Source organism: Coregonus clupeaformis, chromosome 15 (assembly GCF_020615455.1).
Source record: "Coregonus clupeaformis isolate EN_2021a chromosome 15, ASM2061545v1, whole genome shotgun sequence".
Classification (NCBI taxonomy): domain Eukaryota; kingdom Metazoa; phylum Chordata; class Actinopteri; order Salmoniformes; family Salmonidae; genus Coregonus; species Coregonus clupeaformis.
In genome coordinates this window covers 733,073-805,161 of record NC_059206.1, presented here as the reverse complement: position 1 = coordinate 805,161, position 72,089 = coordinate 733,073, and the positions used below count along the sequence as shown (strand labels likewise).

The 72,089-nt window shown below is 42.8% G+C and overlaps 1 protein-coding gene across 2 annotated transcripts; it reads right to left on the bottom strand.

Moving 5' to 3' along the window:
* Positions 1 to 25,890: 25,890 nt before the first annotated feature.
* Positions 25,891 to 51,804, bottom strand: LOC121582167 (noelin-like). 2 transcript variants are annotated; one of them, XM_041897792.2, is made up of 6 exons: positions 51,297 to 51,804; positions 38,019 to 38,168; positions 37,060 to 37,215; positions 34,340 to 34,559; positions 30,922 to 31,028; positions 25,891 to 28,226 (listed from the first exon to the last, which is right to left on the bottom strand). In XM_041897792.2, exons 1-6 carry the CDS (start codon positions 51,360 to 51,362, stop codon positions 27,552 to 27,554), a joined length of 1,374 nt encoding a protein of 457 aa, XP_041753726.1. In that variant the 5' UTR covers positions 51,363 to 51,804; the 3' UTR covers positions 25,891 to 27,551. The 2 variants fall into 2 exon arrangements, with proteins under 2 accessions (XP_041753726.1, XP_041753725.1); XM_041897791.2 differs by lacking the exon at positions 51,297 to 51,804 and adding an exon at positions 41,048 to 41,720.
* Between the last annotated feature and the right edge of the window lie 20,285 nt (positions 51,805 to 72,089).

Sequence of the window (72,089 nt, the reverse complement as noted above, 5' to 3'; positions counted from 1 at the left end):
CCTGTTCCTGCTCCCCGCACCAAGCCTATGGTGCGCGTCGCCAGCCCGGCCCGGCCTGTTCCTGCTCCCCGCACCAGGCCAATGGTGCGCGTCGCCAGCCCGGCCCGTTCTGTTCCTGCTCTCCGCACCAGGTCAATGGTGCGCGTCGCCAGTCCGGTCCGGCCCTTTCCTGCTCCCCGCACCAAGCCAATGGTGCGCGTCGCCAGCCCGGTCTGGCCCTTTCCTGCTCCCCGCACCAAGCCAATGGTGCGCGTCGCCAGCCCGGTCCGGCCCGCTCCTGCTCCCCGCACCAAGCCAATGGGGCGCGTCGCCAGCCCGGTCCGGCCCGCTCCTGCTCCCCACACCAAGCCAGTGGTGTGCGTCGTCAGTCCGGCACGGCCCGTGCCTGTTCCCCACACCAAGCCAGTGGTGTGCATCGTCAGTCCGGCACGTCCCGTGCCTGTTCCACCGGTGCCTGGTCCGGCACCGATCAGATGCTTCACGCCGGAGCTAGAGCAAGCCGCTCCACCAGTGTGCAGTCCAGCTCCGGCCAGCGGGGTCAGACCGGACCAGGGGTACTTTGGGGGGTTGGAGAGGGAGCGGGGATCAGGCCCGGAGCCGGATCCGCCGCCTAGGCGGAGTGCCCACCCGGTCCCTCCCCTGTGGTATTTGGTTGACGCGGTCGGAGTCCGCGCCTTTAGGGGGGGGTACTGTCACGCCCTGGCTCTGGGGACACTGTTATGTTGAGCCAGGGTGTGTAGATCTATGTATTATATTTCTGTGTTGGCCAGAGTGGTTCCCAATCAGAGGCAACGAGTGTCAGCTGTGGCTGGTTGTCTCTGATTGGGAGCCATACTTATAGAGGCTGTTTTCCCACATTAGTTGTGGGATTTTGTTCTAGTTGGTTTGTGTTTGACCGTTGACTGTCACGTTATCGTTTTTGTTGTTTTGGTCGTGTATCACTAATAAAGAGTATGTTCGTCTGCAACGCTGCGCCTTGGTCCTCCTCTGTTCCCGACGACCGTGACACTTTGTCCCCATGTGCAGTTGCAAACCGTTGTCTGGCTTTTTTATGGCGGTTTTGGAGCAGTGGCTTCTTCCTTGCTGAGCGGCCTTTCAGGTTATTTCGATATAGGACTCGTTTTACTGTGGATATTGATACTTTTGTACCTGTTTCCTCCAGCATCTTCACAAGGTCCTTTGCTGTTGTTCTGGGATTGATTTGCAATTTTCGCACGAAAGTACACGTCTCCTTCCTGAGCGGTATGATGGCTGTGGGTTCCAAGGTGTTTATACTTGCGTACTATTGTTTGTACAAATGTACGTGGTACCTTCAGGCATTTGGAAATTGCTCCCAAGGATGAACCAGACATGTGGAGGTCTACACATTTTTTTCTGAGTTCTTGGCTGATTTCTTTTGATTTTCCCATGATGTCAAGCAAAGAGGCACTGAGTTTGAAGGTAGGCCTTGAAATACATCCACAGGTACACCTCCAATTGACTCAAATCATGTAAATTAGCCTATCAGAACCTTCTAAAGCAATGACATCATTTTCTGGAATTTACCAAGCTGTTTAAAGGCACAGTCAATTTAGTGTATGTAAACTTCTGACCCACTGGAATTGTGATACAGTGAATTATAAGTGAAATAATCTGTCTGTAAACAATTGTTGGAAAAAGTACTTGTGTCATGCACAAAGTAGATATCCTAACTGACTTCCCAAAACTATAGTTTGTTAACAAGCAATTTGTGGAGTGGTTGAAAAACAAGTTTGAATGACTCCAACCTAAGTGTATGTAAACGTCCTACTTCAACTGTATATATAAATATCCTTTAAAAAATAGATTTTCCTTTATTACTTTATTACCCTGCCACCCCTCCCCCAATTGGAGTAAACTAGTGAACAACAATGCTTAGGCCTCTACTTCCAGCTGATACATACTACACTGCTCAAAAAAATAAAGGGAACACTTAAACAACACAATGTAACTCCAAGTCAATCACACTTCTGTGAAATCAAACTGTCCACTTAGGAACCAACACTGATTGACAATACATTTCACATGCTGTTGTGCAAATGGAATAGACAACAGGTGGAAATTATAGGCAATTAGCAAGACACCCCCAATAAAGAAGTGGCTCTGCAGGTGGTGACCACAGACCACTTCTCAGTTCCTATGCTTCCTGGCTGATGTTTTGGTCACTTTTGAATGCTGGCGGTGCTTTCACTCTAGTGGTATCATGAGACGGAGTCTACAACCCACACAAGTGGCTCAGGTAGTGCAGCTCATCCAGGATGGCACATCAATGCGAGCTGTGGCAAGAAGGTTTGCTGTGTCTGTCAGCATAGTGTCCAGAGCATGGAGGCGCTACCAGGAGACAGGCCAGTACATCAGGAGACGTGGAGGAGGCCGTAGGAGGGCAACAACCCAGCAGCAGGACCGCTACCTCCGCCTTTGTGCAAGGAGGAGCAGGAGGAGCACTGCCAGAGCCCTGCAAAATTACCTCCAGCAGGCCACAAATGTGCATGTGTCTGCTCAAACGGTCAGAAACAGACTCCATGAGGGTGGTATGAGGGCCCGACATCCACAGGTGGGGGTTGTGCTTACAGCCCAACACCATGCAGGACGTTTGGCATTTGCCAGAGAACACCAAGATTGGCAAATTCGCCACTGGCGCCCTGTGCTCTTCACAGATGAAAGCAGGTTCACACTGAGCACATGTGACAGACGTGACAGAGTCTGGAGACGCCGTGGAGGACGTTCTGCTGCCTGCAACATCCTCCAGCATGACCGGTTTGGCGGTGGGTCAGTCATGGTGTGGGGTGGCATTTCTTTGGGGGGCCGCACAGCCCTCCATGTGCTCGCCAGAGGTAGCCTGACTGCCATTAGCTACCGAGATGAGATCCTCAGACCCCTTGTGAGACCATATGCTGGTGCGGTTGGCCCTGGGTTCCTCCTAATGCAAGACAATGCTAGACCTCATGTGGCTGGAGTGTGTCAGCAGTTCCTGCAAGAGGAAGGCATTGATGCTATGGACCGCCCGTTCCCCAGACCTGAATCCAATTGAGCACATCTGGGACATCATGTCTTGCTCCATCCACCAACGCCACGTTGCACCACAGACTGTCCAGGAGTTGGCGGATGCTTTAGTCCAGGTCTGGGAGGAGATCCCTCAGGAGACCATCCGCCACCTCATCAGGAGCATGCCCAGGAGATGTAGGGAGGTCATACAGGCACGTGGAGGCCACACACACTACTGAGCCTCATTTTGACTTGTTTTAAGGACATTACATCAAAGTTGGATCAGCCTGTAGTGTGGTTTTCCACTTTAATTTTGAGGGTGACTCCAAATCCAGACCTCCATGGGTTGATAAATTTGATTTCCATTGATAATTTTTGTGTGATTTTGTTGTCAGCACATTCAGCTATGTAAAGAAAAAAGTATTTAATACGATTATTTCATTCATTCAGATCTAGGATGTGTTGTTTATGTGTTCCCTTTATTTTTTTGAGCAGTGTATATACATTTTATGGACACACTGTATTTTACAATAGTTCTATTTTGTTTGTTTTTGCTCCTGTTCTTCCTCTACCCTCAACATCTCCCATCTATTTCTGATGTCCATCCGGTTTGATTTCTATTTGCCATATCTTTCACAAAAGTTCTTAACCCATAACCTATATACGTTCTACAGCACTGTATGTTTTACATTAGTTATCTTGTTATTATTAGTTGTTAATAGTCCCAACCTTCAGCTCCATTCAACCCCTCCCATCTATCTCTTAACACCATTCATATTGGATTTCTATTTGCCATATATCTTTCAACTGTGCTGTGATGTTTCAGAAAAGTTCTGAACCTTTCTATTCTCATTGTTTCTACAGATTGTAAATTGAACATTGTTTTGTTGTTGCTAAAAGTATTATAATATTATTGATCGATTGACAATTGACTTTTCAGATTACCCAGTAGTGCTATATGCAGGGTTAGCTCCAGGTAAATATTGCAATTATTCCGCCATTTCTGGACCTGTGACCAAAAACAAGCCACATATGGACAGTACCAAAACAAATTATCTAATGATTCTGTCTCTTCACAGCTAAATCTGCAGAGCTGGGAAGGTTGTATCCCCCATATAAATAACATTATATAGGTTGCAAGAATTTTGTATAATAAGTTTCATTGAAAAATTCTAAGTTTTGAATCCGGCAATGTTTTGCATATCAGTTCATAAACCATGTGCCATGGAATCGTTACGTCAATCACTTCCCAACTATTTTGCAATCCATATGGCATGGCTGTCAATTTCTTGGTCCTGAAATAATACTGGTATACTTTTTTATTTATCATAATTTTCTTTAACAAATTATGGTCTTTAATGCAGGGCCGACAGACAAGTTCCTTACTTTTTCCCCCTTCCACTTTCCTCTTCCATTTTTGCGGTAATGCTTCAATTAGTTGGTTTTAATTTTGGGTAGAGCAGGCATTTCCATATGTTTTTGTTAGCTGCATGTGCGACATAACTCCACCAGTCCCACCTATGATATAATTCACGAACAAGATACCTTTAAAAAAAAAAAAAAATGTAAGTAATGTTTTTTTATCAATTAGTATATTTGAGTTTCACCACAATATTTGTTGCATTATTTGTTCTATCCATTTTGGTTGATTATATTGAAATTGCAACCAACTTTCTATAGCTTGTTTTAAAAATAGCGATATTTGGCAGATTATTTCCTTTTCAAATAACTGAAAGTGAGAGGTTGTAATCTGAATAAAGGGAAAAAGGCCATTCTTGAACATAAGGTGAGACATTCTTACTAATTTGCTAGAGAACCAGTTTGGATTTAAGTATAACTTCTGTATGACTGAAGCCTTTAGTGAGAGGTCTAATGCTTTAATATTTAATAATTTCTGCCCTCCCAATTCATTTTCATTATATAAATGGGCCCTTTTAATTTTGTCTGATTTGCCATTCCAAATAAAATTGAATATTTATTTCTCATATCATTTTAAAAAACTGTTCGCTAGGTGTAGGCAAGACCATAAGCAAATATGTAAACTGGGATATTACTAAAGAGTTAATCAGGGTGATCTTATCTATTTTTGCTAACTTTCTATTAAAAGTTATTGGAGTGAGATCATTTATTTATTTCGGGATATGTATATCGAGTATATCCAAAACACCATCAGACCATTTATGCAGGTGTACCTGTGGATGTATTTCAAGGCCTACCTTCAAACTCAGTGCCTCTTTGTTTGACATCATGGGAAAATGTAAAGAAATCAGCCAAGACCTCAGAATTTTTTTTGTAGAATTCCACAAGTCTGGTTCATCCTTGGGTGCAATTTCCAAACGCCTGAAGGTACCACGTTCATCTGTACAAACAATAGTACGCAAGTATAAACACCATGGGACCACGCAGCCGTCATACCGCTCAGGAAGGAGACGCGTTCTGTCTCCTAGAGATGAACGTACTTTGGTGCGAAAAGTGAAAATCAATTACAGAACAACAGCAAAGGACCTTGTGAAGATACTGTAGGAAACAGGTACAAAAGTATCTATATCCACAGTCAAATGAGTCATATATCGACATAACCTGAAAGGCCTCTCGGCAAGGAAGAAGCCACTGCTCCAAAACCGCCATAAAAAAGCCAGACAACGGTTTGCAACTGCACATGGGGACAAAGATCGTACTTTTTGGAGAAATGTCCTCTGGTCTGATGAAACAAAAACAGAACTGCTTGGCCATAATGACCATCGTTATGTTTGGAAGAAAAAGGGGGTTCCTTGCAAGCCGGAGATCACCATCCCAACTGTGAAGCACGGGGGTGGCAGCATCATGCTGTGGGGGTGCTTTGCTACAGGAGGGACTGGTGCACTTCACAAAATAGATGGCATCATGAGGAAGGAAAATTATGTGGATATATTGAAGCAACATCTCAAGACATCAGTCAGGAAGTAAAAGTTTGGTCGCAAATGGGTCTTCCAAATGGACAATGAGCCCAAGCATACTTCCAAATTGTGGCAAAATGGCTGAAGGACAACAGAGTTTAAATGTATTTGGCTAAGGTGTACGTAAACTTCAGACTTCAACTGTATTTCACTTGCTTTGCCAATGTAAACATATGTTTCCATGACAATAAAGCCCGATAAATTGAAATTGAATTGAAAGAGAATGAAAGAGACAGAGAGAGAGAGAGACATGGAAAGAGAATGAAGGAGAGAGACCCAGCTAGACTGATTAAGCCACACACAGACATAGAGAAGAGGACAGTGCTGTTGTAATGAGTCTCTCTACAGGTTGAGGTGTGTGTCTGGGTCTATTTGATTTTCCATTTCAGAGAACCCAGGTACGTCTCCTGGATATATCTCCCTGTGTTTGCTTTGAAATGACTGTAGAGGGAGAGTGTGCTATGTCACCGGTTTCTTTTCATTTAGCACCCAACCACATCTCGGTTGATTTCTCCTCTCAGTTTGGTTCCAATCAAACAGCATCGGCTGAATTATTCATCTTTAAATCTATGACCCCGTTGACCGTCATCCTTATATGATCTGAGGAGGAGGGATGGAGGAGAAATTGTTGAGTCACATAGGGTTCTGTGTTATGCTCAATCATGTGACCAAGCAAGATCTTATGCTCTATTTTAAGCCTCATCCAAAAATGAGATTTACGCCAAAAATGAAAGCAATTGTCTGAGGATGGTGCTGGACCATCTGGCATAAAAAGAAAAGGGGACAGACAGTTTTTTGAAAAAACTTTAAATAAAGGTAATGTCACATAATTGGGCAAAACACTGGTCCCTAGCATAACTCATAATAACCAACATGGTGATGGGTCAAACCACAGGTCCCTAGCATAACTCATAATAACCAACATGGTGATGGGTCAAAACACAGGGCCCTAGTGTAACACATAATAACCAACATGGTAATGGGTCAAACCACAGGTCCCTAGCTTAACTCATAATAACCAACATGGTGATGGGTCAAAACACAGGACCCTAGTGTAACACATAATAACCAACATGGTAATGGGTCAAACCACAGGTCCCTAGCTTAACTCATAATAACCAACATGGTGATGGGTCAAAACACAGGGCCCTAGTGTAACTCTTAATAACCTATCCTAACTCATAATAACCAACATGGTGATTGGTCATAACACAGGGCTAGGGTTGAATAAATAACCTTTCTCCCGGTTAACCCAGTATTTCCCGCCCAAACTGGAAGTGTCATTCTAAAGCATATAAAGCATATAAATATGTCTGGATTTGATTAGAGCTTTGATCGGCATGAAAATTCAAGCCTGATGCTACCTGAGCCTGATGAGCCATACATTAGACATTTTATGAGCCCTACATTAAATACATTTTATGAGCCCAAACCCAAAAAAGCAATGATTGTGCCATTATCCAATAGATAGCCTATGATATAAAGGCTACTGCACATTACGCACGACAGAAAAACATAAAAGCCCATAGATGTAGCTATGCTCTCTTGGGTAAATAAATGAAAATGAAAGCTCTAGTAGGCTAATCTTTTTGAGTGTGGAGTGTATTGTATTATATCAAACCATGAAGCTGGGAGAGAACATGCGATGCTGGTGCAAGACATGCGGCCTACAAAGTTACAATTATAGGCTAGCAATTACATTTTAATTATTAAATATAATAGGACTTATTTAACATTTGTATAATTAGTAGACTTACGCTTATACCTTTCATAATATTTCCCCTAATGTTGTGCCACGTGCGTATTAGCTTACCTCCTCTTTCTCACTCTATTGTTGCTTCATTCTTTCCTCACTTTCAACAGTTAAATGAAATACATTTTGTTGTCCTTATCTTCATAATTCTAATGACATGCTTAAATAATATACTCTTAGAAAAAAGTGTTCTTCGGCTGTACCCATAGGAGAATCCTTTGAATAACTATTTTTGGTTCCAGGTAAAACTCTTTTTGGTTCCAGGTAGAACCCTTTTTTGGGTTCCATGTTGAACCCTCTGTGGAAATGGTTCTACATGGAACCCAAAAGGGTTCTACCTGGAACCAAAAGGGCCTAAGCCATAGAAAGTCATGCCTGTTGGGAAAACAACCTTTGGTTACTTACCTCCTTGGCTCACAGCAAAAACTTGACCTTTTTCAAATGCAATTTTCTTGTTGTCTGCTTGTTTTAGTCAATTACAAAACATTTAAGAAAAGTACAACATGTCTAAAGATTACTTTTCAACATTGCCTGCTCCCGAGCGTTCTCATTACTTAGAAAAATGTAGTATTGTATGGCTTACCTCATGCCTCTTTTCATGATGGTGCTAGCAGTCAAGTGAGTGAGTGGTAGCTAGCCAAGACCAACAACACGAACAAATGGACCATTTAGTCTCACATACACATGGCTAAATGCTGTTTTAGCCAATCAGCATCCAGTATCCAAACTACCCGGTTTATAAACAGCTATAAGTAATGAGTAGAGTTACAAACAGACTATACTAAACAAGTTAAATGTCTTACCTGTGCTGAAATGTTTTCCACACACATAGCTACAGTATGTGTAGCCTACTTGGACACTGGGTTCCCGAGTATTGGTCAGGGAGAAATCCAATCGAGTCTAATTGGAATGAATGGCAGTAGAGGCATATTACTGACTTCATTTATGCAGGAAAATAAAACAAAGGCATGTGATCAGAAATTGTGTTATAAAATGATTGCCAAGATAAATGATTGTCATATAATCATAAATACGGTTTATAAAGTTTTTATACATATGTTCTGTATAAATAGGCTCCAAAATATATGTAAACAGACCATAAATGTCTAAAGTGCTATTATAGTGCTATTATATGATACATTATCAGTACTTGTAACATTTACAACTAAGTCTTATCATCTACTTATTTCAGGCAGTGTACGGCTATGGATTGACTGACTGCATTGTTTGAATGGAATGTTGTCATACTGGCAGTTAATTTGAAAACATTTATGGAATCATTCCTCTAAAACTGTCTGCCTAGCTAGCTAACAAATGTACAGCGCAGATATATTCTTAAAATTCATTATTTTATACAATATCTTATCACAGCACTGGCAAACCATGGTTGACCATCTCCCTGACCAAAATGGCTAGACAAAAATGTGCAAAATGCGCAACTTCACTTTTATGCTGATGATACTGTTATTTATTGTTGTGCCTCTTCTCTCACAAAAGCTTTCCAGAACTTGCAAACTGCTTTTTATACTGTTCAACATACCTTGTGTCAATTGAAGCTTACCCTCAATGCTGACAAAACTAAACTAATGGTGTTTTCTAAAGCAAGAAATAGACCTCTGAACCTTTCACCTATTACTACCTACATTTACTACCTGTCAGGGCAATGAGATTGAGGCTGTAACCTCATATAAATATCTTGGAATTTTAATTGATGACGGCCTCTCTTTTAAATTGCATATTCAACAATTTACAAACAAATTTAAGCTGAGGTTGGGATTTCATTTGAGGAATAAGGCCTGTTTTTCTTTTGAAGCCAGAAGGAGGCTAGTATCATCTACATTTATGCCTATACTATACTATGGTGATATTTTATATTTGAACGCTTCCGCTCAGTGTTTAAAATCAATTGACACCCTTTACCATGGAGCGTTGAGATTTATTTTAAACTGCAAAACCCTTATGCAACACTGCACTTTAAATACCAGGGTTGGCTGGCCTTCTCTAGTCACTCGTAGGCTCAGTCACTGGTATACTTTTATTTACAAAGCCATTTTGGGTTTACTACCATTTTATTTGGGCATTTTTAATCTTCAGAAATGTGGTGGGTACTCTCTTCATTCGCAGTACTTTATCCTGCTAACTGTTCCAAATGTCCGAACTGAATTTGGTAAAAGGGATTTTATGTACTCTGCGCCATCAGCTTGGAACGCCTTATAAAATAGTTTTAAACTGGAAGAACTTGTCCCGATTGGTGTTTTTAAATAATTGATGAAGGATTTTGAGGATGATTCCTTGACTTGTCAATGTTTTTAATTTGCTTATGATTTCATTATACTCCTGTGATTTCTATGTTTTTTTTTTTTTTTACATGTTGTCAGTCTGTAATTGTGCAATGACATGGTGCTGCCTATCTTGGCCAGACACTCTTGAAAAAGAGATTTCAAATCTCAATGAGCCCTTCCTGGTTAAGGCACACCTGTTAATTTAAATGCATTCCAGGTAGTCACCTCATGAAGCTGGTTAAGAGAATGCCAAGAGTGTGTAAAGCTGTCATCAAGGCAAAGCGTGGCTATTTGAAGAATCTCAAATCTCAAATATATTTTAATTTGTTTAACACTTTTTTGGTTACTACATGATTCCATATGTGTTATTTCATAGTTTTGATGTCTTCACTATTATTGTCACAGCGGACCGTTGGTTTAGTACAAGCCTGCCGTCTCCACATGTGAGTATTTGACTGTGAAAGTTTGTGTACTGTATGCATGATAAAGCACAGTCATGGTCACTCATATGTACACAACACACACAAGCACCCACACAGGGGTACACACACGCACACACACACCAAACACACACAAGCAAGTACACACACATACAAATTGGGATGTCTGCAGGCACACACAATCTACAATGTAAAATAGAATATGCAAGAATGGGTAAGACACAAACACACACAAACACACACACTCCCATGGCAATGGAAGTAGGGGTGCTGTGGGTGCTGCAGCACCCCCTGATAAATTGATTATATGTATTTTTTTATTAGGCCATAAACATTTATTTTCCCAAAAATGTGATTACTCCTGTCTGAACAGACATAAATAAAATCATTCAAAATACTACACCAGAGAGCATAATTTAGCCACAGAGGATCAATAGCCTTTAAAAAAAATAGCTGTGGACTAAGTTTAATCACAAGCACTTACAGTCGGAAAGGCCGCAATTTGGGCAGTATGTGCGCCAAATATAGAACAGCTTGTAGCGTTGTGGCCATAGATATAATCCATAGAAGGATTTTGGAACCTCTAACCTTGGTACTTTGACTGTTAAACTCATGGGTACACTAGCAATGACTGCCATTCCTGACTTGAATGTGTCACGACTTCCTCCGAAGCTGCCTCCTCTCCTTGTTCGGGCAGGCTTCGGCGTTCGTCGTCACCGGCCTTCTAGCCACTGCCGCATCACATCTCATCATTCCATTTGTTTTGTCTTGTCAATTACACACACCTGGTTCATATCCCCTCATTAGTATTGTATAAGTGTTCCCTCTGCCCCCTTGTCCTTGTGGGTGATTGTTCAATGTGAGGAGAGAGTAGCTCGGTTGAGCTACGTGTATTTTGTATTGCCGGGGTATATTTTCCCCTTGTGCCTGTTGTTGCTCCAGTGCGCCTGTTTTGCGCACTGGACTGTTTGACGCTATCCAGCGTAACTCTGTATTCCGGAATAAATTACCCTCCTCCGCCTGACTCCTTCAAATCACCTATCACAGAATCACCCACCTGCTATGGAGTCAGCGGGAGAGGAGTGCATGCCTGGAGTCGTGGCACGGGTCCAGGAGCATTCGACGATGCTTGCCAGCTTGGGAGAAGCGATGGATCGGGTTTTCCAGGTCGTCCAACGCCTGGAGAGGAGAGAACCCGATCTGTCGAGACCAGCTGGGCGACCGGATCCAGCCACCTACACCCCAGCACCCAGAGGGATCCATATATCCCGACCTAGGGATTTCGACGGGACAGCTGCTCTCTGCCAAGGATTCCTCCTCCAACTGGAGCTCTATTATTCCAGCATCAGCCCGGCCCCATCGGAGAGGGAGAAGGTGTCCGCCCTCGTCTCCTGCCTCTCAGGGAAAGCCCTGGAGTGGGCCAACGCAGTCTGGAATGAAGGAGGAGCCGTGTTGGACAACTACGAGGAGTTCGCTCGCCTCTGTCTTCGATCACCCGCCCGAGGGTCAAGAGGCGGGCGAGCGGCTGGTCCACCTGAGGCAGGGGACGAGGACCGCGCAGGACTTCGCCCTGGAGTTCCGGACTCTAGCAGCTGGGTCCGGGTGGAACGAGCGGGCCCTCTTCGACCACTTCCGGTGCCATCTGCGGGAGGACGTCCGAAGGTGTGACGAGTACTGAGGATACGAAGAGGCAGGACGCAGACGCAGGAATTAACAAGGTCAAGGTTTACTCAAACAATGACAAAGAGAATTAACAAAGAGAGAGTACATGACAAGAAGCAAAAACAATCACACACAACATATTACAGAACAGTCCAGGGCTAAATAAGGGTGGTGATGAGATGATGAGATGCAGGTGCGCTGGAGGTGATTAGGGTGCATTGGGTTTCCATTCCAGTGTTGCCGAGGTGGTGCGCTCAGACCGGTGGCTCAGTAGACCGGCGAATCAGAGCGCCAGAAGGGAGCAACGTAACTCTGTATTCCGGAATAAACTCTGTATTCTGTGATTTACCCACCTGCGCCTGTCTCCTTCAAATCACCCATCAGAGAATGGGAACTGCCATCTATGGATTCTATTTTTTATGGTTGGTTGAGGCTGTCAGTTTGCCTTTTACAAATGTCTCAATACAATTGCGAGAAAAACGTAGGCCTACCGTTTGGAAACCAAATGCCTACTGCTAAAAAGAGAAGACTAATCTGTCTGTAGAAGAAGAAAAAAACTCAAATTTTGAATGATTTTGAGCTAGCAGCATTGATTTTCAAAGTTTATCTTGAGATATCGGCACAAGCGCATCGGCCATCACCTGTGAGTAGCCTATGCTTCATCTTCTTCATTGGGTGAGTCAGTGTCACTGGAAAGTTTATTTTGTAGCTTACTGTAGCCTATACTATACATATAGGCCTACTATATATCAGGGTTTCCGTTAGGAAAATTTGGCGCCAGACAAGTGACTGAGAAGATTTTAATTTATCGGACATTTCATACATGTACTGGTCAAATATGCATTGGGTGCTTAACCTATTAGGGTCTCCACCCACGCAGCCAGTACCATCAATAAACAAGGGATATTCCCTGTGTTTCCATGTGTAGCACATGCAAAACTTTATAGTCTATTGTTTTATTGGTTTTTACTTTCCTAAAACAATAATTGTCCACTTCACTGTTCAGCTGATTTGAGCAGAGGTTGGACCAAGTCACTATTATTCGAGTCACAAGCAAGTCTCAAGTCACATGGTCCAAGTGTCCAGTCGAGTCTCAAAAATGAGTTGTTCAATTACAGATCTTTGTCTATGTATTGAGGAACCAAACAGCCCTTGTCATTATTTTGTCTACAACACATTTTGATTATGTAATAATTTATTTTAACAACACGTTCCAAATGCAAGTTAAATTATACATTTTGACATTTTTGACATACCAAAAGACCAGTAGGTCTATGCTAGTAATTGTTGCTTGATGCCCCATTGCTGGTGAGCTTGCAAAGTAAACGATTCATATTCTTGATCAACAAAACATTTTGGGAGCTGCATGTTCATTTATGGCAATCCTCTCTACCTACAATTTGAGGTTTGTGCTGCAGCCGATCCTATAGCTGTACGGCAAATCAGCAATCTGTTCGCTAGCTCTGTGGTTTTCAAACTTTTTGACCTGCGACCTGAGCACGCACATTCACGCGTGCACAGGTGCGCACAATCGTTTCGCAAATGTAGCCTGTCATTACAGCCATAAACGGTGATGCATTTTCAAAACACAAGATACATAAATAAACTGTGTTTTACACCTGCATTTTGAGCTGAAAATCATTCATGTTGGCAGTAAATATCAACTAGGGTCACAGGAGACTGCTGAGGTGAGGACAGCTCATAATAATGGCCGGAATGGAGTAAATGGAATGGCATTAAAACACATGGAAACCATGTGTTTGATGTATTTAATGCCATTCCACAATTCCGCTCCAGCCTTTAGCACGAGCCCATCCTCCCCCTACCAGCTCTCACAGTCTCACATCAGAATTAGACGTTCATCCATGTTTCTCAAACGTCAAATTTCGAAGTTGGTCCAAACGTCAAATTTCAAGTGTTTAAGGTTAAATTTAGGCATTAACTCCACCATTTTTAAGGTTAGGGTAAGTTCAGGCATTAACTCCGAATTCTTAAGGTTAGGCATTAACTCTGAATGGTTAAGGTAAGGGTTAAGGTTTGGAATAGGCTTAAAACTAAAATATAAAAACCAACTTTCTATTGCTGGATTTGAACTTACAACCTTTGGACTCAGAGGCAGATGCTTTTGTAGGCAGTAGCTTGGGGCTATCTGCCATCCCCATCCACAATGCCCTTGCAAAACCAAAACCTACTTGAAGGTAACAGTGTTTACTGTTGCCCCTAGTGGCCGTTTTCTACGTAATTTCCTGACGTTGATTAAGGTGCAGCTAACCTCCTATGCTAGGGATATCATGTCATATTGTCACTTCTCTGGTATCCAAAGCAAGCAGGATCATATGGCCTACCTGTATGCAGCGGAGGTTGCAGGATCGGATGGAAAGCATGATCTGTCTGTAGCCTATTTCTTCCTCACAAATATCGTAATTAGCTTTCCAAAATATGTTACATCTTCATCCCATAAGTATTGAAGGTATTGCATTGAAGATAGCGCGATGTTACAGCTATCTTTAGACATATAGCCAATACCACCACTGAGGTATATAATTATAACCCACCCAAACTAGGCCTATCTGAAATATGAGGTAGCCTATTGTTTTGGCAAAGGTGCATCCGTAGCAGATTGCTAAATGGTACTTTATATGGATAATATTCATTTAGGTAAGCTACTCTGTTTTTGCCAGGCAAAACTGGAGAAAATTAAACAAGATGTTTCTGGTCACTAATCTGGATATGTGCGCCCACCTTTGTGTGCAAATGCTGATGACTGATCATTGGTCAACAGACACGATGCACAACGTTTTGGTTCTGAAGCACAGATTATATGTTTTTTAAACAAGAATTTAATGCAATGTGGTAGGCCTATGTTAGTGACCAGATCGAATAAGCTAAGGTATAAATATAAAATACAAATGGTAGGCTATATTTAGCCTATTAAAATATGTATGAAAATGTACATTTTTCCCATTCAGTTTCATAGTCGCAACCCCCCAAAGCTTTCTCACAACCCCCCAAAACCTTCTCAAGGCGCTAGCTCACACAACCTGTGTTGATTGACAGTTTGCTGGTCCAATTAGAGGGCCGAGTTTGCGTTTCAACAACAAATCAGTTTTTTGCAAGTGCGATACTGTCTCTGGCTGCGTGGAGAGTAATCCGCGGAGACACTGTGCCACAAAATGAGTGACAAAACATTACAAAGCCTGGCCAGATAATTTCAAGTCATCAGTCTCAAGTTAAAGTCAAGTCCCGAGTCTTGAGGCTCCAAGTCCAAGTCAAGTCTCAAGTTATTATATTTGATTTCAAGTTGAGTCTCAAGTCATCCATTTGGTGACTGGAGTCTACAGTGAGGGAAAAAAGTATTTGATCCCCTGCTGATTTTGTATGTTTGCCCACTGACAAAGAAATTATCAGTCTATAATTTTAATGGTAGTTTTATTTGAACAGTGAGAGACAGAATAACAACAACAAAATCCAGAAAAACGCATGTCAAAAATGTTATAAATTGATTTGCATTTTAATGAGGGAAATAAGTATTTGACCCCCTCTCAATCAGAAAGATTTCTGGCTCCCAGGTGTCTTTTATACAGGTAACGAGCTGAGATTAGGAGCACACTCTTAAAGGGAGTGTTCTTAATCTCAGCTTGTTACCTGTATAAAATACACCTGTCTACAGAAGCAAGCAATCAATCAATCAATCAATCAGATTCCAAACTCGCCACCATGGCCAAGACCAAAGAGCTCTCCAAGGATGTCAGGGACAAGATTGTAGACCTACACAAGGCTGGAATGGGCTACAAGACCATCGCCAAGCAGCTTGGTGAGAAGGTGACAACAGTTGGTGCGATTATTTGCAAATGGACGAAACACAAAATAACTGTCAATCTCCCTCGGCCTGGGGCTCCATGCAAGATCTCACCTCGTGGAGTTGCAATGATCATGAGAACGGTGAGGAATCAGCCCAGAACTACACGGGAGGATCTTGTCAATGATCTCAAGGCAGCTGGGACCATAGTCACCAAGAAAACAATTGGTAACACACTACGCCGTGAAGGACTGAAATCCTGCAGCGCCCGCAAGGTCCCCCTGCTCAAGAAAGCACATATACATGCCCGTCTGAAGTTTGCCAATGAACATCTGAATGATTCAGAGGAGAACTGGGTGAAAGTGTTGTGGTCTGATGAGACCAAAATGGAGCTCTTTGGCATCAACTCAACTCGCCGTGTTTGGAGGAGGAGGAATGCTGCCTATGACCCCAAGAACACCATCCCCACCGTCAAACATGGAGGTGGAAACATTATGCTTTGGTGGTGTTTTTCTGCTAAGGGTACAGGACAACTTCACCGCATCAAAGGGACGATGGACGGGGCCATGTACCGTCAAATCTTGGGTGAGAACCTCCTTCCCTCTGCCAGGGCATTGAAAATGGGTCGTGGATGGGTATTCCAGCATGACAATGACCCAAAACACACGGCAACAAAGGAGTGGCTCAAGAAGAATTACATTAAGGTCCTGGAGTGGCCTAGCCAGTCTCCAGACCTTAATCCCATAGAAAATCTGTGGAGGGAGCTGAAGGTTTGAGTTGCCAAACGTTAGCCTCGAAACCTTAATGACTTGGAGAAGAGCTGCAAAGAGGAGTGGGACAAAATCCCTCCTGAGATGTGTGCAAACCTGGTGGCCAACTACAAGAAACATCTGACCTCTGTGATTTCCAACAAGGGTTTTGCCACCAAGTACTAAGTCATGTTTTGCAGAGGGGTCAAATACTTATTTCCCTCATTAAAATGCAAATCAATTCATAACATTTTTGACATGCGTTTTTCTGGATTTTGTTGTTGTTATTCTGTCTCTCACTGTTCAAATAAACCTACCATTAAAATTATAGACTGATCATTTCTTTGTCAGTGGGCAAATGTACAAAATCAGCAGGGGGTCAAATATTGTTTCCCTCACTCTATAACGATATAGGCATACATTATCTTTTTATCAGAATATTTTTTATAAAGATAAGTATCATATTGTTAGATTATAGAAGTTACTGCGGTAGGCCTAAATCATTCTTCCTCACCTCAAATTCAACTGACAGAGTCAGTTGGAGCGCCAGTGGGCACAGCCTTCATACCATAGGCCAGCAGTATAATAGGCTAATGGCCATACCAAACCTTCACAAAAGTTTGTAAACTTTATTAGGGTAATATAAAAAGTAAATCAAGCCATTGTTTAAAGGGAAAATACGAGCAGGATATTATATCGTGGGCAAACATAATAATAATGATAAAAAGACAAATGATTATATATAATGTATTCAACCTGAATAGTGAGTTACACATTAGACTGGATTTGGCCATTTGTGTGGTATAAAAAAATATTCTGCTAATGTCCTCTTTCATGTAAATTATGTAGAATTGCATGAAATGCATTTATAAAAGGCCATTTTTTTTTCCCAGACCCTGCTAAAAAGTGTTGCCCATATGTGGAAATCCTAAAAACTTGTCTGCTCAACTGTGTGCCACTACGTACATGTGATTATAGATGCATGCGATGCTATATTATAAAGCAGAGTTTTTCCTTTTATTTTAACCGACTTCATTTGGCGTCAATGCGGTATTGAGTCTTTACATAGGAATGAATGGTGTCACGTGATCAATGGCTTATTTATATAAGTAACAGGAAATGGTATATAACCTAAAATGTTTTACCTTAGTGATGGTGGTGCTGTGTGTGTGTGTGTGTGTGTGTGTGTGTGTGTGTGTGTGTGTGTGTGTGTGTGTGTGTGTGTGTGTGTGTGTGCGTGCGTGCGTGAGCGTGTGTGTGTGTCTTCTTTGTGACGATCAAGTTGTTATTTAGTCTGAAACTATTCTGTCTGTGGATGTGTCTGAGAAAATGCTAATTGGGAGGCAGACATTTTGTTTGGTTTGGGTAGCAGATGTTTGAAGTGCTGACAAGGACACATTCTTAATGGAATCAGTACAGAGAGAATACCAACAGGGACGCCTGAGTTCTCCTAACTTCCCCTTTTTATGGCACCGTAATTAAAATGAATTGATTTTTATGGCTGTTGTTTTTTCTCCCAGTACTCTAGCGTTACGGCTCTATTAATTGATCTTAGACTGTTATTCCAATCCACGCTGGGGTTGTAATAGTTTAGCTCTGCAAGATCCCCACTGAGCACAAATAGAGACTTGGAGCTGAAGCCTTTATTATTTCTGCTTTCGTTCTGCTGCTCTAAAATGGATGACTTTCAATAGGAAAGGAAAGTAGCCTTGACAACGGAACTAAACAGTGAAATTGGTTCTCAGCCTGTGTGTGTCATCCTGTATTAACAGTGAAAGGACTCATAGTAATTGGTAGAGTGCTACTGATGGAGCAGCTTTAAGACTGTAGGAATCTAATGACTGTTTTGGTTCTCTTTACAGCATTAGGATCATCAACTTTTTATATCTATCATGAAGTATTTCCTCTTCATCTGGCTGCGGATATAAAAACATAAAGCAGAACTAGAAGAAATGCCTGAGTAAGTTTGAAGACCACTAAAGCAGGGGAGAGTATGCTGTCAACTCGGCCTGTCAGATTGAAAGAGAAAATAAGAGGAGAGTAGACCCGGGACCTGGGACTGAACCGGGAGCTGTTCGTTCAGCACCACACCACCCTGAACAGCAACCTCTGAGAAGGCTCCAATACCCTTCTTCTTTTTAGCACTGTGTAGACAACAGCCCCTGACAAGCCACTACAGCCGTATGTCCCTCAGTATGTTCAGCACTATGGATAACAGCTCCTGACAAGCCAATGCAGCTGTATGTCCCTCAGTGTGTTCAGCACTATGGATAACAGCTCCTGACAAGCCAATGCAGCTGTATGTCCCTCAGTATGTTCAACACCATGGAAAACAGCCGTATGTCCCTTAGAATTAGAAGCTAGGGACTAGCTAGTGTGTACTAGCTAGTTAGTGTGTACTAGCTAGCTAGCCTAGCTAGTGTGTACTAGCTAGCTGCACAAGCAACAGTGGTTAACATAACATGCGTAGCACACTGACATTCTGGAACAAAGTTACTGACTCATGCGATACACGAGACCAACAAATGTCTACAGGTTGCGCGCATATACCATTTGAGAAGCAGAAATACCATCTGAGACTCACACACATGCGCTTTGAGGTTTGAATAAGACACGGTGTCAGAGCGCATAATCTACAGCTGGATGCTTCTCACCGTATGTCCCTCAGTATGTTCAGCACCATGGACAGCTCTCCAAAATAAATCCTAAAAGCTGCCTCTCCCTCTAATGGCCTTAACTGATGTATAATATATAGATGCAGAATGAAATATTTGGCCCTACGTGCACACGCACACACACACACACACAAGCATACGCGCACACACACACACCACTTCTGTATAGATTGCAGTAAATGTCACCACTAAGTGTCTTCGCCCTCAGGGGATTATGAAACTTGCTAAACATGGGCATACAGGCCAGGGTCCTTCCCTCTCCACTACTTCATATCAACTCTACATCTCCTCTCCTCTCCTCTCCTCTCCTCTCCTCTCCTCTCCTCTCCTCTCCTCTCCTCTCCTCTCCTCTCCTCTCCTTCCCATCTCCTCTCATCTCCTCTCCTCTCCTCTCCTCTCCTGTCCTCTCCTCTCCTCTAGTTCTCCTCCCCTCTATTTCTCCTCTCCTCTCCTCTCCTCTCCTCTCCTCTCCTCTCCTCTCCTCTAGTTCTCCTCTCCTCTCCTCTCCTCTCCTCTCCTCTCCTCTCCTCTCCTCTCCTCTCCTCTCCTCTCCTCTCCTCTCCTCTCCTCTCCTCTCCTCTCCTCTATCCTCTGCTTTGTGTGATGGTGCTCCTGGTAAAGTCATGACACATATCTGATGCTTCTTATTTGCGGTAGGCTTTTAACTGTTGAAAGATAACTAGCAAGTGGCATAGCTAGAGGAATCTGGAATACCCAGACAATATGATACAGGAATAGTACAGAATATTATGCAGAATGATTAAATGAAATGCAACTGTCAGAGTGCAGAGTGTTGCGTGTGAGAGAGTAGATGGATGGGGTGTGGTGCGTCTCAGTTTGTCTGCCAATCACATTCTTAAACATGGTAATGTATTCCATTCTGGATTGACAGCGTATTGTAACACACTCTCAGAGGCCTTGTTCAGAACATGTTCTATATAAATCTTTCTCTCTATTTTCTCCCTCTCACCATCTGTCTCCATCTCTATATGTGTCCTTGTGGAGACCAAGGCTGCATGTTTTGGCCAAGCACTCTCACTGAAAATAGAAGCAATTATTTATTTATTCATTGATTGAAACATCAGAGGACCGAGAGAGAGAAAGAGAGAGTGAGAGAGTGAGAGAGTGGAAGAATGGCTGAAGGATGGGGAGGGAGAAAGAGGGGACAGGAAGAGGGACGGGAGTGACAGCAGGAGGGTTGGGAGAGTGAGAGGAGTTTGATAGAAGTAGAGAGGGAAAGATAGAGGTAGATAGAGGCAGAGAGAGAAATAGGTGGACATAGAAAAGTAATATCCTTTTTAAAGGCCATGTTGCAAGTTACATTTGCCAATATAAATAGAATATACACCCCTTAGATGGCATAAAAATAGTATTTATTTTCCCCCCAGGGCTGCTAAAGAAAGAAATGGGGCCTAGAAATCCAGGGCATAAAAACAAAGGTGTCATTGTACGCTGATGATTCATGTTTTCTTTTAAATCCACAATTTGGATCCCTCCACAGCCTCACAGATGATCTAGATACTTTTCCTAACCTCTCCGGATTACAACCAAATTATGATAATTGTACTATATTACGTATTGGGTCACTAAAAAATACAACTTTTACATTACCGTGTAGTTTACCAATAAAATGGTCTGACGGTGAAGTGGACATACTCGGTATTCATGTCCCGAAATAAATAAATGATCTCATTACAATACATTTTTATAGAAAGTTAGCAAAAATAGAAAAGATGTTGCTACCGTGGAAAGGAAAATACCTGTCTATATGTGGAAAAATTAACTATTTAGTCATATCCCAGTTTAGTTATTTGCTTCTGGCCTTGCCTACACCTAGCGAACAGTTTTTTAAATTATATGAGCAAAAAATATTCCATTGAGCCAGACAAAATTAAACGGGCCTATTTATATAATGAATATGAATTCAGAGGGCAGAAATGATAAAATATTAAAGCATTAGACCTCTCACTAAAGGCTTCAGAAGTTCAAAAGTTATATTTAAATCCGAACTGGTTCTCTAGCAGATTAGTAAGAATGTCTCACCCCATGTTCAAGAATGTCCTTTTTCCCTTTATTCAAATTACAACCTCTCACTTTTGGTTAATTGAAAATGAAATCATGGAAGGGGGAGAAAGTAAGGAACAACCATCCCAGCTCTGCAGATTTTGCTGCGAAGAGACAGAATCATTAGACCATTTGTTTTGGTACTGTCCATTTGTAGCTTGTTTTTGGTCGCAAGTTCAGGAATGGCTGAGAGAATGCCAAGAGTGTGCAAAGCTGTCATCAAGGCAAAGGGTGGCTACTCTGAAGAATCTAAAATCTAATATATACTGTATTTTGATTTGAATAACAATTTTCTGGTTACTACATGATTCCATATGTGTTATTTCATAGTTTTGATGTCTTCACTATTTTTCTACAATGTAGAAAATAGTAAACATAAAGAAAAACCCTTGAATGAGTAGGTGTGTCCAAACTTTTGACTGCTACTGTTATATATATATATATATATATATATATATATATATATATATATATATATATATATATATATATATATATATTTACTAAAAAATGTATGGGGGGATTGGAAATGATGCAGACAATTACATTGATGGAATCCACAATCTATCTGCAATATTAAAGCTGATCCCCCCCCCCCAAAAAAAAAAAAAATCATACAATTGTAAAAATAATAATAATAAGTTACTTAAGAATAATGTGTGAAGCATGTGCACTAGTAAGCAAGGCCTCGTCAAGTGCATGATGCAGCCTGTGATTTTGCCAGTGATGTTCGTTCAGATGAAGACTCTTGAGCTGACTGGGGACAACATCTGGAGAAGACGCCAGTTCTACAAACTAGTAGCTATTACTCCTCAGCCTGGAGTCCTAAAATAAAACTAAAATGACCTGCTTGATGGTAATTGTCTCTTATACATGTATATGGTTTTTGTTGGTAAAAGGCATGAACTTGGCATTGCTAGCTGGCTTCTGACTTATTCATCCTACATTACTTGTCACACCCTGATCTGTTTCACCTGTCTTGTGCTTGTCTCCACCCCCCACCAGGTGTATCCTATTTTCCCCCATTATCCCCTCTGTATTTATACCTATGTTTTCTGTTTGTCTGTTGCCTGTTCGTCTTGTCTCGTCAAGTCATTCCAGCGTGTTTCCGTGTGTTACCTTCTCTCTAGTTTTGTTTTCTAGTCTTCCCGGTTCGGACCTTTCTGCCTGCCCTGACCCTGAGCTTGCCTGCCGTTCTGTCCCTTGTTGACTCTGCCTTGGATTACGAACCTCTGCTTGCCCTCGACCTGCCCTTTTGCCTGACCCTTTGTGATAATAAATATTCTGAGAACCGAACCATCCGCCTCCTGTGTCTGCATCTGGGTCATATCCTGAGTCGTGATATTACTAGCAACTGGCAAGCTGTATCAGGCAGCTTTGATGTGAGGGGAAAACTAATAGCTATATTTGCTAAGCTATCCATCTGATTGAAAAGTTGATAAAAATGCCATTAGCTAGCTACAGTGAGGGAAAAAAGTATTTGATCCCCTGCTGATTTTGTACGTTTGCCCACTGACAAAAACATGATCAGTCTATAATTTTAATGGTAGGTTTATTTGACTTGTGAGAGACAGAATAACAACAAAATAATTCAGAAAAACGCATGTCAAAAATGTTATAAATTGATTTGCATTTTAATGAGGGAAATAAGTATTGGACAACGTTTAGATCCGAAACTGATCTTCATCAGGTCAACTAGTTGAAACCCAACAGAGCTGATAGAAATATAATAATAATAAGCCATTTAGCAGACGCTTTTATCCAAAGCGACTTGCAGTCATGTGCGCATACATTTTTAGGTATGGGTGGTCCCGGGGATCGAACCCCACTACCCTGGCGTTACAAGCACCATGCTCTACCAACTGAGCTACAGAGGACCTCAAATATGCACGCCATTTTGTGATAATGGTTACAACAAATTACATGGAATCCAGCTAAGCTATTATTTATATAATGGCACCATGTATCATTTTACTAACAATGATGTTCAATCATGATGTTCCTTATTTGACTGCAGTTAGCTGCTTAGCCAGTTGCAGCCTATGATTGAGGCTGCATCAGGCTAAGCCAAACTGCGTCCAATAGGGTGATTAGCCTAGCTAGCTAGCTAGCTAAATTATAACCCAATTAATTCTAGAAGTATTGACTCTATTGCTTAAATCAGAAAGTAGGCTTCACCTTTGAGTTACATCTGTAGGCATTCACTCGCTAACTACATGAGCTAACTAGCCAACATGCATTGTTTCCTTATTTAATTGTATTTTTTTCCCTTTATTTTTAAAAACATTTTCATGTCTTTTTTTTTTTATTCTCTTTGTTTTTATTTTATTTATTATTTTTCACAACATTTTATTTGTACCTCATTTTCTCCCCAATTTCGTGGTATCCAATTTGTAGTTACAGTCTTGTCCCATCGCTGCAACTCCCGTAGGAACTCTGGAGAGGGGAAGGTCGAGAGCCATGCGTCCTACGAAACACAACCCAGCCGAGCCGCACTGCTTCTTGACGCAATGCCCACTTAACCCGCCAGCCAGCCGCACCAATGTGTCGGAGGAAACGCCGTACACATGGCGACGTGTCAGCGTGCGCTGCGCCCGGCCCGCTACAGGAGGACAAGAACATCCCTGCCGGCCAAACCCTCCCCTAACCTGGACGACGCTGGGCCAGTTAGAAAATACGACTCCTTTTTGCCTACTCCCATCTATAGGTCTTCTTCTAGGTTCAAAACGACATGGCTGTAGTCCGGTGCTTCATTGTCAAAAGAAACCCACTCGCACACTTCCATCTGTTGCAGCCAAAAAGTATTTGCCTGAATCTACATCAAGCCTGGATAACATTCTAGTTATTTTTTTCATTTTAGTCATTTAGCAGACGCTCTCATCCAGAGCGACTTACAGTTAGTGAGTGCATACATTTTCATACTGGCCCCCCGTGGGAAACGAACCCACAACCCTGGCGTTGCAAGCGCCATGCTCTACCAACTGAGCTACAGGTTCTCTGTTTATAGTTCATATTTGTATGGTGCGCGTGCAGCCCAGAAGTATATAATTGATTACATCTCCAATTTACAATGTCAGATTGAAAAAAAAAGTAACATATCAGATTCATAAATATATACACTACTCATTATTATTATTTATTTTTAATTAAAGTGAAACGTGGGCTTTAAACCATAGCCAAGAGTTGGGATTCTTTAATCTGCAAGAAGAGAACATCGGATTCTACTTGACCCAGGAGGCTCCACAGATGGTACTGAGAAAACATGAACACCTCCAATCCCCATCAGTCTCTATGAAAGTTTGATCACATAGAAATAATCACTATAAATTATTGTTGCAACAATAATAATAATATTTTGAAAGGGAACAGGCTTTTGAACTTTTCTGGAATGGTTGGGAACCCACTGTGAGATAAAGAAATAGATGCTTAAAATAATGACTATTTTTAATGGGTTACGTTGTGCTTTGTGATGTTTGATGTTAGACGTACTTTATGATAACACAATTATGACACATACCGGTAATGATGTGTGGGAGATTAGTATTATAAAGGACTTGTGTTTTCCTACTGTGTTGTTAATGTGACCGACAGGCAAGCAGCTAGTGCATATGAAGAGTAATAATCCTCTATTCTGCATCACTTGTCCACATACAGGGAGTTATCAACAGGAGGCAATGTACAGTACATCCAGGGAGTTCTCTCTCTCTCTCTCTCTCTCTCTCTCTCTCTCTCTCTCTCTCTCTCTCTCTCTCTCTCTCTCTCTCTCTCTCTCTCTCTCTCTCTCTCTCTCTCTCTCTCTCTCTCTCTCTCTCTCTCTCTCTCTCTCTCTCTCTCTCTCTCTCTCTCTCTCTCTCTCTCTCTCTCTCTCTCTCTCTCTCTCTCTCTCTCTCTCTCTCAGTTTGATCTGAAGCAGGATGAACTCATGAAAAGACATGACCTCTCAGTATTATTCTTAGTAAGACCCATGATGTGGTCTTACGGTTAGTGAAGCACACACACACACACACACACACACACACACACACACAAAGACACACACAAAGACACACACAACAGCCTGATCCTGACACATACGCTATTACCATAACCAGGGGTCTGCAACCTGTGGTTCTACTGTAGAGCCCCTTGGGGCTTTTTAACTGCCCCTTTGTGGCTCCATGATGATCAATAATTCAAGCTGTGCGAGGAATGAGCTTAGAACAAAGATTCTCTGTTTATTGACACAAATCATTAACTATCTCATCTCAGGTACAACACACGTCCAGCAAAAGCACAAAAAGAGTGAAAAGCCATTGTCCTCTGCAAGGGGTTTTACATTTAAACAGCATTATCCTTTGCTAGGTGAGTGGGAGGGGGAGATACATTTAAACAGCATTATCCTTTGCTAGGTGAGTGGGAGGGGGAGATACATTTAAACAGCATTATCATTTGCTAGGTGAGTGGGAGGGGGAGATACATTTAACAGCATTATCCTTTGCTAGGTGAGTGGGAGGGGGAGATACATTTAACAGCATTATCCTTTGCTAGGTGAGTGGGGGGATACATTTAACAGCATTATCCTTGACTAAAAGGGCTACTTTAGTTTAAAGAATAGGGTGATGATGATTCAGTTGAAGAGAGAAGAGCCGTAGGACTGAACCCAGGTCTCCAGGATACATTACTTGATACATTCTATTCTTTTGTATTCTTCTGAAAAATAGGAGCTGGATATGAGATAGGAGCCTCCCACACGGTCCAACTAAACATAGACAGAGAAGCAAAGCCGGTGCCAACAGCAAGGGGGTGATACAAGAACATTAAACAAAAAAAAGCCTCAGAATGGAAAAAGAAACGTTCTAAGAACAAACAAGTGAAAAAGCAACAACATTTGCAACACCCCCCACCCGAAATCCCACAGGTAACTACACTACCTCTTTACCCCGCCCCCTCCCTATCACTCTCTTTTATAGGTACAGCATCATATAGCAAAAATACATTCATTAGGTAGCAGACCAGAATGGTAAAAAACACTCATGCAAATCCAGGCTGTTTTACACAGAGTCACAAACACAGGAAAGTCTTTGGCCGGGATTCAATCCAGTAGGCACGCTGTAGCGCAGTTGACAATGCGGCTTTTAAAGCCAATCTTCCCGCGTTTGCGGAGATTGCATTCACTGTAAAAGCTGCAGATATTGACTCAATTGGAAACTCCATTTAAATGTCAAGCGCGCTACTACACAGCTCTGATTGAATACCGACCTACTTCTCATACAGTACAACAGTGTGCCCCAACAGTCAGTGCCTTCAGGGACCGTATTCATAAATCGTCTCAGGGTAGGAGTGCTGATCTAGGATCAGATTTGCCCTTTAAATCATAATGAATAAGAGGGGGGACCTGATCCCAGATCAGCATTCCTACTCTGAGACACTTTGTGAACACAGGCCCAGGTCTTCTCATGGATGTTCATGAAGTTGTTGTTTACTTGTTTACATACTTTTTTATTTGCTACTGAAGGGATAAAAAGGAAATGTGTGTGTGACAGATGGTGGTCGTACACTCTGTGGTCTTCTGCACACCATATCCTGGTTCACCCCACCGTTCACCAAATAATGTCCCAGTTCTCCCCGTTTTACTAGGTTCTCCTAGGTTCTCCCCTTATCTGTCCGAAGGGTGAGGTTCTCCCTCTCTCTGTCCGAGGGCCGATGGGGGGGTCCTGGTTGGCAAACAGTTTATAACCAATAGTTATATATAACCCATAGTCCTTTGCTAGGACCCCGCTGATACCCATAGAGTTACGTCCAGGAGGGAGGAGGGAGGAGGGAGTTACAATACTTCCAGAGACAGACACAGAGCCACAGAGGCAATCTTCTATGATGGTTACTATCCATTATTTAAAAAAGAAAGGCGTGATATTTTTTTGGCATCTGTTATTTTCAGTCCAATATATAGTTTTGAACTCTAGATGTATCATGTTCCCTTAATTTTTAGTAAACAGTTGTCTTTTTAATTCCAATCGATGTGCACATTCATTCACGTTGCAGTTCCAGTCATGGTTGATGTAATCTCTCTAAAGACAGTCTTATGATATTACATACTATATATGCTGATCTTTCCATAAAGTCTTTCTCTTATAGATATACAGTATATTCATATATAGGATGATCTCTCTCTATTCTCTATATAGTATATTATAGTCCTGTCTCCATGGTTACAATTCCTGTGAGCTGATGACGTGGAACAGTGTGACGTTGTACAGAACCTGGTGTCCGTTGTTCCATGCATAGAGAGCACGGTCCCGAGGGTTGTAGTCAAGCATGGAGATATGGGAGTACTTGTTCTGGAAGGCGATGTCTATGTACTCGTATGTGGAGGAGTTAGTGCTGTAGGCATAGTACACCTTAGTCCCTCCAGAGTAACCGTTGGTAACATAGAGAGTACCACAGATCATGAAGGCTTCGCCGGCGCTCCTCTTGGGGTGGTTGGTAGTCCAGCTCTTGATGATCTGAAGCGTGCTGGGGTTCAGCTTGCTGATGACGATGTTTCCAGCGTTCTGATTGGTGGCATAGACGGCCCAGAGACCGCCCTCGTCCACCATGAGGTCGATGTCGGAGTGGCCGCCCCAGGCATAGTGATACATGTTGTTGAAGCCGGCGTTGTCCAGCTGGCGTGCCTTGCTGATGGCGGAGGTCTTGAAGTCGAACTTGATGATGATGTGGCTCTGGAATTTGTTGAAGTAAATGGAGCCGTTGTAGACCACCTGACCTGTCCCGGACCACGGGTGGGGGAGGCGGTGAGACGTGAAATTGTCCGTCGTCATGAAGTCCGCCATGGACTTGTACTCCCGCACGAAGCGGTTGTTGTGGTAACCGTCCATGTACCAAACCTAACAGATGGAGATACAGACGAGTAGAGAGAAGAGAGGAAACATTAACACAGAGTCAGAAGCAACTTTATAATACAAACAAGATAAAACACACCCTGCAGTCCTGTTAAAACCCTCCTATCAAACTCCTCAATGCACCATTATGTAGATAGAAGATTTATATATCACGCATCATTTCACACTGTAAATCAAATCACGCTGTCAACAGAAAGCCTAATTAAATCGGATGCTTGACTCAGAGCAGAGCGGGGAGCGGTGTTCCTGCCTCCTGACAGAGCAGACCAAGCTGAGATCCAGCCTGCTGCTTCAGAATACAAACAGTCAGGAATGACAGGAAGCTGCAGGTGGAGGCAGGCCGGGGTTGGGGATGAGCCCAGCCGCACAGGGATAATGAGGATCATTCTGGATAAAAGGTTCGTATTTTTTTCGCCTGTGGCTTTGGTTGGGGCTTTAAGGAAGTTTCCGGGGCGCCTGCCTAGACCACTTCCTCCATTTCCTCTATCCCTCCCTCCCTCCTCCATCCTCCATCCCTCCCTCCTTCATCCCTCCAAGCTCTGACACACCTCAACTTTCCCATCCCCTCTCCAGACAATTTTATTGGCTAATTCATCTTTGAAAGCCCGGATGTAAGGGCCTTAGGGGTCCAGGAAACACCATCACCAAACTTTAATGTTCTCCTCTTACTTAGAGAGAGAGAGAGAGAGAGAGAGAGAGAGAGAGAGAGAGAGAGAGAGAGAGAGAGAGAGAGAGAGAGAGAGAGAGAGAGAGAGAGAGACCCCACACAAACAGACCTCACAGAGCCCCAGGACAGAAACACATTTAGTTCCAACCAAATTATGAGAAAGCAAAAAGTTAACTATTTGACACACTGGAAATAATCAACCAAGAAACAGAGCAAATTGGAATGCTATCTGGCCCTAAACAGAGAGTACACAGTGGCAGAATAACTGACCACTGTGACTGACTCCAAATTAAGAAAATCCTTGACTATGTACAGACTCAGTGAGCATAGCCTTGCTATTGAGAGAGGCCGCCATAGGCAGACCTGGCTCTCAAGAGAAGACAGGCTTTGTGCACACTGCCCACAAAATGAGGTGGAAACTGAGCTACACCTCCTAACCTCCTGCCAAATGTATGACCACATTAGAGACACATATTTCCCACAGATCACACAGACCCACAAAGAATTGAAAACAAATCAAACATTGATAAACTCCCATATCTGTTAGGCGAAATACCACTGTGTGCAATCACAGCAGCAAGATTTGTGGCCCATTGCCATGAGAAAAGGGCAACCAGTGGAGCCCAAACAACATTGTAAATACAACCTATATTTATCTGTTTATTTATTTTCCCTTTCATACTTCAACTACTTGCACATTGTTACAACACTGTACACAGCCAATAATATAACATTTGAAATGTCTCTATTCTTTTAAAACTTTTGTGAGTGCAAGACTCTCACACTACCTTGTAACTCACAAGCAGCACGTTACACAGAGAAACCACAAGTATAGAACAATAGCAGGGATACCCACATATGTAACATGTACAGTTTTCCATCGATGTACAGATGTTATTATGACTATGACAGTCATGTATGTTTATGTCTGCGTGTGCTTAATGTATTTGTGCTATAACCTCTAAACCCCAGATCTGCACATGTGTACGTTTTAAAGTCATATAAACATCTTGGCTGACACCCTCCCTTCATTAACAACCTAGCTGTCAGGGCTCAGGTGTAAACCACACATTTATTCTCTGCATTTGCATTTTAATGTGATTTAGTAATGAAAGCTAGGTCTGTCTATTCCTCCAACATATGCCCAGCCCAGGAGAGCTAACTCAGACATGGCCATTTAGTACAAAGAAAGGAAGGAAGGAAGGAAGGAAGGAAGGAAGGAAGGAAGGAAGGAAGGAAGGAAGGAAGGAAGGAAGGAAGGAAGGAAGGAAGGAAGGACGGACGGACGGACGGACGGACGGACGGACGGACGGACGGACGGACGGACGGACGGACGGACGGACGGACGGACGGACGGACGGACGGACGGACGGACGGACAGACAGACAGACAGACAGACAGACAGACAGACAGACAGACAGACAGACAGACAGACAGACAGACAGACAGACAGACAGACAGACAGACAGACAGACAGACAGACAGACAGACAGACAGACAGACAGAGTAAACACATGAACATTAATCAAAGCTTCTATTAAGGTCAGACTCTGAAGAGTCAACTCTATTATGGGTGTGTCAGGGCTCTTAACAGCCTGGCCTCTTCAACTGAGTGCCATTAGTCATGTCATCTGAGTGAGATAGTGTGCATCACAAAGGGCACCCTATTCCCTACATAGTGCACAACTTTTGATCAGAGCCCTATGGGACATGGTCAAAAGTAGTGCACAATATAGGAATAGGGTACCATTTGGGATGCAGGCAATGAGTGTAATGTGAAGCAGCTAGTGTGATCTTCCAGTAGCTACAGCAGTGAAACACAGTGCCAAGGTCAGGAAATCATTACCTTAATGTAGCTGGGCTTTAGACGCTACCGAGGTAAGGAAATCATTACCTTAATGTAGCTGGGCTTCACACGCTTTTGGAGCTTTAAAGAGGGGTAATTGTATTTTCTCCATGTTGATGGACGGCTGAAGTGTGTGTGTGTGTGTGTGTGTGTGTGTGTGTGTATACCCTGGTATCTCCTTCCGGTGCTGCAGGGTCAGTCATCCAGGATCCGAACCGGGATCCAGACGTCTTGATGGTGACAGGTTCGCTGATGCCCGTCAACTTCCCACATGCTGAAAAGGAATAACCAACATAGAAATACCTCTCATAGATACAACATATAATTCTCATAGATTCAACACTGCATTTGTATGATTCATATTGGCTAGTATGCTGTAATAAAGAAATAATCTTGTACTTACACACAATAACATCATTTACAAAACATTCACTCTTAGCCTTCATTCACAAAAGAACAATAGAATGTGTATATTGTTGTGTGTGTCCATGTCTAGGCCTCCATCTGTCTGTCATCCTCAGAGAATAAAGGTAATGGTCTTTGGTATTCTGTGCATTATGTTTGTGTCTGAGCGATGGAGAGAGATAGAGAGAGAGAGAGAGAGAGAGAGAGAGAGGGAGGGAGAGAAATGGGGAGCGAGAGAGAGAGAGAGAGATGGGGAGAAATGCGGAGAGATGGAGGGAGAGAGATGTAATTGTTGTTCCAGTTATGTAGGATCTATTGTGCTCATGCTGCTGCTACTTGTTCTATGCTGTTTGAGCTGAGCATATCGTTAATTAGGCTTGATTGAGGTGTTGATGTGAAGTTGACATATCTAGCGCTGAACGCTTGGCTGCGCCTCGTTCCCTGATGACAGCCAGGTAGTTTGATTAATGGGTTTATCATTATGAACAGATGGGGAACAACCTCGTTCCTGTTGTTAAATCTTAATGTCAACTAACGAACAAACAGCTCCAGTCCCGTCCCCCATTATAATCTCTCTCTTTCTCTCTATGCTTCTCTCGCTCTCTATGCGATTCTCCCTCTTTCTCTCATTCCCTCTCTGGCACTAATGTGGTTGTGAAATGCAATTATGGGAAGGAGTCATAGAATCCAGATTAGTTTTCTGATTCTTCTTTTCCTGTCACTTTTACCCTCACTCTTTCTCTCATGTCTATCTATCTTCACTCTTTCTACCACACGGTATTATTTTCCCACATTTTGAACGTTTCGGAAGTTAAAACTAGATCATTTGTGTGTTTAGCACACTTTTGATATGTATTAAATTAAATTAAATATATCAAGCACGTCCCTGTGTGTGTGTTTGAGTGTGAGTGTTTGTGTGTGTGTGCGCGCGTGCGCGTGTGTGTGTGTCTGTGTGTGCATGTTCCCTGCATGTGGGTGTGTGCTCCTGGGTATGTGTATTCATTCATGCCCTTACATGTGTATAGCTGTGATTATGAGACCTCAGCAGCGAGACAAACACAACATCACATGAGCAAACAAACACCACTACTATCAGCCCCTTACATAATACCTCCGTGGGATTACAGACTATAGTAATAATCTGTGTTTATTTATTTATTTCCTCTAATCACCATGTTCCTATCTTTGGATTATGGTCGTCTGGACCTCGGGGAGAGCGAAAGATGCACATGAGGTCTAATCTAATCTCCTATTGGCCTGAATATGGTTCCAGCCAACCAGCGCTAGCCTACGGGGAAATCTAACCCCAAAACCATCAGTCAGTCATTCTGGAATGGAATGATGATTTGAGGATTATGGAATCAGTGAATGAATGTGGACACATTAAAGAGGGAACAGCCTGATCCTAGTGTGAATGTGGAACCATTAGAGAGGGAACAGCCTGATCCTAGTGTGAATGTGGACACATTAGAGAGGGAACAGCCTGATCTTAGTGCGAATGTAGACACATTAGAGAAGGAACAGCCTGATCCTCCTTTATCTGATCTGATCTCTAAACTCTGTGAACTGTCTCCTGCTGAGTGACCTCTGACCTCTCCTTTATCTGATCTGATCTCTAAACTATGTGAACTGTCTCCTGCTGAGTGACCTCTGACCTCTCCTTTATTTTATCTGATCTCTAATCTCTGTGAACTGTCTCCTGCAGTCTGTTTCACTTAATCCTCACAGAACTCTACACAGATCAGAGGCTGCGCATGTGGCTTGATCTGGGGCTGCGTCCCAAATGGCACCCTATTCCCAATATAGTGCACTACTTTTGACCAGGGCCCTCAGGGCTCTGGTTAAAGGTAGTGCACTATATAGGGAATAAGGTGCTATTTGGGACACAACCTGTTAGTGAGGACTCTACCACTACTGGTCCAGGACTAATCATGTACTGGTAGTGATGAGGAGGTCATCAAGTCACATAGAGGGGGAGAGATGGGGAATATGAAAGAGGTAATGAGGGAGAGGCAGAATGTGTGTTGCAGATAGCAATTTCTATGTGTGTTTAGCATGTGTTAGAATATGTTTATGAATGAGAGAGAGAGAGGGGGGGAGAGACTACTTACCATGCTCTCCAGCTGTGTTTGACTGATGGCAGAATTGTGTGTGTGTGTGAATTTCTGTTTGTGTGTGTGTTTATAGGTCAGACAGTGTGCGTGTCACTGCATTCATAGCAGAGTAATTCAGCAGGCTATTGAAATGCAAACCCTACTACAGCTCTGAGAAGTGTTTTCCACCAACAGCCACTAGACAGCCTTGTAAGACTACACCGTAGGTGTGCAGTGCATTTATTAACACTGTAATAAATCACTAGGATGTTGTAGACTGAGATGAGATGGTTAAATAGAGTTGAGAGGGTGACAAAGAATTATACCTCAGATTGGTTACAGATTGTACATACAACTCACCTACGTATGTGTCACAGGCGGCTGGTGGCACCTTAATTGGGGAGGACGGGCTTGTCGTAGTGGCTGGAGCGGAATAGTGGAATGGTATCAAATACATCAAACACATGGTTTCCATATGTTTGATGCCATTCCATTAACTCCGTTCCAGCCATTATTATGAGCCTTCCTCCCCTCAGAAGCCTCCACTGGTATGTGTTCAATGATCAAATTCACCCTTGCCACATTGGCTAATTGGCTAAACAGAGACAGGCAAAAATATGGGATAATATTTTTTTTCTCAGTGTAAAATGGGATTAAACAAAGGGCGGCCTAGAGAATATTGAGAAACAGGTGTTTGAAACAATTGTGAGACATACATGTAATACATATTTAACTGATAGGCTGTGTAATAGTATGTCTGCTCATGACATCTGGAAAGAAGCTAAGGTGTGTTCCAGTGTGTTGAGAGAAGGATGGTGTGTTTCTTTTCAGATGTTTCATGTGTGTACACAGTGTACCTTGATGTAGAATGTTTCTGAGGCGTGTAGTACATGTGCCTGAAGCTTTCACTCTAGTCTAACACCATACAGAAGTTATCCATGAACAATGTGGACAAGGGTGTGTGTGTGTGTGTGTGTGTGTGTGAGTGAGTGTGTGTGTGAGAGAGAGAGAGTGTGTGTGTGTGTGTGTGTGTGTGTGAGAGAGTGTGTGTGTGTGATAGTGTGAGTCAGAAACTTTCTCAGCCTACCTAATTTTTGCATGCATGCTCGGAGTCTCTCCTCAAGACCTGACACTCTGTTGTGGAGTTCCTCGTAGTCATAGGCTCCCATCTCTTCCTGGAGCTCGCTTAGAACTGACGTCAGATTCTGGACCTCCTCCTTAAACTGCAATACCAATTTGGCATCGGCTTTGTACTCCTCCAACACTGGTATCAACGGCCTAAGCTCCTCCATTTTCGATTTTATGGCCTGAAAGGATTGAAATAAGCTGGGTTCAGTGTCATGCCTGGAGACAAAAAAGAAAAGACTCCCAAAAAGTTTTTTTTTTAAAAGAAGAAAGCATCCATCTGGCACTGACTACTCTAGCCTTGCCTACACTGACATTCTCTCAAAGTAACACAACAGCCCTGTGTGTTAGTGTGTGTGTGTACAGTGTGTTTGTGTGTGTCTGAGCAAACAAATCCAGTGAGTGTTCCACCGTATTGGCGAGCAAGCGGAGGCTCCGTCATGATGCAGACGAGCCGTTACGTTAAACACAAGCCCTCAGTACACCAGGAAACAATTGGGAAAGCTCTTTATTGGTCATCATCGTTTAAAATGCAATAGAGTTACATGCTTTTACATGTCACACACAACAAAGGGTTTCAGATGTTATTATCACTAATGTTTATAGGTACGTAGTAGTCTTTAGTAACCAAATATGCATAGACAAAAACCAAAAGTAAAAGAACAATAAAAATAATAATAACTGGAAACAACTAAATTTTTACTTTTGAAAAAGCCTTTTGATGGAAATGTTCTACCAGTAACATGCAGGAAAAGATCAGTGGTAGGTAGGTAGGTAGGTAGGTACACTCTTTAAAAAAAAAGGTGCTATCTAGAACCTTAAAGGGTTCTTCGGTTGTCCCCATAAGAGAACCCTTTGAAGAACCATTTTTGGTTGCAGATAGAACCCTTTTGGTTCCAGGTAAAACCCTTTTGGGTTCAACGTAGAACCCTTTCTACAGAATGTAGGTAGGTAGGTAGGTAGGTAGGTAGGTAGGTAGGTAGGTAGGTAGGTAGGTAGGTAGGTAGGTAGGTAGGTAGGTAGGTAGGTAGGTAGGTAGGTAGGTAGGTAGGTAGGTAGGTAGGTAGGTAGGTAGGTAGGTAGGTAGGTAGGTAGGTAGGTAGGTAGGTAGGTAGGTAGGTAGGGTTGGCTGGCTGGTTGGTTGGTTGGTTGGTTGGTTGGTTGGTTATTTGGGAAAGGGGTAGGTGGGGTTTCAGGTAGGTAGGGTTGGCTGGTTGGTTATTTGGGAAAGGGGTAGGTGGGGTTTCAGGTAGGTAGGGTTGGCTGGTTGGTTATTTGGGAAAGGGGTAGGTTGGTTTTCTTAGTAGTAGTACTAATGGTGCTAAAGGTAAATCATGAACGCTCGTAAATCTCGCAGTACTGTGGATTGACCTGCCCCTTCTTCTCTCTTTACATGTCCTAAAGTTAGCCCTGCAAGCAAGAACATAACATACTGTTGACATCTAGCTTACTAACCTATCTGAGAGACACAGAAAAACACACACTGGATTAGAGAGTATGTTAAGCATGCTTTGATTTTGCACTCATGATATGAATGTGGGGGGCATGCATTGGACATGTAGACACTCAGTCAGGGATGCAGGGGGTGGAAATAGTTGTTTTGTCATTGATACTGCTGTTAATGTTGAGGAGACTACAATACATGCAGAAGTTCAGTCTGTCATCATTAGCCAGGTAACTGGAGTGTCTGAGTGCCAGGAAACTTACATCAATGTGTCTGTAGCTTCTGACCTCCTTCTTCTTCTGTGGTTTTAAAGGTTAGCTGTGATTACTGGTGTATCTACTACCCTCTCTCATTGATTAGTTCAATCAATCAATCAACCAATCAATCAAGAAATCAAGCAATCAAGCAATCAAAAAATGTGTGTGGTCCTAAATTGACATTGGTGATAATCATTTTAAAGGGAGGAGAGGGAGGAGGAGGAGGAGGATGGGAGGAAGGAAGGTGAGCCAAGCAATTAATTAATATCTGGTTGATTATTGTTTTTGCATGTGGCCACTGAATGGTCCAGTATCCCTCCAGCTCAAACACCTGAATTAATTATGGTTACTAGTGTTATTAGTAGTAGTACTAGTATTAGTGGAAATGGTAGTTGCGGTTGTAATAACGGTTACAAGCAAACGTTGTTATGGAGGAAGAAGACTGTTTATTTAGATATTGAATCCAAAACCTTCCTATCAAAAGTCTTAAGTCCTGAGTGTTTAGTTAATTCTGATACAGTCCTGATACATTCAACTCTGAGAGCTGTTCCTAGAGACCATAGAAAACACTCTAGGTGAGGTTGGTGATGCTGAACCATTGAAAAAGAAATATGCAGCACTCCAATGGTTCAATCTCAACACTCATTCATTAACCAGTAATTAAACATGCATGGATAATAGATAGGTATTGAAATTGGATTTTTTGAGTGCTCTCCATTGATTATCTGCGAGGATCCAGCACCTAAGTATTTTTTCGAATAACTTTTGAGTGAGAATGTTGTTGTTTATCATCTGATGCTGGACCATATCCTGAGTGGGCAGTGGGCACACACATAAACCCATCCATGGTGGATGGTGGTTGTATTAGATGAGTGGTGTAGGTGAGGGTGATGGTGATGGTGATGGTGATGGTGATGGTGATAGCCCCCATAGCCCTAGCAGGGTGGGTTTAGGTATGCTGGGCTGCTACTGTGGCTGTACCTTGTATTGCTTGGCGATGTTCTGCTTGTGGTTCTCCTCCACCTGTCTGAACTTGGTCTCCAGACCTCTCAGCTGCACCTCCATCTTCTCCACATACTGCAGGTCTCTCTGGGTCCGCTGGTCCAGCACCTGGATGGACTGGGTCATGTTCTGGACCTATCACAGGGGGGAACAGGGACACATGAAAATGGGTATGCATACACTCAATATGGCCACGGATTCATCCATCACAAAATATTGACTTGAATGAATGTTTCTATAGTATGGGTTCAGAGTCTGTGGTGATGAATAGGTTGAGACAGGGTGCTGCTGTCGTAGTGGCTTGTCTGGGGCTGCTGTCCATGTCAAATCAAATAGTCCGGGTAGCCATTTGATTAGCTGTTCAGGAGTCTTATGGCTTGGGGGTAGAAGCTGTTAAGAAGCCTTTTGGACCTAGACTTGGCGCTCCGGTACCGCTTGCCATGCGGTAGCAGAGAGAACAGTCTATGGCTAAGGTGGCTGGAGTCTTTGGGCCTTCCTCTGAAACCGCCTGGTATAGAGGTCCTGGATGGCAGGAAGCTTGGCCCCAGTGATGTACTGGGCCGTACGCACTACCCTCTGTAGTGCCTTGCGGTAGGAGGCCGAGCAGTTGCAATACCAGGCAGTGATGCAACCAGTCAGGATACTTTCGATGGTGCAGCTGTAGAACTTTTTGAGGATCTGAGGACCCATGCCAAATCTTTTCAGTCTCCTGAGGGGGAATAGGCTTTGTTGTGCCCTCTTCACGACTGTCTTGGTGTGTTTGGACCATGATAGTTTGTTGGTGATGTGGAAACTTGAAGCTCTCAACCTGCTCCACTACAGCCCCGTTGATGTGAATGGGGGCGTGCTCGGTCCTCCTTTTCCTGTAGTCCACAATCTGTGAGGTAAGACGTGACAGGTCATTGGTGTTGCTGTGGACATTATGTCACCATAGTTACCTTTTCCAGCAGTTGCCTCAGCTGTTTGGTGCGGGCGTCTCGTGAACACATGGACTGCTGCGGTGCCACCACGGTGCACACACACCTCCCCTCACTGTCCTGGGCAGAACTGTACACCTGCCATGACTCCTCTGGGTTCACTGGCAACACCTGGAGGAGAGCGATGGAGGGAAGGAGGGACCGAGAAAGGGAGAGAGAGAGAGAGAGAGAGAGAGAGAGAGAGAGAGAGAGAGAGAGAGAGTCAGACAGAAGCGAGAAAGAAAATGATGTAACAATGTGGGAAAGAGAGAAAGAAGAGGACGGAATAGAGAGAAAACGGGAGAGTGTGTGAGAGAGGTGAGAGAAGTGAGAGAGGTGAGAGAGGTGAGGTAGGTAAGAGAGGTGAGAGAAGTGAGAGAGGTGAGAGAAATGAGAGAGGTGAGAGAGGTGAGAGAATTGAGAGAGATGAGAGAGGTGAAAGAGGTGAGAGAAGTGAGAGAATTGAGAGAGGTGAGAGAGATGAGAGAGGTGAGAGAGATGAGAGATATGAGAGAGGTGAGAGAGGGATAAAAAGAAATGAGGAGGGGATGAAAGGAAAAAACAAGAGAAAACAGATGAGACAAGAGAATAACAAAAGCATTCATCCTATAATCCAATTGTCAGGGATTTGTTGACTAAAGTATTCTACCCCACCCATCCTTGCCTACTCTCTGACTGAATAGGCTTATTTTAGCAGTACGTTTCAATCACACAGTGTAGGCTTGTGGTGACGTGCCGCACCCGTTGGAGTGGTGGAGTGGAGTCATGTGTAAAACCCTCACTACTACATAGATATTTTCTCGCAACAGCCAGAGCTTACATAACGTCAGTCTGTGGGATGCACACGCATGGCGCCATCTGGTCACGATGAGAACCATTCAACTCCTCCCCACCTCCCACCCCGCTCCATCAAATCATCAAATGCCATCAGAGGGGAACGGCAGCCTATCGAACTGGTCGAGACTTGTCCAAATACTCATCTATGTACATTATCAAAGTTATTGGTGTCCAATTATAAAACAACACGAATAGGAGGTATGAGATTGTCAAGACTAAACAATCAACACAGTCCACACTGAGACTGGGCCAAGACTTGGTATACAGAATCCTACAACACTCAAGAGGTCGTCATTGAATGCTGAATGTGGTGCTGATGATGGTCTCACAGCTAATGAACCACAATCTGATAGGCATCTGACAGCAGTGTTGATTGACATGTCACTGTCCTTGTCCCTGAGTGATTAACAAGTTGAGGCCCAGTAATCACACAGCCTGTCAGTCAAAGAGTCCTGCTGCATATGTATCCTCAGGTCTAATGGTATAGGTCTGGTGGCACAAACACAGGAAATAGCCAATACATATCGGCCTTGGTCGTCTGAAGGCATAGCGGCACTTCCCTCCTATTCAGTCTCTTAAGACATAGAATATCTGCCTGATTAATCTGAAATATTAGCACTTCCATTACCACTGTACATAAAAGCCAACAGCATCCTGATCCTGAATCCACACACTCATTCCACAATCTATTGTTCTACTGTAGCCTACATCATGACCAACCAATTCCAATGGTGAACATTAATCTAAGTGCATTATGATATGTCTGGCATACTACTGAGAGTGAATGGATATAGTGCTTGGATCCTGTTTCAGTCATCACTGTACATCCTATCCTATAAGTTAACCAAAAATGTCACCAATAATGTACTTAAAATATGGTAAATTAATTGAAAATAAAACTATTTGAATGTTTAAAACCAACTGGCAACCTTTCCATATTCACTTCACAGGGCCATTGACTGAATATAGTGGTGGATGCTGGTGGTGGATGCTGGATTACTGGGTATGTACTGTAGTACTCTACTACTCCACTAGCTTCTCCCATCATTAGGACTGGATCACCACGAAAGACAGGTTCATTTGGAGGAAGCTTTTATCAATAATCCCATGGGAGTACAGATCAGAGAGAGCAAAGCACTCCACCCTACTGATCTTTAGTACTATGTAATAACGCAACATTCTGTCCATCTGATCATCACATAATAAGCTAAAATGACTAGGTAGGCACAGGGATATTTATTAATTACAGTGCAGCCTTTACATTGAAGCAGATTGTATTGTTTTAAAAAAAGGACACTATTGAAATTGTATATGTTGTAATCAAATAGCTTTTTGCCAAAAATGTAACCCATGAAGGCGTGCGTTTTATGAATGGTTTCTTAGTCAACCTTAATGCGTAAAATATCTCACAAAGTATTAGACTATTTATATTTTATAATAATTATAATAATTTCCTTTGATTAACCAAAAGGTCAGATTGTGCTTGACAAAGAGATAAAGACAAGAAGCAATATGCCCCGCGTAATAAAATGACCCATTTTTACTCTGGTGCGCCTTTCATTTGATAATCAGAGACCCCACTGAACTGAGGGTGCCTGGCTGCCGGGGACAAACAGGAACCCAGCTGACTTCACTGGAAAGGTCTGGATGCGAAATTTCGTTTTCACTTCATTTTTACCTTGCAGCGTTTTATCAATGACAGCATCCAAACAAACCCATTGTCGCGCTCAGTCTCCACCGCGCTCCCTTGTTCTCCTCCACCTCTCACAATGCAGCGCGCTCCCACGCCACTCCTCGAAAATACTGTAACCTACAACCGGACTATCTCGCTCTCCGTCTCTATATCTATCCAGCGAGATATCAAGCTGAGAGAGGCGATATTAATCATGCCTCTCAAATTCTATTTTCTCTAAGATCTGACAAGCAACAAGGCGCTGAAAACATAGGCAGCACAACATAAATACTAGTGACCCTGTCAAGCAAAAAATAAGACATTTTGGAGGAGACAATAGCCTAATAACCCTATTATAGCCTACTTTTAATAATTCATGAACCAACCATGCGAGCGAATAACAGAACATCTTCCAGCCAGGTAAATAATGGTAGAGAAACCCATTATTTTTAATGCAGCCAAAATGAACCCACGGGAAGCGTAAAGTTGCGGTGCCACTTACTCCGGTGCTCCTGTCCGGGTAGCCTGCCCTCTCCGCGGTGAGCTTGGTGGTGTTGAGCCCCACTAGCGAGGGCAGTGTCTGCGACATCCAGTTGGTGATCATCGCCATGGTGCTCAGCACAACGCCGATCTTCAGCAAAGGCACCGACATCTCTGCACTCTGCGTTTAACCCAAACCAGCTTCATTCTATTTCAGCACAATCCGGCGAGAAACGAGCAAGGCAATCCATGTTGCCTAGTGAAGCCATAGCCTGCTGGTGTAACACCCGTAGCCCCGGTTCGGTCGGTCGTTCCTTGGACATCACTGGTGAACGGCTGAATGGTTCGGAGTTGGAAAAAGCCCGGAGGAGCAGGTTTGCAGGTAGAGATGAAGAAAATAAAATGTATCTGGATGGGTATCTCTTTCTCTGTGCTGTCCCGCGCTCTGGTGGCTTTCCCGTTCTCGGTTCCTCTTTAGTTCACGCCCTCCGTTTGCCTCCTGACTCGCACGCTCCGTGATTAAGTGCTAGTGACTACACACAGGCTGTTCCAAAAGGCTGAGGGAGGGAGGAGGTGCCTACGGATCCATAGCAGCGCGAGCAACGCGCAACGGTGATGTCAGCCAGGTTCGTCCTGCCTGCTGCTCGAGACGCCTTTCCCCGTGCCACCGGGGGTCCGTGGCTGCCTGGCTGGTATGATCTCGGATTGCGAGTTATTATCCCCGGGGGGATTGGGCAAAGAGCAGTTTCGGGTAAGGTCGCGCCACTCGTCCGGTAGCGAGAAGGCCGGGGCAGGTGACATTTTTCTCTCCCCAACCCCCGTGGAGCGCGAGCTGTTGGGGTACCTAGAATAACTCAACATTACATTAATTTAATGAACAACCCCATGTATTAAAGTCCATTATTATTTTATTTAATGAAGTTGAGCTAGGCAATAAGGATCATAGATATATGCATACTGGAGCACACAATAAGGATAACAACAATTTATCATCCCAAATGCATTAATACACATCAACAATTTTAACACAAAACATGTATGTCTTTATTTAAAAAAATACCCACAGCGCGCACCTATCATCATCAGCACTGCGTTAGAGTATAAGGTAAATTGACGCGATGTAGGCCTATGTGAAAGACTCTGGCGCCATCGTGTAGCTACTTTAGGTGTTTCTGGTAAATCAAACTATCTTAAAGAGACAGTAGGCATAATATTGTTCGTTAAATAGTCGCGCACATCACATGAATGTCACAACCCAATTTAAGTGTGTTATCTCTCTCTCAATTCAATTTCAATTCAATTCAATTCAATTTAAGGGGTTTATTGGCATGGGAAACGTGTGTTAACATTGCCAAAGCAAGTGAAGTAGATAGTAAACAAAAGTGAAATTAACAATAAATATTAACAGTAAACATTACACTCAGAAGTTTCAAAAGAATAAAGACATTTCAAATGTCATATTATGTATATATACAGTGTTGTAACAATGTGCATATAGTTAAAGTACAAATGGGAAAATAAATAAACATAAATATGGGTTGTATTTACAATGGTGTTTGTTCTTCACTGGTTGCCCTTTTCTTGTGGCAACAGGTCACAAATCTTGCAGCTGTGATGGCACACTGTGGTTTTTCACCCAGTAGATAAGGGAGTTTATCAAAATTGGGTTTGTTTTCTAATTCTTTGTGGATCGCTGTAATCTGAGGGAAATATGTGTCTCTAATATGGTCATACATTTGGCAGGAGGTTAGGAAGTGCAGCTCAGTTTCCACCTCATTTTGTGGGCAGTGTGCACATAGCCTGTCTTCTCTTGAGAGCCAGGTCTGCCTACGGCGGCCTTCTCTCTCTCTCTCTCTCTCTCTCTCTCTCTCTCTCTCTCTCTCTCTCTCTCTCTCTCTCTCTCTCTCTCTCTCTCTCTCTCTCTCTCTCTCTCTCTCTCTCTCTCTCTCTCGCTCTCTCTCTCTCTCTCTCTCTCTCTCTCTCTCTCTCTCTCTCTCTCTCTCTCTCTCTCTCTCTCTCTCTCTCTCTCTCTCTCTCTCTCTCTCTCTCCCCACCCTGAGTGTCTGTATTATACTCGGTGACGAAGATATCTACTGGATGAACACCAGAGTGTGAGAGAGAGACCATAAGAGACTGGAAGAATGAAGATCAAGAAGGAAAATCACTAGTGAACTCATACTTCTTCAACAAATATACCACATCAGAATTGCCACACCACCAATATGACACACCAGCATCTCAGAGTAGGAGTGCTGATCCAAGATTACATGGACAGGGTTACATTTACATGACATTTTAGTCATTTTTATGAAAAAAGTATGAAAAAATGTATGCACTCACTAACTGTAAGTTGGATACCTGTTCCTAGATCAGCGCTCATACTCTGTAGGCCCAATACCTGTCCACTTCTTTTTTCCCATCACCTTGTGAATATTTTGAACCCTCCCTTTAACAATTAGGATAATTTTACTCAATAAATATTTGAATTACAAAGCAAAGGGGGATCTGTCTCATGTAAACATTGTGAAGAATCAGAGCACCGAGCAGAGCATTACAACGGTTGTCTAGTGCTCCACCTATAGGTTTAGCTGTAATACTGCAAGATATTACATCAAGACCCCAAATATCCACAGTGCTATATGGGCTATTTCTGTCCTCGCAGTAATGCAGTATACTGATATAAATAAAAGACTCACTCTCCCATTCTCTCTCTATTTCACCTTCCCTTTCCCGCTCTCTCCCTCATTTTTTATATTTTTTACATTTTAGTCCTTTATTTTTTATTGGTCATTTAGCAGACGCTCTTATCCAGAGTGACTTACAGTTAGTGAGTGCATACATTTTCATACTGGCCCCCCGTGGGAAACGAACCCACAACCCTGGCGTTGCAAGCGCCATGCTCTACCAACTGAGCTACAGGGGACTAACACTCTGTATCTGTATCTTTGTCTGTCTCTGTCTCTGTCTCTCTCTTACTCTCGCCCTCTCTCTGTTTCTTTGTGTCTCTCTTTGTCCCCCTTCTCTCTCTGACCTTTCTCAGTGTACAGAACACAGCAGTTGTGACTCTGCAGGACAGTGTGAGGTATCAGAGGGGGTCAGCTCACCACTGTGCTTGCCCTCTCCTGCCCTGCATATCCCAGCTCAATCCAACCCATCCCTGTCCTGCCCTGACCTCCCCTCTCCTCCCCTGCCCAGCTCTGCTCACCCCAGCCCAGGGCCATCTCATCTCTGCCAGTCAGTTAGCATATCATTACTAAGCACTAATTCTCTACACTAACACTCTCTGGGCCGATTTCCCCAACACAGATTAAGCCTAGTCCTTGAGCATGATTATTAGTCCATGACTAGGCTTAATCTGTGTCAGAGAAACCGTCCCCCTGACCATCTCCATGGACAGATCATCTAATAGGGGATAAACCAGTGGACCAGATCAGTCAGTGGAGGACTGGCTCAGGCTTGTCACGCTGACTTGGCTAACCATTTCACAGAGAGAGACATGTTTATACGATTACTGGAAAAGGACAATATGGCCATTTCAGAAAGTACAGTTTAACATATGTACACTAGTACAACTCTGTGATGATAACTAACTTTCAGAGTTTCACTTTATGAATAAATCAAATCCCAGTTGTCAATCACAACATAATGCAGTGCAGCTGCAGACCCAATCCATCTTTCTCTCCATCTTTCTCTCTGTCCCAAGAACTGAATTGATTATAGTGTAAACTTTACATTATAAACACATCTCTCTCTCTCTCTCTCTCTCTCTCTCTCTCTCTCTCTCTCTCTCTCTCTCTCTCTCTCTCTCTCTCTCTCTCTCTCTCACTCTCACTCTCACTCACTCACTCACTCACTCACTCACTCACTCACTCACTCACTCACTCACTCTCTCTCTTCTTCCTTTCCCTTACTGACGTGTACAGTTGTTGATGTATGTGTTAAGTAACTTGAGTGCATTCTCATGTGTCTATGAGTGAGTCTGCATATGTTTGCATAAGTGGGAGTATGTTATATATCTCTCTGAGTAAGCCTGTAACTGTGTGTGGGCTTGTGTTTGTTTGTAGATGTATGATGACATGCAGAGGTTTGCACTTTTCTGCAGGTGGAGGGAGAGATGGGGGAGAGATGGGGGTAATGGTGGAGAGAGAGGTGGAGGGAGAGGTGGGCCTGAAACCTTGAGGGTTACAGAGTGCTGTTATGCTAGTGTAACAGCAGCAGCTGCTTATCAGGTCTCTGTGAGAGGGCAGGGAGAGTTGGGTCTAAAGCTACCATGCAGGAAGATGTAGTGGGCTTGAAGCCTTCAGGGAGCTGCCAAGGGAACAGCTGGCCCTTCTCTGCATAACTGACAAGCTGAACCAAAAACAAAAACAAAACAACAACAACAAACACTGCCCTCACTATAGTATCTCTGCTTCAAAAACATGTTCATTAAGAAACACAACAAATACTGCCCACACTAGCTATGCTTCAAACATGAAGGAATTTTGGAATAAATACTGCCCACATACTCATTAAGGTCTGACTGCAGCCCAAGACCAGGTAAACTCCAGGGAAGAACCACCCAGGGAAACCAATCCCCCTCTTTGTCGCCACAGATGGTTTGTTTACATAGCAGGTTAGGATAATTAACATGGCAGCTTAGAATAACTAATGCAGCAGGTTAGGAGAATGAGGTTAAGGTTAGGAAAACGGTTAGGGTTAGGCTTAGCTACGTTACTACAGTTGACCCATAAAATGAGGAAGTAGCCAGGAGCCAATAGAAAGAGAAACAAGAGGGGGCTTGGTTTCCCTGGGCGGTTCTTCCCTCGAGTTTCCCTGGATGCGGGCCACCTTCTCCACATACTAGCTATGATCTGAATACATGTTCATTAAGGAACTCTGGCATATATACTGCTCTAGGGGCCTGAAGTGTATGCTAATATAATGATGTAAATGATGGAGGGGATCATCTGATGTGTTATGGTGGAAGATCTGTCAAGATGTGAGGAGGGATGTTGGTTATATTGGCTGAAGAATTGACAGTGTGTGTGTTTGCATCTGTCTGTCTGTCTGTATTTCTTTCTTTCTGTGTGTTTCAGTGTGTGTGTGTCTTTGTGTGGCTGAGAGAAAGTGAGTGTGTACATGAGTGTGTGATAGAGAGAAACAGAGAGAGAGATAAAACAACAGATGATGTCCATCATTGTGACTTGTTGTTGTTCTACTCCAGACCAAAGCACCTGACACAAATCATCCTCCACCGTAGAAATAACCAAATCAAATCAAATCAAAATTGATTTGCCACATGCGCCGAATACAACAGGTGTAGACATTACCGTGAAATGCTTACTTACAGCCCTTAACCAACAATGTATGTATTTTTTTATAAAAAAGTAAAATAAAACAACAACAACAAAAAAGTGTTGAGAAAAAAAGAGCAGAAGTAAAATATACAGTAGGGAGGCTATATACAGGGGGGTACCGGTGCAGAGTCAATGTGCGGGGGCAGCGGCTAGTTGAGGTAATATGTATATGTGGGTAGAGTTAAAGTGACTATGCATAAATAATTAACAGAGTAGCAGTAGCGTAAAAAGATGGGGTGGGGGTGGGGGGGCAGTGCAAATAGTCTGGGTAGCCATGATTAGCTGTTCAGGAGTCTTATGGCTTGGGGGTAGAAGCTGTTGAGAAGCCTTTTGAACCTAGACTTGGCGCTCCGGTACCGCTTGCCGTGCGGTAGCAGAGAGAACAGTCTATGACTAGGGTGGCTGGAGTCTTTGACAATTTTGAGGGCCTTCCTCTGACACCGCCTGGTAGAGAGGTCCTGGATGGCAGGAAGCTTGGCCCCAGTGATGTACTGGGCCATACGCACTACCCTCTGTAGTGCCTTGCGGTCGGAGGCCGAGCAGTTGCCATACCAGGCGGTGATGTAACCAGTCAGGATGATCTCGATGGTGCAGCTGTAGAACTTTTTGAGGATCTGAGGACACATGCCAAATCTTTTCAGTCTCCTGAGGGGGAATAGGCTTTGTCGTGCCCTCTTCACGACTGTCTTGGTGTGTTTGGACCATGATAGTTCGTTGGGGATGTGGACACCAAGGAACTTGAAGCTCTCAACCTGTTCCATACAGCCCCGTCGATGAGAATGGGGGCGTGCTCAGTCCTCTATTTTTTCCTGTAGTCCACAATCATCTCCTTTGTCTTGGTCACGTTGAGGGAGAGGTTGTTATCCTGGCACCACACAGCCAGGTCTCTGACCCCCTCCCTATAGGCTGTCTCATCGTTGTCGGTGATCAGGCCTACCACTGTTGTGTCGTCTGAAAACTTAATGATGGTGTTGGAGTCGTGCCTGGCCATGCAGTCATGGGTGAACAGGGAGTACAGGAGGGGACTGAGCACGCAACCCTGAGGGGCCCCCGTGTTGAGGATCAGCGTGGCAGATGTGTTGTTACCTACCCTTATCACCTGGGGGTGGCCATCAGGAAGTCCAGGATCCAGTTGCAGAGAGAGGTGTTTAGTCCCAGGATCATTGAGGGCACTATGGTGTTGAACGCTGAGCTGTAGTCAATTAATAGCATTCTCACGTAGGTGTTCCTCTTGTCCAGGTGGGAAAGGGCAGTGTGGAGTGCAATAGAGATTGCATCATCTGTGGATCTGTTGGGGCGATATGCAAATTGGAGTGGGTCTCGGGTTTCTGGGATAATGGTGTTGATGTGAGCCATGACCAGCCTTTCAAAGCACTTCATGGCTACAGACGTCAGTGCTGCGGGTCGGTAGTCATTTAGGCAGGTTATCTTAGTGTCCTTGGTATTACAGACTCAGTCAGGGACATGTTGAAAATGTCGGTGAAGACACTTGCCAGTTGGTCAGCACATGCTCGGAGTACACGTCCTGGTAATCCGTCTGGCCCTGCGGCCTTGAGAATGTTGACCTGCTTAAAATTCTTACTCACATCGGCTACGGAGAGCGTGATCACATAGTCATCCGGAACAGCTGGTGCGCTCATGCATGCTTCAGTGTTGCTTGCCTCGAAGCGAGCATAGAAGTGATTTAGCTCGTCTGGTAGGCTTGTGTCAATGGGCAGCTCGCGGCTGTGCTTACCTTTGTAGTCTGTAATAGCTTTCAAGCCCTGCCACATCCGACAAGCGTCAGAGCCGGTGTAGTACAATTCAATCTTAGTCCTGTATTGACTCTTTGTCTGTTTGATGGTTCGTCGGAGGGCATAGCGGGAATGCTTATAAGTGTCCGGGTTAGAGTCCCGCTCCTTGAAAGCGGCAGCTCTACCATACCCTAGCTCAGTGCAGATGTTGCCTGTAATCCATGGCTTCTGGTTGGGGTATGTACGTACGGTCAATGTGGGAACGACGTCATCGATGCACTTATTGATGAAGCCTGTGACTGATGTGGTGTACTCCTCAATGCTATCTGAAGAATCTCGGAACATTTTCCAGTCCTGTAGCTTAGCATCTGCGTTATCTGACCACTTTTTTATTAACCAAGTCACTGGTGCTTCCTGCTTTAGTTTTTGCTTATAAGCAGGAATACATTTCATTTCAGTGTATACTGCAGACCATGTCTCTCCAACCTGTTCCTGCAGAGCTACCGTCCTGTAGGTTTTCACTTCAACCCTAATCTAGTGCATCTGATTCTACTAATTAGCTGGTTGATAAGCTGAATCAGGATACAACTGGGGTTGGAGGGAAAATCTACAGGAGGGTAGCTCTCCACGAAGAGAGTTAGAGAGCCCTGCTGTAGACTACTAACAGTGAAATAACACTGATTGATATGTACACTGGCAGCTCAGTGACATCTCCTAAATACTCTCACGTTCCTCTCTAAAATAAAACAATAGCCTGCAGTGGCAGTGCTTTCAGAAAGACATCTGTCCAGGCTGTAGGGGAAAAAGTGAAGTGGGGTGACATAAATCATCGCCTCTAGGGCAAGTTATGTTGAAACAGAATCTGGCAGAGTCTGGTTTTGATAACGAAGCAATGTGCTGCTCTTTCTATCTCTGCTCTGTTCTGTTCTGTTCTCTCTCTCTATCGCTCTCTCTCTCTCTCTCTCTCTTTCTCTCCGTCTCTTTTGCTTCCTCTCTCTCTTTCTCTTTCACTTTCTCTCTCTCTCTCTCTTTTTCTCTCTCTCTCTTTCTCTCTTTCTCTCCCTCTTTCTCTATCCGTCTCACACACTCTCTCTTTGTTTTTTCTCTGTCTCCGCCTATCTCCGACCCATATTTCTCTCTCTCTCCCCCCATCTCTCTCACTCCAACCCTTTCCAAAACACCCAATTTCCCTCTACCTCAGCATCCTTGGGTGTGGTGTTTGATGTTGTAAGTCTCTGTTGTCTGTTAAGCTATAAATAGTACTCCACAGTGAGTATTATAGTGTTCCTGATAATGCTGGAGGCCGGTGGATGTTGAAGCTGTGGCCGGATATTGACTGACCTTGTTACAAATGACATCCATCCAAAATGCTCACGCATAGTCACACACTCAAACACACGCATGCAATCACATAAACACACACACGCGCACACACACACACACGTGTGTACACACACACATACACACACACACACACACACCAAGGCCATCCAAGGCCACAGACTACAGTGTCAACACAGCCCCTTACAGACACCACAACATGCAGCACCCAAAATGTATAATGCAGGATGAAGTCTAACCTCATATGACTTTTCCTCTTCAATCAATGAGATCAGAAGGGCAACATGTACAACAGAGTCAGCATTACTGAGAGCTCAGCACAGTGTTTGTGTCACAGTGTTACAGGGAGACTACAGTGATGTGTTGGTCATGGTGAAAGATGCATGGGAGAGATGAGGGCTGAAATGAGTGTCTGTGTGTTTTGTGGGGTCAGCTATTTCTCTCTGAGGCTGTGTGATGTAGAAAACACACACACACACCTCACTTGGCACAGACGTCAGTCCAACATCGTCCTCTGATTGATATTTGACAGAGCTGTCCATTAACATTAATCCAATCTGAAATTAAGTAAATGTTGAGGCCTGGGGTTGAATTTTTATTAAAGGGGATTACATTTTTAAAAATAGAATATTGTGTGGTCTATGTTTGTACATTGAGAAATAGATTTCTGCATAATGGTTCATGTTAACCTAATTATTATGTTGAACTAATGCCAATTTGGTTTGGTAGCCTAATGTTAACTTGCACAGGGGGACAGGACAGTGTACGTCTGGGAGAATGAACAGATATTTTTATATTATTTATTTAACTAGGCAAGTCAGTTAAGAACAAATTCTTATTTAATTCTTAGATACACCTGTAGTTTGGTGTGACAGAACATCATTTATAGAATATCTGAGCAACCCTTTATACAAACATTTGTGCTATACTTTTGGGAATTAACTTTGAACTTTAGTGTAAACTGTGCACACTGTGAGTTGCTGTGTCAAAGGCAACTCCCTCACAACAATGCACCATCAGCACCAAGGACAGCACCATCACCATCATCTCACAGATTGACAAATGCTGTGCTGGTGATTAAGACACTTGACAATACAACAGCACTTGACTATATCCTCCAATTACATTATCAACTGGAGCATTACAGCCTTGGATCAATCTCAGGTGATTGGATTTATATGTTGGGGTGGATAATCGTTTATGTCAGACCAGTAACATTTTACTTTGTTGGTTAGAACAATCTCCATAGTCAAGTTCTCAAGCGCCTCACTCAGTCACTTCTCCTTTAGGCTTTCTCAAAGGACCATGCTGTGTGCTGTGCTACTTGAAATAATATTCGACTGCTTGTTATTCAAAACAAACGACATATGCAGAATAACGATACATATATCAGACACATCACAATGATTCAATATAGAATGAAAAACGACAACCATTCTGACATAACCCTCACACAGATGATTTGGTTGGATGGGTTGATTTGTCATTCATTCATTACATTTGCTTATAATTTATACGTGTGTAATATATTTGTATATTTACACATTTGTGTGCATTTAGGATTTTGTACATCTCTATCCCTGCGCATTAGACAGCCCCGGTAGGGTTAGACTATGTGACATTCATTGGGCGCTGCTGGCGCTATCTGCGACCGTGTAGCACAATGTATCCACATCATCGCCATGTAATCCCACCCGTTAATCTGCTAAAGCGCGGAAACTGGTTAATTCACCGTAGTTCTGTCTAGGCTACCGAGCAGGCACCGGGTACTAATCTTTTATCGGATCTCGAGCCAATTAACCGCTCACCACCGCGTAGCTCTAATACAGCGGGGAAAATGGCGTGTGTTTAAACCTACTTGGGTGAGTTCTGTGCCCATCAACACGAGGACGATAAGACTCAGGATCTTGCTCGAGGGCTGCATTTCTTGCCTCCGGGTGTGTGGAACCAACGCTCTCACATGCAGATCAGTCCCTTTGCTTCCCCCGCACCGAAGTCCTCTCCTCTCGGCTCCCTCGTAGCGCTGCGGCCGCTCGCTCTCTTCTTATCCCTCAGCAACCAAATAGTAGAAAGCGAGAAATCTGTTTTACGGAATCACAGTCTCTTCGCATATTTATTTCATCTCGGCTCCCCAGTCTTGGTGTTTCTGCTCTCCGTCTTTCTTCTTTCCTTTCTTCCTCTCTAATTGGTACAACGAGTTCTGATAAACATTTGCGAAGGGAAACGTTGGTTTAAAATACGGGAACACCGGTTACTCAGATATTGCCAAAACTTTGTCTCCCTGCCTGGAGCCACCGAATAAGCGATGGGTGCAAAATGAGAGAGACAGCGGAGCTGTCCATCGTGCTGAAACAGGAAGTGACGTGCTTGAGCGTGGGAAATTCAAGCAGGACAACATGGAGCGCTCAAGAGAGATAGGAATAATATTTGATTGAGAAAACATAACCCTTTTTCAATTCTAATATTTATACTGAACAAAAATATAAACGCAACATGCAAAGTGTTGGTCCCATGTTTTATGAGCTGAAATAAAAGATCCCAGAAAATTTTCAGATGCACAAAAAGCTTATTTCTCTCAAATTTTGTCCAGGACCTCCACATCCGGCTTCTTCACCTGTGGGATCGTCTGAGACCAGCCATCCAGAAAGCTGATGAAACAGTTTGTTTGCACATCTGAAGAATTCCTGCATAAACTGTCAAAAACCGTCTCATGAAAACTCATCTGCGTGCTCATTGACCTCACCAGGGACGACCTGACTACAGTTCGTGGGTAAATGCTCACCTTCGATGGCCACTGGCACACTGGAGAAGTGTGCTCTTCACGGATGAATCCTGGTTTCAACTGTACTGGGCGGATGGCAGACAGCGTGTATGGCATCGTGTGGGTGAGCGGTTTGCTGATGTCAACATTGTGAACATGGTGGCGGTGGGGTTATGATATGGGCAGGCATAAGCTACGGACAACGAATACAATTGCATTTTATCGATGGCAATTTGAATGCACAGAGGTACCATGACGAGATCCTGAGGCCCATTGTTTTGCCATTCATCCGCTGCCATCACCTTATGTTTCAGCATGATAATGCACAGCCCCATCTCACAAGGATCTGTACATAATTCCTGGGAGCTAAAAATGTCCCAGTTCTCCCATGGCCTGCATACTCACCAGACATGTCACCCATTGAGCATGTTTGGGATGCTCTCGATTGACTTGTATGACAGCGTGTTCCAGTTCCCGCCAATATCCAGCAACTAGGCTCTACTGTAGCTCAGTTGGTAGAGCATGGCGCTTGCAACGCCATGGTTGTGGGTTCGTTTCCCACGGGGGGCCAGTATGAAAAATGTATGCACTCACTAACTGTAAGTCGCTCTGGATAAGAGCGTCTGCTAAATGACTAAAATGTGGGACAACAGGCCGCAATCAACAGCCTGGTCAGCACTATGCAAAGGAGATGTGTCGCTCTGCATGAGGCAAATGGTGGTCACACTAGATATCGACTGGTTTTCTGATCCACGCCCCTACCTTTTTTTTAAGGTATCTGTGACCGACAGATGCGTATCTGTATTCCCAGTCATGTGAAATCCATAGATTAGAGCCTAATGAATTTATTTAAGTTGCCTAATTTCCTTATATGAACTGTAACTCTGTGAAATCTTAGAAATTGTTGCATGTTGCGTTAACATTTTTGTTCAGTGTAATTTATTTGTTTGTCACAGCCCTATTAAAATAAATCTGGCCTGTTTGTGTTCTAGACTAGAGAGCCTATTTAGTCATTGGGAGTTTGTTCTTTGATTTAACTCAAATTCCACAATTATGGTATTTATTTGACATTCACATACACCTCTGTTCATTGATGTTGAAATAATACATGATGATAATTGATAAGGCTGAAATGGTGTATTGGTTTCTAAATGGAGAAGTTGATCAGCCACCAATGGCAGTGACAGTGGCGTCATCCTGTGTGGTATATAATTAGCTACAACTACAGCCTGTTCTTGATATGATTTACCCCACTGCACAGTCTAGGGATATCTCCATTTAGGAAGTTGACAGCAACCTTAGTTGGGTTTGAAAGTGCAATGTAACATTTTTCATTTGAGTGTCCTCCTCACCCTGCCCACATGTGCTATACAGTGCTATACAGTGCTATACAGTGCTATACAGTGCTATATAGCGATATAAAGCGATATACAGTGCTATACAGTGATATACAGTGCTATGCAGTGCTATACAGTGATATACAGTGATATACAGTGCTATACAGTGCTATACAGTGATATACAGTGATATAAAGTGATATACAGTGCTATACAGTGCTATACAGTGATATACAGTGATATACAGTGATATACAGTGATATAAAGTGCTATACAGTGCTATACAGTGATATACAGTGCTATACAGTGCTATACAGTGATATACAGTGATATACAGTGCTATACAGTGATATAAAGTGATATACAGTGATATACCGTGCTATACAGTGATATACAGTGATATACAGTGCTATATAGTGATATAAAGTGATATACAGTGATATACAGGGATATAAAATGATATACAGTTATATACAGTGATATACAGTGATATACAGTGCTATACAGTGATATAAAGTGATATACAGTGATATACAGTGATATACAGTGATATAAAGTGATATACAGTGATATACAGTGATATACAGTGATATACAGTGCTATACAGTGCTATACAGTGATATACAATGATATACAGTGCTATACAGGGCTATACAGTGATATACAGTGCTATACAGTGCTTTACAGTGATATATAGTGATATGCAGTGCTATACAGTGCTATACAGTGATATACAGTGATATGCAGTGCTATAGAACCTGTCACTGGAACTTGGTTTATGTCCTTCTCCAAACTAAGGTGAAAATATGTTGTCATTGGTGGTGGTAGTGGTGGTGGTGGTGTGTGTATGTGTGTGTGTGTGTGTGTGTGTGTGTGTGTGTGTGTGTATGCTGTACAAAGCCACAGGCAAGTGTGTGTAACTGAGTTTCTGTGCTACAATATTATGCATAGAGAACATATAACTACACTGAGTGTACAACACATTAAGGACACTCTTTCTATGACATAGATTGACCAGGTGAATCCAGGTGAAAGCTATGATCTGTAACAACAGACGCTGGGAGACGAGAAGCAAGTACAGGGTATGGATTTAATAATAAATAAACAGCGTCTGGACATGAGAAACATAACAACAATGCTGACTGGGGAATGAACCTGAGGGAGTGACAGATATAGGGGAGGTAATCAATGACGTGATGGAGTCCAGGTGAGTCCAATAATTAAGTGCAGGTGCGCGTAACGATGGTGGCAGGTGTGTGTAATGATGAGTGAACTGGTGACAACGAGCGCCAGAGAGGGCGAGCGGGAGTAGACGTGACATGATCACTTATTGATGTCACTTGTTAAATCTATTTAAATCAGTGTAGATGAAAGGGATGAGACAGGTTAAAGAAGGATTTTTAAGCCATGAGACAATTGAGACATGGATTGTGTATGTGTGCCATTCAGAGGGTGAATGGGTAAGACAAAATATTTAAGTGCCTTTGAACGGGGTATGGTAGTAGGTGCCAGGCGCATTGGTTTGTGTCAAGAACTGCAACTCTGCTGGGTTTTTCCCTCTCAACAGTTTCCCGTGTGTATCAAGAATGGTCCACCACCCAAAGGACATCCAGCCAACTTGACACAACTGTGGGAAGCATTGGAGTTAACATTGGCCAGCATCCCTGTGGAACGCTTTCGACACGTTGTAGAGTCCATGCCGCGACAAATTGAGGCTGATATGAGAGCAAAAGGAGGTTCAACTCAATATTAGGAAGGTGTTCTTAATCTTGTACTCTCAGTTGCCTTGCCTTGACCAACATAAATATAAAAACAATATCTAAAAGTGGGTTCAACTTAATATTAGGAAGGTGTTCTTAGTGTTGTACTCTCATTGTATATGTGTATTGATATATTTGTACACAGCGGGTCTTGTTTGTGTAGGCATTACAGTACCGTTGTGTGGGGGCCTGTGTGTGGGGGCCTGTGTTTGGGGGCCTGTGTGTTGGGGCCTGTGTTTGGGGCCCTGTGTGTTGGGGTCTGTGTGTTGGGGCCTGTGTGTTGGGGCCTGTATGTGGGGGCCTGTGTTTGGGGGTCTGTGTGTGGGGGCCTGTGTGTGGGGGCCTGTGTGTTGGGGCCTGTATGTGGGGGCCTGTGTTTGGGGGTCTGTGTGTGGGGGCCTGTGTGTGGGGGCCTGTGTGTTGGGGCCTGTATGTGGGGGCCTGTGTTTGGGGGCCTGTGTTTGGGGGCCTGTGTGTGGGGGCCTGTGTGTGGGGGCCTGTGTGTGGGGGCCTGTATGTGGGGGTCTGTGTGTGGGGGCCTGTGTTTGGGGGCCTTTGTTTGGGGGCCTTTGTTTGGGGGCCTGTGTGTGTGGGCCTGTGTGAGTAACTCTATGTACTTTTTCACTTTAGTGGTATGTTGAGCATTCTTTCTCTGTGCTGTGCCCATTTCATTGTGTGCCTCTGTAATGGCCTCTTTTCTCTTTTCCAAAAGTAATGCGTCTGTCAATTGGGTGCCCGAGAAGTCTTTGATGCGATTCCATGGCCGCCAGGCTGCCTGTGTCTCGACTGAATTGTATTATATATACACTAATAGCTTAAAGGCATGAAACCTCAGACACACACTCCTTAAACAGGCAAACAGCTCACAGAGGGACCCAGCTAGATGTAGCTGGTTAAACATATACACTCAAATCCACTCTGGTTACAAAGCACTGAGCCAAATAAATACATAGTCTCCATCCCAAATGGCACCCTATTCACTTTATAGTCTACTTTTGATCAGGTTTTAGCACTGTATAGGGAATAGGGTGCCATTTGGGATGCATACAGAGAGATGTTGTGCGGTAATGTAATGTGAAGAACAGGCTGCATAGACTGAGGATTGTTGTCAGTTGTACTACCTGTTTTTCTGTAAGGTGGTGAAGTCAGGTTAACATCCTATTACACTTTTACCCTCTATTGACTTGTGGACAAAATGTTTATTTTTACTGGTGTGCTTTTGAAAGGAAACGCTAGCTACAGTAGGTGCCCTCAAATTAGCTAAGAGGTTAATGGGGAAACCCTTGAATAAACTGTAGCCTAAAATATATTATTGTTCACAACCAGTAGAACATTTCTGTCTGCATCCCAAATGACACCCTATTCCCTGTAGTGCACTACATTTGACCAGGGCCCATATGGCTGTTGTCAAAAGTAGTGCTCTATATAGGGAATAGGGTGCCATTTGGGATGTAAACACTGTATGTTCAGAGTGGTTGAGCTGCTTCACTATCACTATCTTAAAAACAGCAATACAATATCCCTACAGTCTAGATATACTGAACACATTTTATGGAGCTCTCACTGCCATGGGACTTGAATAACAAAAAATTGATAATACAATTTTTTCTTCCATTATGTTGTATAGAGTGGTGTGGGTGTGGGGGTGTGTGACTGTGTGTGTGTGTGTGTGTGTGTGTGTGTGTGTGTGTGTGTGTGTGTGTGTGTGTGTGTGTGTGTGTGTGCATGCATATGTGTATGTGTGTGTGTGTGTGTGTGTGTGTGGCCTACAGTATACAGTCCTGGATTAGAATGTGATTATGAAGTGTTGAAATGATGATTCTGTAAGTGATGGTAGTTCAATGTGCACTAAGAGGAAGTCGCACTTTACAGAGTTCATCAATGCTCTCCAGTCCACATGCTTCAGTCCAGCAACCGGTCCAAGACTAATCCAACCATTACAGGGTGCCTAGACATGATACACTATTAAAAACCTCCAGTCCTTTATGTGTGTTGAAGATCCAGCCTGGTTAATATGATCCATTATTGAGCAGTTACGCCACAGTGGAGTCTATGACGTGAGAAGCGTTTAAGTGTGTGTGTGTGTGTGTGTGCGCAGATATTATCCATTATTAACAGCAGAGATCTCCATGCAGCTGCACAGAGATTCATTAGGACAGATCATTTTTATCTCAGAGTAAAAATACCTCTACTTGCGTTGACAGTTGTGATTAGCGTGAGCTAGCGACCCAGATAGAGTTAGCGACCTGTCTCTTCACAGTTGCTGTCACAGGCAAGAATCCACAGCAGTGGGGAGGAAGCGGAGGAGGAGGAGGATGAGGATAAATATTATGAATGTGATGGAGGAAGAGGAGGAGGAAGATAAAGAAAAGGAGGAGAAAGAGGAAGAGGAGGAGGAAGAGGAGGAGGAGGAAGAGGAGGAGGAGGAAGAGGAGGAGGAAGAGGAGGAAGATGAGGAGGAAGATGAGGAGGAAAATGAGGAAGATGATGATGAGGAGGAGGAAGAGGAGGAGGAAGATGAGGATAATGAAGGGGAGAAAGAGGATGAAGAGGATGAGGAAGAGGAGGAGGAGGAGGAAGAGGAGAAGGAAGGAGAGGAGGAGGAAGACGAAAAGGACAAAAAGGAGGACAAAGGGGAGGAAGAGGAGGAGGAAGATAGGAGAAACTGAATAATGGTGAGGAAGAGAAAAAAGAGGAAGATGATGAACAAGAGGAAGATGAGGATTGTTGTAAAAGCAGACAGGGAAAGCAAAAAATCAACAGTAAGTTCATTTGTCGACACAGACCCTAACCACTTCCATGGGAATGGGAAATTAATGATAGAACCTACAGGCTTTGATGGAGTTGGAGAAGAGTTGGAGTGAGTAAAGTGGTGGGTTTGATGTCTCTTGAGACAGACCATATAGGTGATCTCTCTCTCTCGCTCTCTCTCAGAACATAGTATAAATGAGAGAGAGAGAGAGAGAGAGAGAGAGAGAGAGAGAGAGAGAGAGAGAGAGAGAGAGAGAGAGAGAGAGAGAGAGAGAGAGAGAGAGAGAGAGAGAGAGAGAGAGAGAGAGAGAGAGAGAGAGAGACTACACTGCTGGGACTCTAGGGTGGCTTTGTCTCATTCAGAAAGAGAGATTATTCTAGTGTGTGATATGATATGCAATCTCACACAACATATAACGCTCTCAGCAAAAAATAAATTGTCTTTCTACCCAAACACAGAACAACAGACCACATACACACATTACATACACTAATAAACCAGAATATTCATCAGAAAAGCAGAGGAAAAGTATATGTATGTTTTGTTGATTTTAAGAATGCTTTTGATTCCATATGGCATGATGGATTATATTACAAAACCCTCCAAAGCGGTGTTGGGGGTAAAGTATATGACATCATAAAATCTATTTCCTTGAACAACAAATGTAGTATTAAACTGAACAATAACATACCAGAGTTTTTTGCACAAGGGCGAGGGGTGAGCCAAAGGTGTAATTTATGTCTACATCAACGAACTAGCAGTGTTGTTGGACCGATCTGCAGCCACTGGACTCACCCTCAAAGATGAGGTCAGATTCCTGCACTACGCAGATGACCTTGTCCTACTGGCACCAATAGAGCAAGGTATACAGGAACAACTTAACATTCTTTACAACATCAACTGGGGAATCAACATAAACTTTCAGAAAACCAAAGTCGTGATTTTCCAGAAAAAGGCCAGGAATCAGAGCAGCAGACACTCCTTCAAATGAGGAAATACCACAGTGAAACATGCCCAATGGTACAACTACCTTGGACTAAAAATGTGTATCTCTGGTGGATTTGGTCTGGCAGTGAATACACTAAAAGAAAAAGCCTGCAAAGCATTTTACTCCATAAAAAGTAAATTCTCAAAAATAAATATTTCTATCCAAATCTGGTGCAAAATATTCAATAGTGTAATTTTACCAATTGCACTATGTGGAAGCGAGGTCTGGGGTCCAACCTGTAATTATGATTATTAGCATTGGGAGAAAAGCCGAATAGAAAATCTACATACAGAATTCTGCAGAATTATACTAAATATCCAAAAGAAAGTACCAAATAATGCATGCAGAGCGGAACTCGGACATTGTAAAGAAAAGGACAGTAACATTTTGGCACCATTGGCAACTAAGCCCCAAAACATCCTTACAATTCAAAGCACTGGAAACCCAAGAGCTGAACCCTGAAAAGAGTCCCCTATGTCAGCTATTAAAAACACTAAACAACCCTATTATCCAAACACACAGGGAAATCAATCAAATGGTTACAGAAATGAAAACCTCCTATTTGACAAATTGGGAAAATTAAACAAAAACACAGAATAAACTAAATTGCTATTTGGCCCTCAAAAGAGAATACAAATTGGCAGAATATGTCTACTCTGTCCGAGATACAAAACAGAGACAGATCCTGACCAAATACAGGCTCAGCAATCACCAATTGGCTATAGAAAAAGGGAGACACAAAAGAACATGGCTACCCAAAGAGGAGCGTCTATGTGGTCACTGCACGACAGGGGAGGTAGAGACAGAGATGCACTTTTTCCTCTACTGTGAGAAATACTACCAAATAAGATCATATTTTTTCAAGGAAATATCTCAATCAATTCCCAACTTTTGTGAATTTACTAATAACATAAAGCTGGGAATTATTCTGGATGAGGGAGAAACCGCAAATATTACTGCCAGACATGACCATTAAGTATTTACATTGTATATAACTGAAAAAAATACATAGTGGAACCATCATCCATGTACATTTAGTTGTTTATTTATTAGCCATTCTTTCTTTGTCTTTTTTAAATAATATTTATATTTTATTTAATGTATCGACCGAAGATTACGCAATACAACATCAGTAGTGTTGTACCTGTATACCTGATTATGTACTATTATTACTACTACTGAAATGAACTAGATTTCATTATCCTCATTGCATTGTACTGTATTTACTGAAATGCTGTACCACTATACTGCTTTGGCAATATCTATAAATTATATTTCATGCCAATAAAGCGATCTGAATTTGAATTTGAATTTGAGAATCTTGGTCCTAATGTAATTCACGCCTCTCTCTCCCGGTCGTTGGCCATTACTCTGCCCACCCATCACCACCACCTCTCAGAGCTTAGCAGCCCTCTCCACGGAGACACAGTGACAGATATAAAAAATAAGATTCTCAGCTCTTTTATGTCTCTGAGATGTCCCATTCATTCAGATTGGCTGCAGGCTGTGCCTCTGGTTTTGAGGCTGCCCGTCGCTTATGGTCACGATCAATCCTGGGCTGGCAAAGTACGAGAGAGAGGAGAGAGAGAGAAAGAGAGAAAGAAAGAGAGAGAGGAGAAAGGGAGAAAGAGAGAAAGAAAGAGAGGGAGAGAGAGAGAGAGAGAGATAGAGAGAGAGAAGATGGAGAGAAAGTGTGTGTGTGACAGACAGAGAGAGACAAAGAGCAAGTGAGAGAGAGAGAGCGAGAGAGAGAGAGAGAGAGAGAGAGAGAGAGAGAGAAGATGGAGAGAAAGTGTGTGTGTGACAGACAGACAGAGACAAAGAGCAAGTGAGAGAGAGAGAGCGAGAGAGAGAGAGAGAGAGAAAGAGAGAGATTAATAAAATTGAGGGAGTGGGAGAGAGAGATAGAAAGAGAGAAAGAAAGAGAGAGAGGAGAGAGGGAGAAAGAGAGAAAGAAAGAGAGGGAGAGAGAGAGAGAGAGATAGAGAGAGAGAAGATGGAGAGAAAGTGTGTGTGTGACAGACAGACAGAGACAAAGAGCAAGTGAGAGAGAGAGAGCGAGAGAGCGAGAGAGCGAGAGAGAGAGAGAGAGAGAGAGAGAGAGAGAGAGAGAGAGAGAGAGAGAGAGAGAGAGAGAGAGAGAGAGAGAGAGACAGATTAATAAAATTGAGGGAGTGGGAGAGAGAGAGCTCCAGCTCCATAAAAGTGTGATTGAACAACGGGACCGGACGGAGGGCCCACAGGGGGAGGGCAGGCAGCATCTCATGTCTCAGTTCTAATGACTCTGCTAATCATTCTCATTTCAGCTGGGCTTCAGACCTCGAGGACGAGAGGATGAAGGAAAGAAGGAAGGGGACAGAGGAAAGGGTTTTATGTCTTTGGTTTGGGCTCTGGGTTGTCTCTATTTTTCTGTCTGTTTGCATAGTTTAATATACTTGTTGTTGGTGGATTTTCACACAGTAGAGGACATTGGGGGAAATGAAAGCCCCTTAGGTCATAGGACAGAGGTGTTGATGACAGGGATGTTTATGAGGCTGGATCTGCTCTGGGCTGTTTGCAGAGTTGTGGTCACACAAAAAATGGAGGAGGCATTTACTCTCTCTCTCTCTCTCTCTCTCTCTCTCTCTCTCTCTCTCTCTCTCTTCTCTCTCTCTCTCTCTCTCAATATCTATCTCTCTCACACACGTATGCACACACACACAGCTACACACACACACACACTCTAGCAATCATTGACAATGATAGTGGTGCTGTTTCTCTTTCTCTCACTGTGTGTGGCGCTTGCTGTCGTCTGTGCTGAACACAAATTGCTTATAGTCACAAACAAACACAGGGGTTAGCTTCACAAGTCAGACAATTAAATGTGAAATATTACATGTACCACAGGGCAGCATGAATAAGTAAGACTGGAAATTGAGGCTACACATGGTTGGTAGTCATTAACACACTCATGGTTGGTAGTCATTAACACACTCATGGTTGGTAGTCATTAACACACTCATGGTTGGTAGTCATTAACACACTCATGGTTGGTAGTCATTAACACACTCATCCAGTACCAGCAGACTGTTCCCATGGTGGTCCTGTCTGCAGGCCAGCCCTCAGGCCCTGTTCAACTGCCTAACTGCTGTGATTTACTCTAACTAATGCAGGCATTTATACTAACGCATTCAACCACTCACTCACCAACAGTGTAATACACACTCACTCACTCACTCACTCACTCACTCACACACTCACACACTCACTCACACACTCACACACTCACACACTCACACACTCACACACTCACACACTCACACACACACACACACACACACACACACACACACACACACACACACACACACACACACACACACACACACACACACACACACACACACAAAGAAGAGCCACACATAGACACATTGTCATAAATAGTTTTCATTGTCATAAAGATGTCCACAAAAGCAGTGCCAGTCATGTCCACTGGCACTCACACAAATATCAACACAGGCCCAGACAAGCAGCCCAAAGCCTCCCCTCTAATCCTCTGAATGGCCATTATGTGGCCACTACTGTCCTAATGGTCTCTGTATTGGGCTAGTTTGGTCATTTATGAAGGGCTATAACCCATCTGACTGGTGTTAGAGTAGCAGTTTAACATGATGTATGGTAACTGACTCTCTCTCTCTCTCTCTCTCTCTCTCTCTCTCTCTCTCTCTCTCTCTCTCTCTCTCTCTCTCTCTCTCTCTCTCTCTCTCTCTCTCTCTCTCTCTCTCTCTCTCTCTCTCTCTCTCTCTCTCTCTCTCTCTCTTTGTATCCCCCCCAAGACTATCCATTCCAGTCCCCTTCCCATTTTATATTCTCCTCTTTCAATCCATACATTTGATATCCTATCTGCTAGACTTGCTTCAGACCATTTCTCCAGACCATTATGTTTGTCCGCTAGCATTCTTTGTTTGAACAGGGATTTGTGTGTGGTTTTGTACTGTGTGTGTGTGTGTGTGTGTGTGTGTGTGAGAGAGAGTGAGTGTGTGTGCATCTATCTGTGTCTGTGTGTTTGTTAACCAGCATCCAGGAAGTGAGTAGCAGTGAGTAGCCAGGGGACCTCCCTCACATACAGATCACTGCATAATCATCCAGATACATGCAATATTGATGAGATGGGGGTATGTAGGTCAGAATAGACTGATGCAGGAAACAAACAAAAATAGAGAGAGAGAAACTGACAGAGAGAGGAAACGAGAGAATGAGAAAGGGAGAGAAACTGACTGGAAGAGACAGAGGCATAAACAGAGAAAGAGAGGGATAAATAGAGGAAAGCAAGTAGGGGTGTGTGTGAGAGAGAGAGAGAGAGAGAGAGAGAGAGAGAGAGAGAGAGAGAGAGAGAGAGAGAGAGAGAGAGAGAGAGAGAGAGAGAGAGAGAGAGTGAGTGAGTGAGAGATAGATAGTGAGGTTCGGTGATGCTGACTCTCTCTCTCTCTCTCGCTCTCTCTTGTAGATGTGTCAGAGCTGATTACATATCTGTGTCTGTGGTTTTGAGACATCACTATCATTTAGAGGTGAGAGCTGCTCTTTCTTTGCCAATGGGCTTTCAACCCTGCTGCGTTGCCAGATATGCACATTTCTTAATTATGGCCCATAAACTCTGAGCTCTGCCCCTCTGCCTGCATTTCCTCCTCAACCCATTGGGTTGCCAGATTCTCAGATCTCTTAATTACTCCCAGCATAGCACAGGACACAGACACAGACGGCTCTCATCATAGAACTGAATGTGTTCCATTTAATGTGTTGGTGTAATATCAGGTGCTGTCCATGCTGCTAAATGGGTTGGAAATTACTTGCGGTCTTGCTTGGTGAAGTCTTGGTTGCTGTCCTTGTTGCTATTTTAATATGTGTTCCATGTGATGGGTTGCCAAAGTCATTACATTCCCTATGTGTCTTCTATTGTATGTGTTGGCTTTACAAGCATTAAAGTTGTGGCAGTACTCCCCCTTCGTGCCTGTACACAATGCCAGCCTGCTACTTATACACACACAAGATAAACCACCACTTGTCGTGACAAACAAATCGTTCTCTCAATCAGTTGTGATCAGGGGTGGGGATAGAATTGGTTTTGTTAGGCTGCTGTATACCTACTACTCTATGCATACATCACACAATTATTAAACCATAGTTTACGCTGCGCTTGAGGAAATAATGGCTTGTTAGGATGATAACACCTCCATCTTGGTCAGGGATGGGCAACTGGCGGCCCACAGGCCGCATGCGGTCGGTTCCCCCTTTTGTATGCCCGCTGACCAATAAATAAAAATGCACTTATTTAAATTGTTGTTAAAGATTTTTTTTATTGGTCATTGGGCCAGCTATCTAAACTTCTAGTAAGCATGGTTGAATTACCAACCGGGGTGGGGCCCATTGATTATCAGTTATCATATTAAAAACTGCATACATTTGCCTCGAGCCTATCGCAAATGTGTAGAATTGCACGAAATTAGCTGCAAAACGATGAATTTTTTTATTTATTTTTTCTACATTCCACAAAAAAACAAAAACAAACTTATACATACGAACAACAACTCACAGACAACCACAAACAATGACCACATCTCCTCTGCCCAGACCCGCATGATCACACCCCCGTCCCTAGTGCCTGCATTATTGTTTGCCACTTGGTCTTAAATTGTACCAATTTGTTTTTCTCAGTCGCCCATGCTATTTCAATATTTCTATAATAAATAATCCGATTTTTCCATTGTGTCAATGATGGCAGATTGATTGACTTCCAAAATCTCGTCACAGTATCTCTGTGCATTCAAATTGCCATCGATAAAATGCAATTGTGTTTGTTGCCCATAGCTTATGCCTGCCCATACCATAACCTCACTACCACCATGGGGCACTCTGTTCACAACGTTGACATCAGAAAACCGCTCGCCCACACAATGCCATACACGTGACCTGCAGTTTTGAGGCCGGTTGGACGTACTGCCAATTTCTCTAAAATGACGTTCGAGGCGGGTTATGGTAGAGAAATGAACATTACATTCTCTGGAAACAGCTCTGGTGGACATTCCTGCAGTCAACATGCCAATTGCACGCTCTCACAAAACTTGAGACATCTGTGGCATTATGTTGTGTGACAAAACCACATTTTAAAGAGGCCTTTTATTGTCCCCAGCACAAGGTGCACCTGTGTAATGATCATGCTGTTTAATCAGCTTCTTGATATGCCACACCTGTCAGGTGGATGGATTATCTTGGCTAAGGAGAAGTACTCACTAACAGAGATGTAAACAAATTTGTGCACAAAATCTGACATAAATAAGCTTTTTGTGTATATGGAATATTTCAGGGATATTTTATTTCAGCTCATGAAACATGGGACCAACACTTTACATGTTGCAGTTATATCTTTGTTCAGTGTATTTGAAACTATCTACATTGGTCAGTCCAAAATGACTGTTTAATTCCGTCATGGAAATAAATGTAGTAAATAAATGTCCTCTTATCAAGTCATTTACGGTTTCTATGCCTTTAGTTTTTCATGTGGGCCAATTTATCGATTAATTCTGAAAAGCTATCCAAGGATTGTTCCATAAGGTTGTGTTTCTAGGGAGTGATATTGGTTTTTGTAAAATACATTTAATTTTCTTCCATATCGTTATAGTATTCTTAACTAAGAAGGTGTTAATGTTTTTAGCTTTATCCTTTGAAAATAGACACTTAAAAATATTCTGGGGATGAGCATGCGCATCTTCAATATACAGTGGGGAAAAAAAGTATTTAGTCAGCCACCAATTGTGCAAGTTCTCCCACTTAAAAAGATGAGAGAGGCCTGTAATTTTCATCATAGGTACACATCAACTATGACAGACAAATTGAGAAAAGAATTCCAGAAAATCACATTGTAGGATTTGTAATGAATTTATTTGCAAATTATGGTGGAAAATAAGTATTTGGTCACCTACAAACAAGCAAGATTTCTGGCTCTCACAGACCTGTAACTTCTTCTTTAAGAGGCTCCTCTGTCCTCCACTCGTTACCTGTATTAATGGCACCTGTTTGAACTTGTTATCAGTATAAAAGACACCTGTCCACAACCTCAAACAGTCACACTCAAACCTCCACTATGGCCAAGACCAAAGAGCTGTCAAAGGACACCAGAAACAAAATTGTAGACCTGCACCAGGCTGGGAAGACTGAATCTGCAATAGGTACAGTGAGGGAAAAAAGTATTTAGTCAGCCACCAATTGTGCAAGTTCTCCCACTTAAAAAGATGAGAGAGGCCTGTAATTTTCATCATAGGTACACGTCAACTATGACAGACAAATTGAGATTTTTTTTTCCAGAAAATCACATTGTAGGATTTTTTATGAATTTATTTGCAAATTATGGTGGAAAATAAGTATTTGGTCACCTACAAACAAGCAAGATTTCTGGCTCTCACAGACCTATAACTTCTTCTTCAAGAGGCTCCTCTGTCCTCCACTCATTACCTGTATTAATGGCACCTGTTTGAACTTGTTATCAGTATAAAAGACACCTGTCCACAACCTCAAACAGTCACACTCCAAACTCCACTATGGCCAAGACCAAAGAGCTGTCAAAGGACACCAGAAACAAAATTGTAGACCTGCACCAGGCTGGGAAGACTGAATCTGCAATAGGTAAGCAGCTTGGTTTGAAGAAATCAACTGTGGGAGCAATTATTAGGAAATGGAAGACATACAAGACCACTGATAATCTCCCTCGATCTGGGGCTCCACGCAAGATCTCACCCTGTGGGGTCAAAATGATCACAAGAACGGTGAGCAAAAATCCCAGAACCACACGGGGGGACCTAGTGAATGACCTGCAGAGAGCTGGGACCAAAGTAACAAAGCCTACCATCAGTAACACACTACGCCGCCAGGGACTCAAATCCTGCAGTGCAAGACGTGTCCCCCTGCTTAAACCAGTACATGTCCAGGCCCGTCTGAAGTTTGCTGGAGTGCATTTGGATGATCCAGAAGAGGATTGGGAGAATGTCATATGGTCAGATGAAACCAAAATATAACTTTTTGGTAAAAACTCAACTCGTCGTGTTTGGAGGACAAAGAATGCTGAGTTGCATCCAAAGAACACCATACCTACTGTGAAGCATGGGGGTGGAAACATCATGCTTTGGGGCTGTTTTTTCTGCAAAGGGACCAGGACGACTGATCCGTGTAAAGGAAAGAATGAATGGGGCCATGTATCGTGAGATTTTGAGTGAAAACCTCCTTCCATCAGCAAGGGCATTGAAGATGAAACATGGCTGTGTCTTACAGCATGACAATGATCCCAAACACACCGCCCGGGCAACGAAGGAGTGGCTTCGTAAGAAGCATTTCAAGGTCCTGGAGTGGCCTAGCCAGTCTCCAGATCTCAACCCCATAGAAAATCTTTGGAGGGAGTTGCAAGTCTGTGTTGCCCAGCGACAGCCCCAAAACATCACTGCTCTAAAGGAGATCTGCATGGAGGAATGGGCCAAAATACCAGCAACAGTGTGTGAAAACCTTGTGAAGACTTACAGAAAACGTTTGACCTGTGTCATTGCCAACAAAGGGTATATAACAAAGTATTTAGAAACTTTTGTTATTGACCAAATACTTATTTTCCACCATAATTTGCAAATAAATTCATTAAAAATCCTACAATGTGATTTTCTGGATTTTTTTTTCCTCATTTTGTCTGTCATAGTTGACGTGTACCTATGATGAAAATTACAGGCCTCTCTCATCTTTTTAAGTGGGAGAACTTGCACAATTGGTGGCTGACTAAATACTTTTTTTCCCCACTGTATATCCATTGTTCCTCTTTAGCGCATTCAACTATATGTTGCAAGTAAATGCCTCGGGTAGCAAGTTGATACAATTCCAAGTCTGGAAGGTTAAAACCACCCTCAGACTTAGGAAGATGTAAAACTTTCCTTTTTATTCTATGAATTGTATTTGCCCACATAAAGTCTGTTATGACCAAGTATACTTTTTTAAAGAATGTCTTTGGTGGGGTAATTGGTATTACCAAAGAAAGATACAGAAACTTTTGCAGCCATGCCTTTCTAAAGAGGTTTATTCTACCTGTAAGATTTTTCCATTTAATTAGATCTGCTTTCATTTTGTTGAGTAATGGAATAAAGTTATCTTTATATATTTGTTGTTTGTTGTCACTTATTAAGCATCCTAAGTAAGGATTGCTTTAAATTGTGAGTTATTATTATTTTATTTTTTCCTATTGCCATTATTTAGTTTTTTCCAAGTTAATGATATAACCTGACATTTTTTAGTGTTCAGAAAATATTTTTAGCAAAGAGGGCATTGAGTTTTCAATATTGGTCAAGTATATCAGGAGATCAGCTGCAAAAAATAGTTTGTATTCATGTTTACCAATACTGATACCCGTTATATTTGAGTCCTGTCTAATTATTTCTGCAAGCGGTTAAATTGCCAGTGTAAACAGGAGGGGAGAGAGAGGACATCCCTGTCTTGTGCCTCTTTCAAAAGTAATTAATCAGATAATGTATTAATCATGTATATTTTTACTTTAGGATATTTATACAATATTTTTATTAAATGTATTATTTCAGCTGGAAAAATGAAAGCTTACCAAGTTTTGAATAGAAAAGGCCATTCAAGACGATCAAAAGCATTTTCGGCATCAACAGCTATTATTGATGAATATATATATTGTTTTTTTGCGTATTGTATTAAACTGAAACGTTCTTGTTTTTGTTTGTATGTGTCTTTTTTAGTAAACCCTGTTTGATTGATATGTTTCAAGACTGGTAAGACTTTTGCCATTCTATTGCATATAAGATTTATAATTTTATTATCACAATTTATTAAATGTATGGGTCTATAATCAGCAGGGGACTCTCCAGATTTTCCTGGTTTTAATATAATTGAAATATCTGTTTGATATATGGAACTAGGAAGTACTGAATTAAGTGACATGTGTGTTGTCATTTGTGTAAATAGGGGGGCTACTTTGTCCCAAAATGTTCAATAGAATTCTATGGGAAAGCCGTCCATTCCTGGTGCTTTTATCCGTGCTAATGTTTTTACAGTATCTACTATTTCTTCTTGGGTGATCTCTGTTTTTAATGATAATTTTTTGTCTGCTGATAGTTGCTTCAGAGTTGTTGAGTCTAAGAAGGAAGTCTCTATAGGATCCATCCATCTGTTAAATTCTGATTTATATACATTTTCATTGAAACTTTTTAAATGGTCATTAATCGCATTGTAGTTTCTAATTACCGCTTTTATATCTTTATCTTTTAAGATTAAAACTGGTTTAGCATGTATTCGTTTTGTGAGTGCTGCGAGATGTTTACCAGGTTTATTTGCCATTAAGTAGTATGCTTTATTTGAGTTTAACCTATAGTTGTTGGCTCTCTTCACAAGTAAAATATTGTATTCTTGCTTAAGTTCAGAAATTGTATTTTCTTCTAAAGATTTTTTATGGGATTTTTCTAATATAGTGATTTATTTATATTTTTTCTTTATTTATATTTTTTCTCAGATTTAACTTTAGTAGAATATGAGATTATCATTCCCCTAATGTACACCATAAAGGCATCCCAAATTATATTGGGGTTTGGCTTTTCTCTGTCCTTTATGTCTACATTTGTAATGGTAAAGATTTATATTTTTGGTTTACATATATAATACAATTCGGGTTGAGAAGATGCGCTCTGTTCATTCTCCAAATTCTGTCACTAAATGTATTTTCTATTGGTGTAATTGGTGCATCTGAGCTCCTAGAGTGTGCGGCTTTCCTTTTCTTTTTCAAGTGTTTTACACCGTCAGCCAGCACCTCGCCTAAATAGGCTCCACAGCGGAGATTGGAGTATCTGTCCATAGGACCACTTTAAGCCGTACACTCCACAGAGCTGGGCTTTACGGAAGTGGCCAGAAAAAAAGCCATTGCTTAAAGAAAAAAATAAGCAAACACGTTTGGTGTTCGCCATAAGGCATGTGGGAGACTCCCCAAACATATGGAAGAAAGTACTCTGGTCAGATGAGAATAAAATTGATGGCCATCAAGGAAAACGTTATGTCTGGCGCAAACCCAACCCCTCTCATCACCCCGAGAACACCATCCCCACAGTGAAGCATGGAGGTGGCAGCATCATGCTGTGGGGATGTTTTTCATCGGAAGGAACTGGGAAACTGGTCCGAATTGAAGGAATGATGGATGGCGTTAAAAAAAGGGAAATTCTTGATGGAAACCTGTTTCAGTCTTCCAGAGATTTGAGACTGGGACGGAGGTTCACCTTCCAGCAGGACAATGACCCTAAGCATACTGCTAAAGCAACACTCGAGTGGTTTAAGGGGAAACATTTAAATGTCTTGGAATGGCCTAGTCAAAACCCAGACCTCAATCCAATTGAGAATCTGTGTTGTGACTTAAAGATTGCTGTACACCAGTGTAACCCATCCAACTTGAAGGAGCTGTAGCAGTTTTGCCTTGAAGAATGGGTAAAAATGCCAGTGGCTAGATGTGCTAAGCTTATAGAGACATACCCCAAGATACTTGCAGCTGTAATTGCTGCAAAAGGTGGCTCTACAAAGTATTGAATAGTTATGCATACTCAAGTTTTATGTTTTTTTGTCTTATTTCTGGTTTGTTTCACAATAAGAAATATTTTGCATCTTCAAAGTGGTAGGTATGTTGTGTAAATCAAATGATACAAAACCCCCCCAAAAATGGTTCCAGGTTGTAAGGCAACAAAAAATGACAAATGCCAAGGGGGGTGAATACTTTCGCAAGCCACTGTAAGGGAGAATTGTGTTTGCTTATTTATCAGAATGCCAACACCTCTGCTGTTACTACAGTAGGTGGCAGCATAGGCCTCTCCAACATATGAGGGCGGTGGGCATTCCATATAATGGGAGGATCATAGTATAAATACACAGTTATTGTATACATTAAATATATAGAGCATGTGGGCTGTGCAGACATAATTTACAAAAGTAAATACAAATAAGCATAAAGCAAAGTACACATGCCTTTTAATGGCCTTTTAGCTCTGACTCCTCTCGTAATGTTCCAAAAATAAGACTGTGGATGCATACATTGTACATACATTGTACATTATACATACTTTTGATAATCTATCCAGAACAGTTATTCATTTTACCATGGGTTTATAAGACATAAAAAAATAAAAAATAAATTACATTGTAGTATCATTAAGTCCTTCATTCTCTCTCTTCCAAACCAAATCCATCCCTCTCCACCACCCCTTCCCTGTTCTCCCCCCTTTATACCACCCAAGCTAAGCTTATCCCCACCTCCCATCTTTACTCCCTCTTTCCCCCCCCAAGCCAAGCTTGTCCCACCCTTCCATCCTTACCCACCCTTGCCCCCCGCCAAGCTAATCACCACCTCCCCTCCTTACCCTCCTTTACCCACCCATGCCCAGTTTATCCCAAACTTCCATCTTTTCCCCCCCTCCCTTCTTCTCATACACATCTACACCCCTCTATACATCCACCCACTCATCCATTCACACACAACATACATTCCATGCCTCCAGCACACTCCCTTTCTCCCGCCCGCCCGTCCTCCGACACACATCCACATTCACCCTCTCTCACTCTCCCCTTCATGTACACCGACACATATCCACACAAACACCCTCTCACACCCACACACATCCATAGAACAATTACTAACAATTACAGTATTGACTTACATGCTATATATCCTCTTTTATATTGTCCTTTCAGTGTCCATGTATCTCATTGGCAGCGACTAATTCTATCATTCGTTTCCAGAGAAGAACAGTTACTTGGGGAAAAACAGTCTAAATTGTATCGGGGGAGGGGGAAGGAATATTGCCTCAATTTACGATAAGCTGGTCATGGGCCTAGTGTTTTTATACTTTTTTTCTGCTTCTGCCACTCTCTTTCAACTGGAAAGGTTTCCTGCAGCCTGTTCATGGCTTCATCAACGCTTGTGAACTCCATTCTCTGTCCCTTCCATACCCATAGTACTGCAGGGAATCAGAGTTGAGACTTGACCCCTTTTGCCTCCAG

What these genes read in the sequence shown, in the direction of transcription:
- LOC121582167 (XM_041897791.2), bottom strand. Translation starts at nt 41,197, where the DNA reads ATGTCGGTGCCTTTGCTGAAGATCGGCGTTGTGCTGAGCACCATGGCG. An exon ending in ACCCGGACAGGAGCACCGGA is followed by an intron (nt 38,169 to 41,047) that starts GTAAGTGGCACC and finishes GCTCTCCTCCAG; the next exon opens with GTGTTGCCAGTGAACCCAGA. An exon ending in TGAGGCAACTGCTGGAAAAG is followed by an intron (nt 37,216 to 38,018) that starts GTAACTATGGTG and finishes CCCCTGTGATAG; the next exon opens with GTCCAGAACATGACCCAGTC.